The 72,089-nt window shown below is 47.2% G+C and overlaps 1 protein-coding gene and 3 long non-coding RNA genes across 4 annotated transcripts in view; 1 reads left to right on the forward strand and 3 right to left on the reverse strand.

Moving 5' to 3' along the window:
- Positions 1 to 17,629: 17,629 nt before the first annotated feature.
- On the forward strand, positions 17,630 to 19,171 carry LOC135827335 (uncharacterized). Its single transcript, XR_010555395.1, has 2 exons — positions 17,630 to 17,872; positions 18,435 to 19,171. It is a non-coding gene; the product is annotated as an uncharacterized LOC135827335 (long non-coding RNA).
- Positions 19,172 to 26,836: 7,665 nt separating this feature from the next.
- LOC135827351 (uncharacterized) lies at positions 26,837 to 28,187 on the reverse strand. Its single transcript, XR_010555404.1, has 3 exons — positions 27,799 to 28,187; positions 27,240 to 27,534; positions 26,837 to 27,093 (listed from the first exon to the last, which is right to left on the reverse strand). It is a non-coding gene; the product is annotated as an uncharacterized LOC135827351 (long non-coding RNA).
- A 1,623-nt stretch (positions 28,188 to 29,810) lies between these two features.
- On the reverse strand, positions 29,811 to 32,340 carry LOC135826962 (uncharacterized). Its single transcript, XR_010555344.1, has 3 exons — positions 32,224 to 32,340; positions 31,896 to 31,927; positions 29,811 to 30,095 (listed from the first exon to the last, which is right to left on the reverse strand). It is a non-coding gene; the product is annotated as an uncharacterized LOC135826962 (long non-coding RNA).
- Positions 32,341 to 58,476: 26,136 nt separating this feature from the next.
- Positions 58,477 to 72,089, reverse strand: part of LOC135827215 (uncharacterized) — a 26,782-nt gene continuing 13,169 nt past the window's right edge. The window contains exons 5-8 of the mRNA XM_065339743.1: positions 66,295 to 66,543; positions 61,423 to 61,731; positions 60,923 to 61,042; positions 58,477 to 58,912 (exon numbers count right to left, since the gene is read on the reverse strand). Coding sequence (XP_065195815.1) covers positions 58,836 to 58,912; positions 60,923 to 61,042; positions 61,423 to 61,731; positions 66,295 to 66,543 — 755 coding nt within the window. The 3' untranslated portion in view covers positions 58,477 to 58,835. The remainder of the gene's footprint in view (positions 58,913 to 60,922; positions 61,043 to 61,422; positions 61,732 to 66,294; positions 66,544 to 72,089) is intronic.

The following is a 72,089-nucleotide window of genomic DNA, read 5'->3' on the forward strand; positions in this document are numbered from 1 at the left end:
AATACCTAAGAGGGGAAGGCAAGCGCAACGAAAACGAGCACATCGCGATCGCGGCTCCGCGCGCGGATCCGAGGACTCCGCACTGTATCCGCCAGATAATTCACCCTTTCTGCGCTTCAGTTTTCCAGGCAGGTTGTCGCTTGAAAGTCGACCTCAAGGCCGGTTATTTTTTCACTCAACTTCTCGACGATCTCTTCTGTGATCTTGATTCGTCGGCCGCCACATCGTGAACGACTGCGAGAGAGATCAGCAAACTGGACGGAGCGATGCTGGAAGTTTCTGCAAGAGTCTCTGGATGACGCGTTTGCTGAAATTCGTTTGCTGAAATTTTGCCAAGGAAACAGCAATTGCAGCGATTTCAATCCGCCAGGAGACACTCGAGAACGATCGCCCAGGAAGTTCTGGTACTCCGTGACAATCCCCCATCGCAGCGAGGTGTTGATTTCAGCACCAGGCCTTCTTTGTGTTGCGCGAGAAGCAACACGAGTCCTCTGACGACAAAATTTGGACGCAAAATGCTCGAGTCGGCTACGATCCTGAGCCGCTGCCGCTGCCTGCATTGGAGTTGGGCACTCTTGCAGAACCAAAGCATAATCATTGCCTCTGTAATAATAGGGACCTTTCGCACCCGCGTACGAATACGAAACGAATGCTGATTCGTCACCTGGGTTCGAGGATTCGTCAGAGTCCCTGCGGAGAACTCGTTTTCACGAATGGAAGCCTCTTCATTCGTGGCACGCTCCAAATCCGTCAGGCACACATTTATTTGGATAGGTACACATGTTTTGCAAGGTACACATTTTTCCCTTGATTCCATGATCCATGCACGTGTGCATGTAAAAACCCGTACGCCAAACTAACGAAACGATTACGAGGCGAATCAAACTTTCGTTTCGCATTCGTTTCGTAGCAAATGCGAAAGGTCCCTACAAACAATAATCTACGTGGAGAAATTTTAATGGAGATAATAATTTTAATATAGCTATGAATAGGATGAAGGCTGCAGACATCACGCAACTACGTTACTTGTTTGACATGTACTACTGTGTATTTTATAACAAAAATATTATTGAGGCGGATGAATGTGTTGATCGTAAAAAGGTCAGCTGTGTATCTACACTTGTTATCTCGTCCTGACTGTCTTGATGTGTATGATGACTCTCATTTTTCTGCACTGTGTCGTACGCGTTATGTCCAACAGTTGAAAGTCCTTGAGGCAGTTTGTATACGTATTCATATGCCTGTTTTGTGTAAGCAGAAAGAGCACATTGTGGCACTGAAGTTGTATTCATAGGTTGACACTTCGTTCAGTGCCTTCTCGCCTTTGGTTACGTAATCTTGTTACCTTTTTGCGTTTCCTCTAGTGGTTTTAATGCACAGTTTCTTTGGTTGTATCATTTAGTTATTTTTTCCCACTGATGATAGGAACGAGAAAATCGATTCTGGATTTTCAATAATATTTTTGATAAAATTTTGAAGGACGCTTCACGCAGCTTCATTATACTTGAATTGTTTGCAGGCAACCTGCCTACACTCAAGAGAGCACTGCATTTCACACAAATCCATTGGTATCGTTACAACGTTTCGGTCTTTATGACCATCATCAGGAATGAAGTGGACATGGAAAGAACAGCAGTATAAAGGAAGGAGGCAAGCAAGCAAAGCGCGGTACATAGTGACAGCGCGCGTAGAGAAGTGCAAAGCACGTCATGGCGGGTGTGCATTACTACATATACATGACAACACAAGCACAAACGGCGAGGAAAGTAGATACTGCGCTACAGCAGTGATAACAGCCCAGTTCCAGTCTCACACCACCAGTGAGGTGTCTAGAGCCCCGCGCCACTCGCAGTAAGGTGGTGTTATAGCAGATCCCAGCCACTGTTGTTGTTAATTTCCGGGGATCGCTCCCTGATATTGATGGCCTCCCGGATCCTCCTCCTGGGGCGGTCACGCTCAGAACCGAGAACACGGATACCTGAGAAAGCCGTTGCTCCCAATGGCAATGGGTCAGATGCATGCTTGGCCGCGAAATGCTCACCCAGCGCGGTGCCGCTCACTGTGTTGCGTGCGTCGTCGTTGTGTTCTTTTGTCCTGGTAGCGAGGCTGCGGTACGTCTCTCCGACATATTTATCACCACATTTGCACTCGAGGTGGTATACAACATTTCGCTCCTTGCATGCCCTGAACCGGACATGCAGGCGACACAAGCAGCTTTGGGCCGCCCCCGTTTACGGGGCCTGGACGGGTCTACATACCTGCGGCATGGTGGTTTGCGGAGGGCAGACGTGCAAATCATAGAACTTACTGCGAGTGGCGCGGGGCTCTAGACACCTCACTGGTGGTGTGAGACTGGAACTGGGCTGTTATCACTGCTGTAGCGCAGTATCTACTTTCCTCGCCGTTTGTGCTTGTGTTGTCATGTATATGTAGTAATGCACACCCGCCATGACGTGCTTTGCACTTCTCTACGCGCGCTGTCACTATGTACCGCGCTTTGCTTGCTTGCCTCCTTCCTTTATACTGCTGTTCTTTCCATGTCCACTTCATTCCTGATGATGGTCATAAAGACCGAAACGTTGTAACGATACCAATGGATTTGTGTGAAATGCAGTGCTCTCTTGAGTGTAGGCAGGTTGCCTGCAAACAATTCAAGTATTTTTGATAAAGTACGCAGAAATACATGTCAAACAAGTAACGTAGTTGCGTGATATCTGCGGCCTTCATCCTATTCATAGCTATATTAATAATAATAATGTAAGGAAAACAAATTGGAGGCGTATCCAATTTCACCTTTTCTTTCGAAATATTAATGTACACGTACATATTCTGTTTGGTGTCTGTGCCTGTGCTGTGTTTATTTGGCAATGATTATGCTCCTAAAACGTAACCTGGAAGCTTCCCTGGTAGTACATTCAGATGTGTTAGCATGAAAGTACAAATTTTAAAAGAGGCTACAAATAGTCAACATGTCGATGAGCCGTACTTCGCTTCAAAAAATGGAATTGCAGATGGATTTTTGTTCGTCCGACTGTTGAAGGCTAGAGAACTTCTCATTGCTCAAGCTTTCCAAAAGCCCAAGGTTGTGAACTCTACCCAAGGGAAACTAAAGTTATCGTCCAAAAAAATATTGTGCAAATGCAGAATAGAAAAACTACTCACCTCGAGCGGCTGAGACAAAAAGCGACGTCCATTATTTTCCCATGCAGGCGAGTTGAAGAGACATATGCACACACAGACACCAACACAGCCACGCACCCACAAACAGGAACAGAATTTAGCAACGGATTGGAGGTATGCATCGAAGATGGCCGTCACCTTTTTGCCAGGCAAGTTGCTCCATACTTGGCGGGTACAACCCATTCTACTTGAAGTAGTACATTTATTCCGAGGATGATCTAAGAAAGCTCTTGACCCATTATGCAGAGCTAGTATCACAGTGTGTATGAATGTATTGGACTTGCCCAGCAAAACGTCATGGTGGAAAATTGATGCATACTGGTACGTTCCTTAAATCCATGTGCACATGTACAGGCAGGGGGAGGGGGGGGGGGGGTGCATTTCCACACAAATCAAAGAAAACCGATAAACTAGCAATTTTCCCTGTTTGACAGTGCGTTTCTAAAAACTGCTTGGCTAGCATCTATACCAAATCAAATCTGTGATCAGTTTGTGCATACAATTTCCAAAATTGATTTTTTTGGTTATCCCATCGCTTAGAAATCTATTAGAAAAGTTGGGGGAACTGCTTGAGCACGATCCGGAAAACATTTCTCAAAAATCTCTAAACCAAATTTGACCTACAAGTCATTCAAAGTCTAGAGGGTCTGGACTTTATTATAATCATGTACATGACGATTGTGATTGTGAGAGCGCATGGAGGAGAGGAGAGGAAGAGTTCTTTACATGACGATTGTGAGAGCGCATGGAGGAGAGGAGAGGAAGAGTTCTTAAGTGACGATTGTACATGTGCAAACTTGTACCTCGAAGTACATTGCTGCTAGTTTCAGGTAGGCCAGAAAATGTATGTCCGTATATGGGATGCCCTGCCAAATGTAAGGATGGGGTTCCTTATTTAGTACAGACTGTTAGCAGCAAAATGCCTACATTTTTCGTACTTTACTACATGTACTGGCAAACGCCGACAAATGCAAGTGGAAACTTACTTGGTGTCAGGCAGAGAAGAACGGCGAGAAGAATCGTCGCGGCCGCTAAAGCTGAACAAGTCATCTTGGGAGCGGCTTGTTCCAGTCAAACTCACACACAGAAAACAAGGCAGGGATCTCTCAACTCTGCAGATAAGATATAGTGGAGAATACAGACCAGTACTCAGTCAACAAGTGCCAATGGCCACGCGCTGAGTGAAGATAAAAAGAAAAACATTTCGCATGCCAACCACTCGTCATGCACACACCGCAAGCCACAAACAAAAGCACTGCGAGAGCTGCAGCAATACCAATGCCCTGCCGCAGACGCTAACTGGATCGCTTCCAAAACGGACAAGCCAGACATTGGCAGCTGGCCAGGTATGTGGGTGAAGCGCTTCCGACAAAGACATACACACGCTCAGCTCAACAATGCGCCAACACACTCGCCTGCGTGTTATTCCAGGGCGGCGGCCAGCAGACTTGGCTCTTCATGTGGTGCACCTATTGCAGACAGCAGTGTCACCCTTTGTGTCTGCCTTGAGTGCTGCTGGGCACCCACAAAATCCAGCTCCTGCCTGGTCACCAGTTCAGCGGTCATGGCTCAAGTTTACCTTCTCACAACGCACCCATTCACAGAAGCAGCCACTATCCTCTGTTACGGTCAACTCCTGGCTGACCAGTTCCCGACACCGGAACTACTTTAAACACCCTACATGCTCTCACACTGAATATTGTGGCTTGTTCTTCATCCTTGAACTGGGATAAACTGCACCAGATCAGGGTGCTAGCTCCTTGGACTATGAGCAACTTTGTGTAGGTCATGGCCTGCTCACTTTTGTCCTCTGTTCTGTCAGTCTTCTTGTCTTTCTTGCATCTCTTCTCGTTGTCGCCGTGCTATGCTTTTTCTGAGTTACATCTGGCTGCGGCCAACTACCCTTCATTTTGTGTATCGTTGCTATTGCTGTCTATGTCTTTGTGTGTGCCAGTATATGTGGAGGGAGAAGTTGTATTTCTTGCCGGCCGAGCGCAGCGAGATAGGCGAGAAATGATTTCACCCGCAACAATATTAATAGGTTGAAAATATGGCATCTGGTGTGTTCTTTATCGTCGTTTCTTTTCCTGACTACTTCAGTCAGTTTTGAGTCTCACCAGTATCCCTGCCCTCCCACCCTTCATTTCTGTGCATATTATTGTTGTTCTTTTATAGATTTTTGTCATGATGTGCTTGTTACGCCTACATGATGCCAAATCGCTATTGGAGATATACGCCCGGCTTTTTTCCTCACTACTGCGTCCATCGGCGCGAGGGTTTTTTCCCTGGCTGGCTCGGTCCAGGAATAATTAATCTGACTGTCTCAAGTGGTTCTGCATCATGGCCTATTTCTGCTATCTGCTGGCACACCTATTCCATCTGAGACACTCTGTTCTCAGTCCTCGCTCCCATAACTCACTCGTTATCCGGTTCACATCTGGCTGCGGCCAACTACCCCGGTGAGACGCTAAACTGACTAAAGAAGTCAGGAAAAGAAACCAAGATAAAGAAGACACCAGATGCCATGTTTGCAACCGAAAATGTTGAAATACAACCACCTCGGCCTGAAGGATACCGCCCTGCAATGGATGGTTCGTGTCGCCAACGTCTTCAATTGAGTGGCAAGCCATACCAGCAGGGGTGCCCCAAGGATCCGTTCTAGGCCCCCTGCGGTTCTTGGTCTATACGATTGACCTGCCCTCTGCCTGCACCAACTCGAACACAAAGTGCAGCCAATTTGAAGATGACACGTCGCAAATCGCAACACACCAGAGCCGTTTGACATCGGAGTTGTCCCTATAGTCAGCCGTTTCAGCTGCCGCAGCCTGGCTGCGGAGATGGCACCTTCTCGCCAATGCCACAAAGACCGTCACCTTGTCGTTCACACCAAACCACCAACTCACTCTTAACGACACACCCCTAAAGCAAGTAAACTGACACCGGGACCTTGGAATCATACTGCTGTTGAGTACGGAAAGGACCCATACTCTTCAAACACAACGGACAATGGGCACCTGTAGGTGGGAGACAGAGAAACGGAAAACGAAGACGAACGAAACGACTACATTCTGGAAGAGAGAGAGAGAGAGAGAGAGAGAGAGAGAGAGAGAGTGAATGCAAGATTAAGGGCCTGGGTAGCTATAGCAAATATGGGCGCGCAAGTATCTACCCAGGCCAACTGAACGAAAGGTAAGTACGAGTTTATATGGGGTTAATGCAGGCCAGCTTGGGGAAGGTAGATACGGGAGGTAGATACGGGAGGAGGTACCCAAAATTACGAAACTACCTCCAATGGAACCCACATGTCACGCACATAATAATAAAACCAAGAAATCTCCTCCGCCAACTTCGTAAAACACGAGGCCAACTTAACACCTCCCAGTCTGCTCGTAATCCACACCACCTACATTTGCCCAGGTATAGAGTGCGACAGTCTCGTGTTTTCCAACACCACACGCACACAGAAGGACCAATAAGAATGCGTTCAGCGACGAGCAGTCCATATCTGCTTGCGGATCCCCCCTGACCTGTGTGAAATAAATAGCAATCATGCTTTCAAACCAATGGCGTCTAGCCTCATTCTATCATCCAATTGCTCCTGTAGTAGCTCAAACTGCACCCCATCGTAACCCCATTCTTCTGCAATGTGTTGGCTTCCTTCCTTGCTGACTGATTTTATAATAATTATCATGATTGTGGACTAATTTGAACCGTAATTAACTTCCTTATTGGCCATGGGCCATCATGGAAATAAAGAATAGTAATAATAATAATAATAATAATAATGGACTCGGATGGAGAGCCGAGGATTAATTTATACCAAAGAAGAAGGACCAAGGAACTACAAGTTCAAATTGTTCAAGTAACGTGTCGTGTTTGGTGCGGCCAAGCTTAGCCGTTAATGTTCTAGGTGAAATGTACTGCTGTTATGTGTTATCACTTTGTCCTTCCTTCTTTCTTTCTCTTGTTTGTTCATTTTCCATTTGCAAGTTTATTGTTAGCACACGCATTCGTTATTGCTATTGCTTCGATTGCTAAAATTCACACTTGTAAATTTCACTGCTGTTGTTCTTAGTGTTAACTATCTAACTTACTTCCTCCGCATCATCGAAATTGTCGCAGTTTGACTAGTGATTTGTCACTTGTTACTGACTACTCCATAAGCTAAGCCATTGAAAAACTTATTACACAGTATGATAGTCTGAAGACTAGAGTAACGTTCCAGGACAGTTGGACTGAGAGTTTTCATGCAGAGATGAAGTCCTCCTCGTCGCTGATGTTAATGGACGCAAAAATATCGTTCCGAAATATTGCAAGGAAGGTTCAAAGTTGGTCGCGCCTCATCTCAAACGCTTTGACTTTCTCCACAGGACAAGAGCTGCTATGCTTGTCGTCTGCTAGCTCTGGATGATTTCTACTTCACCACCAACGAAGCCTAGTAAGAATACACGATCGTTGCGAGGTCGGTCGATTACCGTCGGCGGAATCACCTCGATCTTGAAATGAACTTTTTTTAGCCGTGACATGCCCATTTATTTTAGCCGTTTGGTCACAGCTCATGCAGCTCAGGTAAGTGTTCTATCGCGTCCAGCGCGCCCTCTTTTTCAGCATCACTGGTATACCATGGTACGGCACCTGCGTGTGCATCATTAGCACTACGTGTAGAGTCTACACGGCTCTTGCAGGTACAATCATGTACTGAGTGTCTCAGCCAGAGCAACAAATTTTATCGCTGTTGCAGGCATTTAGCTTGCTGACCCCTCGATGTTTCTCCAAGCGCTGCCACTTGTTCCGCGAAGTCATTCTCACCCCAGCCAGGTAAAACAGTGATGAGGCTTGAGTGAATGGCCATAAGCAAGAGAAATGTGCAGGCTGCAACGCCTGACTGATCTCCGCAAGTCAAAATTACCATCGCAGCGACATCAGCGAAGAAATTGCGTCTAGTTCAAAAATTCCAGCTTCCAATAACAGCATACTGGCCAACCCTCCCGTTTTTCCCGGGAAAATCCCGGAAAATCAACACTCTTCCCGGGGTCCCGGGGATTTCAAGCAAACTCCCGGAAAAGCCAAAGTTTTGTCTGATACAGGATTTTCTAGAAAACTCCATGGTTTCTGCCCGAATGTCCCGGTTTTTTTGAAATTTTTGCAAAGGTATGTACGGTGCTCATTCGCACTTCGAACCAGGGAGTAGTACAATACCGGGTATTGTACTACTCCCTGCAAGATCTGCACTGACAAAGTGACAGGCGGGCGCCGACTGACCAAACTGCACTACGTCTACGAGCTCTCGTACAGCCTATGGCCTAGGGTCGATCTGTGCTGTACGCACAGCTGTAGAGTCCAACGTTTTTTTGGCGGGAAAAGCTCTTTTTCACTTGTTTTTGTGCCATCCAGGGATTTTGAGAGAAATCCAGGGATTCTGCATGTCTTGTCAAGGGATTGAGATTGTGGTGGTTGGTCAGTATGTAACAGAAAATAGAATTTTACCGTCAGCTTATACTGATGACTATCGCCTATATCCCATTCCCTGCCTCTGGTACGAGTGCTGGTGAGTAAATACCCCGTTTTATATCAAAAGTCAAACTGCGACAATTTCGGTGACGCGGAGGAAGTAGATTTTAAAACAATAGGAGGACAGAAAAATGTTTTTACTCCGAGTTTCACGCACTATTAAAAAGCGATCATCAGAAAACAGTCTGGATCAGTATTGGTTTATCTACTCACAAAACAAATACTGTAAATCAACTAATTTTCGCTGGCGATTTAATTTCGCTGATTTCGCCGGTCGATGTCAATCGGCCAAAATTAATCGCCGGCCAAAATTTGTCACCAGAACCAAATCATATGCCGCCGGACTGTCTGTAAAACACTTCGTACAGAAGACAGTGGTGTACAAACTATGCAGACCTTTCTACTAGGCTCTAGTACATGTGCACACGAAACATCGATCACTTTTTCGGACTCTTTCACGCCCACGGCGAAAGTTTAGTGGCGGCGAAAATTGTTTTTTGGAGACCGGCGAAAGTTTTTCACCGGGGAAAATTTGTAGATTTACAGTAGTAAATAACTGCAGCGTGGCACAAATCTAAAAGTTGTGAATGGCGGCAGTGCAAAGCGTGATTGACTGCATCACGAGGCAAATCCAAAAAGTAAAAGTGTGAATGACAGCAGTGGTGAAAGGTGACAACCACTGGAGCCCGTTTTCTCTTACTTAATTAGGTGATGGCTGTGGATGGTTTGAAGTTCCAAAGGCCTGATGATCGTAGTAATACGTGAAACTCAGAGTTGTAACAAAGCTTCCAAACTCTCTCTTGTGTTCCGAAGATAGTACTTATTCTCGTGGCGACACTTTGACACAAGCTCACTCCTTTTGTCGAGAGAGAGAGAGAGAGGTGCTTGGGTGCTTGCGCGATTGCCAATCTTTCCGCCAGGCACAGGTTGCACCTTTTGCTTTTGTTGCTATAGGCCGCTGCTCTGCGGTATACCGCCCATTGAATGCTGCATGCCTTCCCTTCATCCTTGTTGGTCCAGACGTACTGCGATAGGCGGGTGTCCTTCTCGTGTTGTCTGTGGCGGAATGAGGATTGGTGGTTATAGAAGCGTTGTTTGAATGTTGTTGCTACTAATCCAGTATACTCCTTCTTCTCCATACCTGCGGTGACTCTTGCCTTATACACGATGCTCTCCGTTAGACACGCTCCATCCAGTGGACGTCTTTCGCCCGACAGTTACAAGTCCTGGTGTCGTTGTCACCTCCGTTAGCTTGTTTCTTGGGTCGTAGAATCGTGTTATTGTGTTGTTTGATGATAGTGGCCATATTCTGCATGCAACTGTAGCTAACCTTAACCGAGTTCCGGTTGAAGATTTTGTTGAGGCTTGAGCCTTTGGGGAAGTGTGTGGCCACTAACTGGAGGAAGCGATTTCCGCCGCCGGTGGCGACGTTCTTGCTAAATGGTGGATTGAACCATGTGATGTGCCGGGAGCGATTACTTTAACGTAGATTTTCTATAATAGTTCAATTTTGTTTCAGTGTCATTTAGTACAACGACGATTCCTGATGAGTGTTGTACGAAAACTTGTTTGTAACCATATTTTTCTCTACACTATTTCTTCATATTTTCATCGTTTTATTGCACATCGTCTCCAACGTTTTACATTGCATGAATAAAGTACACAAATGTCGGTTCAGCTCGTCTTAATGATTGCGGTTATTGTCTCCTCGCCGTTTGTTTTAAACAATCGGATTTTATGGCGTTTTGTAGTGATACATAACATAACTTTACAGTTCCCTATAATACGCATCCTGTCCGACGGCAAAAGAGGCTGCAGATTTAGTTTTTTCTGCACGTTATCGGCAATGACTGCTGGTCTTCAGCAACTTGGGTCTCCTGTAATACGCATCATCCTGTCTATGCTTTCGTAATGCTAACATAATGCTCGGGATAGCACTCGCTACTGATCTTCAGAAACTTGGCCTGACTTTCACTCACAATAAGACTGGTTTCATGGTCATCGTTCCCAAGCGGTCGCTGGTTTCTCCTACAATAATAGTAATAATGCAAGTAAGTCACCAGGAGTTTGCTGATGACATTGTCCTCGGACAGATACCTTGTGTGCAATGCTCTCTCAAGTACTGTCTCGAAACTTGCTGATTGGCTGTGCAGTATTGGACTTGTGAACTCCGCCAAAATGCAAGCGTTGTTCATCCAGCCCCATGGCCGTTTCAATGCCATGCCTGGTATTTATTGCAATGATATCCGTCTGTCAGTCACCACAACAGCGAAGTATCTTGGAGTCCTTGTGGACGACCAACTCTTTTGGCAACCGCATGTCGAACAATTTGTACGCAAAGTGTCTGTTGCTGTGGGACAGCTCTGGCGTCATGGACGAGCACTGTCAATCACTGCACGTCGCCTATGGTATAATAGCAATAATTCAGTCTAGGATCACTTATGCATCTAATTCCTTTTTTCCGTGCCTCACAAAGCAGTTAGTCACCCGCCTACTGAAAGTCAGCATGTCTGGCGTTCGCGCCATATTCCAATTGCATGGCGCCGTGGCCACTGGGCCACTGCGCACGCGCCTCTCACTTTATTCTGTTGAGCACCTTTTCATCTACAAAGTCTTGCAGTTTGTCTTTCGTGGTCTGTCCTCATCAGCCAGATCATTGTTTCTGCCTTACTTCAAGTTGATCTCTGCCGACCCCGTCGTGCACGTTGATTGTCCCTTCACAAGGGGTCAAGCCACTCAGCTTCTCCATATTCCCTTTCTCCCTGGACAATCTGGACGGCACACTATGCATTTCCTTAGTACCTCCCTCTGGAATGCCCTATCTGACCACATCAGAATTATCCCCAATCTTGCGTTATTCAAATCCTTTATATCAAAAAAATATTCTCTCGACCAAAGAGTGGTATATTTGATAAAAATTAATAACGATAGAAATATTTACGATACTTCTCCTGACGTTTCGTTGTTCTGAACAACATCGTCAGTGGATAAAGAACTCGTCATACTTTTTTGATATTACAATGAGAGTGAATAATCAACGGCTTGTCCACCAACTCTTCAAATCCTCTATCTCTGATCTTGATCTGCCATCTCTTCATGCATGATTTACTCCATTCGGCGAATGCAAGACTTGATCATTCGGCAAGTCTTCCTCTTCTTCCTTCTCTCTCTCGTCCATCTCTATCTATCTATCTCTCTTTCTCTCACACACACACACTCTCTCTTTCTCCCACACACACACACACTCTCTCTCTCTCTCCCTATACTTTTATCATAAAACACAAGTAGCATCTTCACTATCCATAGCCCTTCAATATGGAATCCACAAACTGCCCTCTCCATATTTTTTAGTACGGAATATATAGCTGACAAAGTACCATTTTTTTTCTTTTCTTTTACTTCACATTATCATATTCATCAATTAATAGAAGCCGTGGTTGGCTCTGGCCATCCCGGCAAGAAGGCAGATATGCCTGTTCAATTGGTGAATAAAAATAAAAATAACATACATACCATAATAATAATAATAACTTTATTAGGATGACCCAAAGGCAATTTCATCATCGGCGTACTGTTGTACGACATGCTATACGATCTCCTTATACCGTACAATACCGTATTGATGTCTGGCGCTGTCGCCTTCATCTCTGGTGCGGGTGTAATCTAGTGACTTCGTACATGCGTTATAATAGACCAATCCCTTTGTCTGGGTTCGTGAAAAGGGCCATGCGTGCAAGTCAGCTCGTGTTTTTCTGGGACGGAGAGACTTTTGCTCCCCGAGCTTGTGTATGTAAATAGTGTTTTACGTCGACCATGACGGCTCGATTTGAAGCTTTATAAATGCAACGATGATATCACCTTGCAGTGGGTGATCTAAGAATGAGAACAGCTAGAGCTATGCAGTTGTATCCTTTGAGCATGCTAATCTATATCAGCTCCTACATGTCGTCAATACTTTTTTGAATTGAAGCCCGGTTTGCGATTTTCGACACCGACTCCCTCCCCCCCCCCCCCCCCCCCCAACGTATGCTCTTCGTTTCAGGGGCTTCTGCGAACTTTTGCGATGGTCCCTTAATGCATTTACAATTTTTCACATTTTCTTGCCCATTCTGTCCGTGCGCAGGATCCAAACCTAAAATAAGTCCACAAGCAGCCATGGATGGTGGGATAGGGCCCCTCAACGTGGCCCTGGAATCTGTCACAAGAGCACGAGTGGGTGTTTTTTCACAGACTCCCAACGACCCAAGTCAATTTTTGATTTTGTTTAGGTTTAGGGCGTGTTACGAAGTCGTACCTTTGATGCAACATCCAGCGCTGGGACATCCAGAGCAAGCCATTTCCACAGCGCTGCAAACCGAATCCAGGACACCCTAAAAAAGACTACCACTCACGTTCCACTACTGCCTAGTACTGAATCCTACCCGACTTCTTGACACGACTCAAACTTGCCAAAGTCACTATATCAACGTCAACTACAATAATGAAGCCACATATCTGCAACATCACGAGGGTGCTGGCAAAAGCTAGCGGTTATGCATAACGCCTCTACTGCCACCATTCTCAGATAGACTGCAAGGTTCACACTAAACACGTTATGCATAACCGCTAGCTGTGCTGCATTCTCGCGCTTCTTTTCATAATACTCTAGCTATATAACTGGTTGTTTTAGTGATTCTTACTAGGTGACGATGTTCCACTGATGATAGTCACAAGAAAACGTTCTGGAATTGTTTCATTTTAGTATGTAGTAATTGTTTATACATGGTTATGAGTGCACAGTTGAAATTTTTCATTGCAATAATAATAAATTGACTGGTTTTGAGGGAATGAGACAAACGGGAAAAGTCTGAAGAAAACATTGCCTGTCACCTCCAGGACTCGAACCAGGGACCCTCGCTTGTAGCCAGCGATGCTCCAACCACTGAGCTATGGTGTAGTCATCATCCCAGCAGAGACCGTTCAACATCTTCTTCAGACTTCGTAACTCACACTTCCTGTGAATCCACACAGGTGGGTGGGACGCAGCCCTCACTGTACCCACACACTTCACGTACAAACTAGCACGCGGGAGCCCCAAGTCATAAAATATTAACTGGTTTTGAGGGAATGAGACAAACAGGCAACAGTCTGAAGAAAAAATTGATAATAATAATAATTGTTTCCATATGTCCTTTTCCTTTCTACTTTTAATAATAATAATAATTGTGGAAGAGAAAAAGACATATCGATACGAGTTAAGATCTCTTCCACATTTATTTATTGCTCAACATCCGAGTTTCAAATAATAATAATAATGTAGAAAGGAAAAGACATTATGGATACGTACGAGTTAAGAGTAACTCGTATCCATAAAGTCTTTTTCCTTTCTACATTTATTTATGGTTCAAAATCCGAGTTTCAAATAATAATATTAATAATTCAAAAAGAGAACCATAAGTTATCCGTTTTGTCCAACACTTATAGGCCATTCACACGACGTGTAAACATTTGCACATGTGTGACCAAGATAACACTGGCAAACCGTGATCCAGTTCACACGGTGCTGGGCAAACTTTGCAACCGTCAATGTATCCATAGTACCCTCCTGAAAATGCCGGGAAATGTTCAGTTTTGAATTTTCCCTTGTTCAAGCACTGCATTTGCAGTACGCACTTTCAACAACCGACACTTTTCCTGGCTTGCAAAGATAATCGCGAGCAAAAGGGCCTCGGCCAAGATATAAAATCAGTTGCACGCGTGTGTCCAAGTTTATCGTATCCGAGTAAATATCCTTGGAAACAGTACGATAAAAGTAAGTTTGCCCGTCGTGTGAATGGCCTATAACGGTTATAAGCAGAATACTGTTGAGTTAAAACGTGCAACAGTTAGCACAAAACTGACTGATGAGATCAGGACATTCAACGACCTGATGCTTAGCTGCTATAACCGCTATAACTGTTAGTGTTGGACAAAACAGATAACTTGTAAACTTTTGGTCCTCTTTTTAATAATAATAGTTATAATAACAATGTTAACTGGTTTGAGGGAAAGAGACAAACGGGAAAAGTCTGAAGAAAAAATTGACTGTCACCACCAGGACTCGAACCAGGGACCCTCGCTTGTAGCCAGCGATGCTCTAACCACTGAGCTATGGTGTAGTCGTCAATCCAGCAACATTTTCTTCAGACTTCGTAACTCACACTTCCTGTGAATCCACACAGGCGGGTGGGACGCATCCCCTCACTGTAACCCACACACTTCACCTACAATCTAGCACACGGGGAGCCCCAAGTCATAACATGTTAACTGGTTTGAGGGAAAGATACATACGGGAAAAGTCTGAAGAAAAAAATGACGCAAGCCAGTGATTGATCGAGGAAGGATAGATTTCCCATCACTGTGGATAAGAGTCATACTGTAGCTCAGTTGGTTAGAGCATTGCTCGCGAATAGCAAGGTCCCTGGTTCGAGTCCCGGTGGTGTGACTGATGATTTTTTCATTCTTTTATATCTGGCTTGCAAGTGTTGAGTCTCAGAGAGAAAAGAGCAGTACGTGGCATGTGGCTTCTAATTTCACAATGATAATAGCTACAAGCGAGGGTCCCTGGTTCGAGTCCTGGTGGTGACAGTCAATTTTTTCTCCAGACTTTTCCCGTTTGTCTCTTTCCCTCAAACTAGTGAAGATTTTATGACTTGGGGCTCCCGCGTGCTAGAGTGCACGTGAAGTATGTGGGTACAGTGAGGACTGCGTCCCACCCGCCTGTGTGGATTCACAGGAAGTGTGAGTTACGAAGTCTGAAGAAATTTAATGTTGAACAGTCTATGCTGGGATGACGACTACACCATAGCTCAGTGGTTAGAGCATCGCTAGCTACAAGCGAGGGTCCCTGGTTCGAGTCCTGGTGGTGACAGCCAATTTTTTCTTCAGATTTTTTCCGTTTGTCTCTTTCCCTCAAACTAGTGAAAATAATAATAATTATTATTATTAAGCAGGGAAGCAAGAACCGACTAACCTGAAGTGAAGCTCCGTGGTCCTGAAGAGGTAATTGCAGAAACGGGGCTTCCGACACAAGACAGATTATGTGTGCTTCTGGCTACTGCACAGCTGCATTGACTAATTTAAGGCGTGCCGATTCACAATACAACGTTCTGCGACGCGATTTGCAACAGTTGCCATGTAATCATGTAAAGGCCTTGTGAGACTGCGGCAAATCTCGATTTCCTGACGCAGCTGCAGCTGTCGTATCCATGCTATCAAGAGTACCAAGAGTACATAAACCCTTGAGAGGACATAACCCTGGGGTTATGTACTCTTGATGCTATTGACACGTGCCTTTTAGGCCTCTACGGGACAAGTATGCCCAAGAGTACATAACCGGGCCCCCAGGGGGCCTTATTTAGGTGTCTAATAATTGTAATTATTTATCTATCTCCCGTAAACGGGTTCATAATCGTCTTTATTTTATGTCTTTACACAAGGCCTGGGGCCTTCCTTATTTGGTATACGCTGTTATTTCCCCACATGGCTCCCGCTCTTTATGCAACAGTTCGTACACATATTTACTACGGTTGATACCAAGAGTCCATAACCCCCCGGGGGTTATGGACTCTTATTGATACGCATGCGGGACCAGCAATCTCGTGGCCATGGACTTCCATGGCCGCAACTAGATACTAGAGAGGTTAAGTTTCACGTAAAAGTCTTACGTCCGTGAACTTTTACGTCAAAAAGTGAAAAAACTCACGTAAAATTTGACGTGTTTTACGTGAGTTGACTGTCCCGCACGTTAGTTCATGACGTGAGTTTTTGGAAGTTTCGCTTGGTTATTCCGACCGAATTTGTGTGAGTTTCCGGAATTTTATCGAGTTTTATCTAGTTTGTTGGAAGATTTGATATTTGTGCGAACTAAACCCGAATCCTGCCAGGCAAAATTTCACGTCACGTCGCACGTGTAACTTAACCTCTAAAAATTACACGTAACGTGAGATTTGCACCGCGTTTTGAAAAAGGGCAAAAAACGTGTAACTTAACCTCTCTACTAAGGACGTTTAGCAACGCGAAAGTTCGAAAGAAAATTCGAGTCTGGGAATGAGTACAGGAAAAAAGCTCGAAACTTCGACAACTTGGACGCGAAGTTGCAGTGATTTGCGAAAGTAACTTTCTCTTTTCTCGGTACGCATTTGACTACAGGGAGTAGTAATTTTACAGCCCCCTGCTTGAGACTGACCTGCATATACGGTACGGTACTATAAGATTCAAATAACTTCGAGAAAAAGTCATTTCGCATTGCTAAACCTCACAAGTTTTCTTTTTCGAAATTGATTTTCGCGAAATATCACTACCACCAAAAGTTCGAATTTTCGCATTGCTAAACGTCCTTAATATTGCTATCACCTTCCTTTCTCGCTTTCTCTCTCTTGCTTTCCGCCTCGCGGAAGCTTCGGCTTCCGTCTCTCTTGCCTTGTGCTCTCAATATCGGCTCTTGAACTAAGTATCAGTTAGCTCCTTTCAAGATGTAAGTCAACCTGAGCTGAACGCTGGTGTGAGTGTACGTGTCTGTATATGCCTGAGTGTGTGTGTGAGAGTATGTCTAGGTATATGTGCGTGCGTGAGTAATTCTGTTGGTGGACTCTCTCCAAGTGGCCACCACTGCACGGCCTTGTAATGGGAAGGTTTAGTAAGTAAGTTAGTTCATGTCGTCGAACCGCAGCCTTGGGGTGCAACCCCGGGGCCGACCGGATACGACACAGCCAGGAAACCTTCCAGGATTTAGAAAAACGATCCTGTCAGCTTTTCTACTATTGTGGACACAATGTAAGACCTAACAACACCGCTATTCTACACTAAAGCGGGATTCACAGAAGCTTTTTTCAGTCCGTGCGCCAAGGCCCTTGAGAGACCGATTTTCATTTTCTCGCGGGAATCGTAGCCTCCAAGGCGCCGCACCTGCATTCTTGTTTTCTGTTGATTTCGCCTATCTCCGAATGGTGAATATTTCAATGAAATTTGCTGCTTAGAGCCCTTCTAGTCTCGTCAGGAGACCTTTCCTACACTGGAGAGATGGCTCGGAGTGATGTAGACACCTATGGCCGTACCCTGGAGAATTATTTTGGAGCTTGCAGTTCGTGAGCAGCCACCAAGGACGAATGTCTCACTTTTGTAATTGCTGAAACGAGGAATATGGTCACCAATTTCACACCAGGTAAGGCATTTACCCATCGCGGACACTAAAGCCGCTTTGTGGGGTGATAGACCAAAGCTTTATCTTTCGAATGCACGAGAAATTAGAGTGATACCTATGTGCCCCACAATTGCACCCGAAATAAACCACGCACAGGCAATATTGTGATTTTATGAGAAGAGACAATTGAGCATGCTCTAAATCGTCATGACCTGTTGTGTTACTTTTCAAACACCACTCCGAGTGAGCATCTACCAATCCTTTATCAATTTTACAGGGACATTTGAGCTTAGGGGATAGAGGTGGGATATTTCACCAGCTGAAGTACTAGATTTTTTTCTGAATTTGTTGACTACTAGGTTGCATAGTGTAAATATGTCAGTATTATGTGCATTATTGTGGTGAAATTCTGAGCATCTAATCATAGGCACAACAGCACTGGTGCATGCCCTCTCCTAGATCCTGCTCTCTGACTTTTTTCTTGCATTACACGACTCAAATTCGTCGAATGAAATGAAGGAGTAAAGTTGTTGCTGCCAATTAACTGCATCAGTTCTGTTTTCCTCTGCTGTTCTTCTTTCAGTATGGTGGTGACTTCTGATCCATGAGGCGATGGCATGAAGTCAATAGTTTGCAGTATGTGCAATATGCGGCAGTCTCTCTGTTAATGGACCTGTGACAGCTGAAGCCCAGATGTTGCAGTTTGATGTCTATGGCCAGCAGCAATCTAATATTGTTGCACCTTTCCTTCCACACACAGCAATGCGGAATATGTCATGGACAGACATCGCTAAACTGCCTCTTTTGAAGAAGCATCGCAATTCTTGTCTGCCAATAAACAACAGACTAGCCAGCTATAATTACAATTTGGAGGTCGGAGACGCGATCTCGTGAATGTATTGCGCCAACTGCAATGAAGAAGGCCTTAGTGATCTGGATTTCTTACCATTCTCGTGTGGATAACTATGGCGTTCTGATCCAAGTCATGCAGACTATAAAATGCCTTAGACGTGAGATAGTGAAGGTACTGCCGACAGCAAGCCAACAGTGGATATGAACCACGCCGCCAACATCATTCTGCACACCTGGAGAATCCAATACATATAGCTGCCAACTCTGATGGTATAGACCCGATAACTTGTTTTGTTTCTCTAAGATTGGTATACAATTATACATGTACTAGTGCAGTCTCTATCCATATGCGTAATGCACTGTATTTGTTTCTGGTGACGGAGGTAGTTTATCATAGCACTGTTTTATGTCCTGGTTTTGTTGAAGATGAGCATTATCTAGTTAACTTGCTAGGTACCGTATCAGTCAGCTCTTTCAGCATTTGGCTTTGTGTCAGGGGTGGTTGGCGGTGTCGCGGGTCATTCCACAGTCCGCAAAGTTGACGTTCTTGGCAACGGAGCGACCCAGTAGGCAATTGATCACCGATAAATATACTGTCATTGGTATCACGGTGCACCACAATGGCATATGGTGTGAATATCATTATGTTATTCTGCAGCGAGTCCTTGTCGTGTAGCTTGCGAAAGTTATTGCATACGGTCATTACGTGCATAATGCATAGTACTGTCTGTACACCTGAGTCAAGTTTCAAGTCCAGTCCATTTTTTGGAAATATGGGCTGGACACTAACGAGGGCCTGGTGACGTGTTCATAGGACTGAGTTATGCCAAATGGTGCCATTGGCTGGGAGTGAAAGCCTTGCCCCACGCCTGCACCCTAAAAAATGTTTCGAAAATACTCAAATTCGACGACGGCTGAGAATCTAGGAAGATGCCGGACCACAGCGAAACAAGTCATCTGGCTGAAAAACGGAATACACCATTGCGTTGCCACGGCTAAGCGCAATTTTTAGGCTCACCACACAGGTAGCGAAATGCCAAAACAAACGAGCCATAGACACAAAACCATTTTCCAAAATTGTCCACCATTGAGAATGCGACTCAAAAAGTACCCGCAAACTGCCCAGTGCGGAAAATGAAAAGTCAACTTTTAGACGACTTTTTTGAATCTGGCGCACGGACTGTTTAGTCTACTACTCCATGGCTCCTACCATCCTGTGGCCGGCCGCGTGCATGTGCACGGCAGACATTGGTGCAGTCCTTTTTGGATGTGCATGTACGCGAAACTTCCTTCTGTGGAACTGCTTCTTGCAAGAGCTGTTTCGGAAACCCAATTTGCAACAGTTGCAATTAGAAAATGCCATGTAAGGGCCTTATAAGGGCGTAGTGAGACTGCGGCAAATTACAAAATGGCTCAGACCTAGGCACCGGCGGATTATGCCGGCATAATTATTGGCATAATTTGGCATCCTTTCGGAGATAGGAGCATAACTACATGATTGTACCACAATTCTAGTATGTAAGCTACACAATTGTGTACAATGCACCTGATCAGTGCTGGTGGTCTGCATGGTAAAGGGTTCGGGGTAGCCCTTTTCCAAAGATGCTCGCCACTTTTTTTCGCAACTTTCCGTTGTTTTGGAAGAAATCGCAACTTTCTTCATTTTCACAAAAAAACTACTTCGCAACATTTCCGCAAAGGTGTGCAAAGAAGTGCGCTGGAGGAGACCATCGACTGTGCAAGCTATGGTTATTGCTCTAATAATTAAACAAATGAGGTATACTAGTAGTTGATGTTCGGTCATGGTGGAAGGAGAGGTGGAGCTACGTTGATTGATTTTATTTAAGGATTGTCCAAAGGCCGCAGAGGCCTATCGAGGGGCTCTCCTGTGTACTGTTTAAGGAAAGGGAGGAAGAGAGAGAGAGGAAAGGAGATGAGTGCAGTGTATGGCTTGTTAATCAATACTGAGAGATGAGCTGATTATTCCCAGGGTGAGGGTGACATCGGTTGGACGAGTATGATGATTACGAAGCCAGTTGAACATGATAGTTTTCAAAGGTAACTCAAAATAATTTGGCAATGAAAAACAAAAGAGATCAACTAATGATTAGAAGAAGTCATGTTTTCTCCTTTCCATGTTGATCTCTAGCATGCATGGTATGGGGATATTCATGTATTTTGTTGTACTAATGGCCACTTGCAAGTACGAAAAGGCACAATTTTCCGAAGCTTGAGGCTCCATAAGTGCAACAAAGTGAATATGTATCCCCACGTGCCAAAGCATAATATGAGGATTTTGCGAGCATAATGCGAGAATCCATGAAAGCATTATTCCATGATTTCGCGAGCATAATCCGCCGGAGCCTACTCAGACCACGCAGTGGTTGCCAGCTATTCTGGATTATATGAAGAATGTGATGTCGAACATATCAATGTCCCAACCCTGACCACTCCTGTGTTATAATGCACAGAATATGCTTGTTCCGAGGCTCGCTATTCAAAAGGCCGAAGAACATAGAGGGAACAATGGCTTTTATCAACGAAACCTGGTGTTCCACGCATACGTTAACACCAAGGATTCAAATAAAATCACAAAATTCATGAATTTTCACTACAAAAAAGCTATCAAGAGTTAGGAAACTAGGCCAAACACATTGATATGTTCGACATCACATTCTTCATATAATCCAGAATAGCTGGCAACCACTGCGTGGTCTGAGTAGGCTCCGGCGGATTATTCACAGTTGGTCATACTGTCTTGGGCATATGAGGGAGGAGCAGGAGAGTGAGTAGGTGACTCACAATGCGCTTCGACATGCTAGCACATGCACCGGTTTCGGACAGTGGCAGAAGAGAACACAGTTCATGCCCACATGTGATGCTTGTGTGTGCGTGTGTGTGTATCTATGGGACTGCGTTCTCCTATTCTCTCTCCGGTGCCTTCAAGCCAGGCCCACGCAACCCTTGTGGCAGTGGCTCGACAGCACAGGGCAGGTGTGTGCGCGCACGTGCATGTGTATATGTGTGTGTGTGTGTGTGCGCGCGCGTGTGCATGCGCATGTGTGGGTGTGCGCGCGTGCATGCAGATGTGTGTGTGGGGGTGTGCGCACGCTGATGCTCAGCTCTCCAGAATTATGTCTGTGTGCGTAGCCAGTGTATGGTGGCAACATAGCCTTCCTTCATGTATATGTGTATGCGCATACTATTTGGGATGCTTTACTGTTTTTGGTGGGATCCAGTTACATAGTTTTCTGTTCAATTATTGATGTTTATACAGCTGCTGTATTTGTAGTGCAACTTTATGTCTTTCTGCTGGTCAAATTGTCGTCTTGATGGTGTTCTAATGCTGATATACATAGAAAATATTACCCTCAGAAAGTGTGCTCGTTGTGAAGTTGTCCTTCTTTGGGCTCAAACCATTGCTCGTGTATAGGTAGATACATATCAGTGGGTTCGATTGGTGGCGAGAGGTCAGCCTAAATTGTTTGGGGCGGAATTCGGCACGAAATCCACGCTGAGTACTTTTTGACGACGAGTTGCGTCGGTCTTGAAAACTCTGGCGAGAAAGCGAGGAAAATGATGTCGCTTGGAGCTTTCCGCGAAACTTAGGACAGCTAATGCCCCCACCTTCCCCAACATTGCCTCGGAACAAGACGATACCACCAAGGAAGCTCTTGTGAGCAAGGGATAAAATAGTCATTTTTTGGCGATATTGAGCTGAGTTTCAAATTTCCCGGGCCTGGTCGCCCTGGTGTCGGATTTGGAAAATAAAAGTGCAACTAATTACTTTCTTTTTTTGCAGCTGCTGCATGCATGCATGGTGCTTCGCCTGCTTCAAAAACTTCAAAAGGTCAGCACCCCAAATCAAGACTTTTTTATTTTCCGTGGCGGGAAATCGAGCTTTTCCAGGTATCTACAGCCTGTAGAAATTCAACGCTGAGAATTTCCAACTATTGTCCGGCTTTGGTCCTCTGCAACCGACCTATCCTTTGAAGGAGAATGCTGAAACCAGTTGGTTGCTCTTCAGTAGTTCTTTCTCTATCGTATACATATTTTTGTATGTCGACACATGCCGTGTGCGACGACGTAGACACTTCTCAACACTTGAGTGACTTGAATTTGGCCATGATGACCGAATGTCATTGGACCGTGGAGTCGAGTAGAGGGCTCAGGCTCGATCGGCACAACGGGTACGTATAGCACAAGGGTAGGGCTAATGATATAATTATCAAGTTGTTTGCTGTGCACAACCTTGGGGCGGAATTCGGCACGAAATTCTCTGCTCGCCAACTGTTGAGTATACCATGCAATACGTAGGTTTAAACTCATGTTACAGTGCTATCACGGTTGCAACCCTTTTTCAAATGGTGACATAGCCAACAACCACATAATCCATATCAAATCTTGCCCCTTGTTTTCTTTCTAAGTGTGAAAAATAGAAATAATACCAGTCCTAATCATTGGAAAATGCAAATCACGGTCTATTATCGACATATTGTACTGTCGCAGACATGGAAATCCAGTCGATTGACCGGGGCCGGCGCCCTCAGCTCGTACAGAACGTTGCATGCAGTGCACATGTTGATCCAATGCGACTAGCAGCAGCGCATGATAAACCGTGCTACGGCTGCATGGCCAGCGCCCTGGGGCTGCTATACGTGCGACCGGATTTCCATGTCCACGACAGTATGTAGTACCATGCAGCCTGGTAGTGCATTTGGAGCAGGAAAGTGAAAGGTAGCACTGCGGTGGCGAACACATGAGCTGATGACAACCATCGTCGTCTTGTTGGTTTGTGTTGTCACCAGTTCATTGCAGGTTGAACGAGAAATGAACGTCTACTCTTTCTTTCCAAAACTGGCTGGGCACACGCCAATGAGACGGAAGCTAGTGCCAAACCAGTCCTTGGAAGTTTTGTTGTGCTGCTGGACTTTCAATCGTCATGTAAAGTATATTCCGGTTTCTGAGTCTTCGTGTGCGCCTGAAGAGCTACACTGTGTAGAGATGTTGGAAGTTTATCCTGCTCACGACACTGCACCAAGTACAAGCACTTCCTCGGCACTGCCTGAGCCCTGTTCTGTGTTTACTGTGAGCAGGGGAAACAACTAGAAATTTGGAGCTTGAGCTGGAACGCTGGTGTTCTCTCTCTCTCTCTCTCTCTCTCTCTCTCTCTCTCTCTCTCTCTCTCTCTCTCTCTCTCTCTCTCTCTCTCTCTCTCTCTCTCTCTCTCTCTCTCTCTCTCTCTCTCTCTCTCTCTCTCTCTCTCTCTCTCTCTCTCTCTCTCTCTCTCTCTCTCTCTCTCTCTCTCTCTCTCTCTCTCTCTCTCTCTCTCCGTCACGTTCTGCCACTGTCCGAAACCGGTGCATGTGCTAGCATGTCGAAGCGCATTGTGTCTGAGTCACGTACTCACTCTCCTGCTCCTCCCTCATATGCCCAAGACAGTATGACCAACTGTGAATACAGTTCATGCTCACATGTGAACTTGTGTGATTCTCTTGTAGTAAGCTGCCACGTGTGTACTTGCACGTGTTGTGTACATGTGTGTGTTTGTGTGTGCGTGTGTGTGTATCTATGGGACTGCGTTCTCCTATTCTCTCTCTCCGGTGCCTTCGAGGCCCACGCAACCCTTGTGGCAGTGGCTCGACAGCACAGGGCAGGAGTGTGCGCGCGTGCATGTGTATATGTGTGTGTGTGTGTGCGCGCGCGTGTGCATGCGCATGCGCATGTGTGGGTGTGCGCGCGTTCATGCAGATGCGCTGATGCTCAGCTCTCCAGAATTATGTCCGTGTGCGTAGCCAGTGTATGGTGGCAACATAGCCTTTCTTCATGTATATGTGTATGCGCATACTATTTGGGATGCTTTACTGTTTTTGGTGGGATCCAGTTACATAGTTTTCTGTTCAATTATTTATGTTTATACAGCTGCTGTATTTGTAGTGCAATTTTATGTCTTTCTGCTGGTCAAATTGTCGTCTTGATGGTGTTCTAATACTGATATACATAGAAAATATTACCCTCAGAAAGTGTGCTCGTTGTGAAGTTGTCCTTCTTTGGGCTCAAACCATTGCTCGTGTATAGGTAGATACATATCAGTGGGTTCGATTGGTGGCGAGAGGTCAGCCTAAATTGTTTGGGGCGGAATTCGGCACGAAATCCACGCTGAGTACTTTTTGACGACGAGTTGCGTCGGTCTTGAAAACTCTGGCGAGAAAGCGAGGAAATCGATTTCGCTTGGAGCTTTGCGCGAAACTTAGGGCAGCTAATGCCCGCACCTTCCCAAACATTGCCTCGGAACAAGACGATACCACCAGGGAAGCTCTTGTGAGCAAGGGATAAAATAGTCTCTTTTTGGCGTTATTGAGCTGAGTTTCAAATTTCCCGGGCCTGGGGTCGGATTTGGAAAATAAAAGTGCAACTTTTAGGGCTCTTTTTCGGTGCTGGCGCTTCGCCTGTAAAGGGGAAGTATACCCTAAAATCAAATTTTCACCAGTTGTAGTCTTCTGGGTGCTGAGTCGAATGGTCTTGGTCCGAGGAAGCTGCGACGCTCCCTTCCTACTAGAATCCCAATCGAACTCGCGCACTTCCACCGAAACTGGGTGACTGCGCCCTACTAGATGGGGATTTGTATGCAAAATGTCACTAAAAGCGCCATTTCGTTCTTATAAAAGCACGGATAACCGCGATTGGCCCATATGTTGTAGTCTTTTGGACGCTGAGTCGACTGGTTTTGGTCCGAAAAGGCTGCGATGCAGCGTTCCTCCTTTATTCCCAATCGAACATGGCTGAACAAGCGGTCACGTGCTCCTGGGTGCCCAAATTAGACATAGCCCGATTTTGCTAGCAATTCTGCTGGCAAAATATCGAAGAATTTTGACGAGAGAATTTGCTGGCAAAATGGAGCAAAATATCGGTATGTTCGCTGCAGGGAGTCGTAAAATACCGGGAGGCGACACGCCACACATTTCACGATCCGAGGATTGCCGCACTCGACCCGCGAAATTTGAAGCGTGATTGAAACGTCGTCGTCATCTTCTTTTTCTCAATTGTTTTTGCTATATGCTTCGAGGCTATTCTGGATCTCCAGAGCGAAAGCTGGTTGTTTCTGATACGTACCACGCATTACCTTAGGTTGAGCCGTGGCTTTTATTTATTTTTTGGAAGTTCACTGCTTTGGAGACGACGGAATGTCAAGGTAAGTTATTCACGAAATGTACTCAAATTTGAATTGAGTCAATGCGAATGACACCCTGTTTTCGGAATAGTTCTCCACTAAACACACCATGCCCATGGCCCCTTCATGTTGTCCAAGTTCCATTCTAGGTTTGTGTGAAGTTTCGAGATGAAGTTCGACGATGTACTCACCTTTCCATGGAAGGGAAAAAAAAGTAGCATATCAAACAGAATCCATGCAGTATTTGATGCCACTATCCTCATTCTTCTGCATTCAAAGTGTTTCACATCTATATGGCCCATGAACTGCAAACAATATTTGTCATTTCTCAACTGTTCATAGCTGTTCATAACTGTTCTGAACACATTGCCTTCAGGAAACGTAAGGCCGAGTCGCCTCACCGACTGAGCAAAGTTCTCTGCGACGAAAGTCACACTATCGGCGGGATGCACTCAAGGTGAATACCCGTCAATATCCTGTATACTGCTTGTACCGCTTATCACAGTAGCATACACACAAGCACACATACACACACACACACACACACACACACATGCATGCTCGTGCACACACAAGCGCAAAATTCACATATCACTGGTTCAGTTGTTTTTATCTGTGTCGTATTTTGTCTTATACAGAGCTTCCGAGCCACGCGAGTCACCTGACCAACTGAAGAAGGTTCTGTGCGACGAAAGTCACACTATCGGCGAATGCACTCAAGGTGAATACCCTGTGGACTGCTTATACCACTTATCACAGAAGCACACACACACACACACACACACACACACACACACACACACACACACACACACACACACACACACACACAAGCGCAAAATTCACATATCACTGGTTCAGTTGTTTTTATCTGTGACGTATGGTGTCTTATACAGAGCTTCCGAGCCACGCCGGGCCACCTGAATTCTCCAAACAAGGCTGAAGGCTTGTCACGGCATGGCATCCTTGCCAAATAAAGGTATAAGCTGCAGCAAGTTGTCGTTGCGACACCTTGCTCCTTCCAGCTCACGCCGCACGGCCACCAAGCACCAACCACCATGGTACTTTTCAGCAAGGTGAGACAAATTGTCAATCACCGGTTCGGGGATGGCTTCAGCAGCTTTGGATGGTGCTATTGACGCTTTCCTGATAGCAGCGGCAGCCGTGGCATGCAGGTAGCTTATCAGATTCGCTAGCACTGCAGATGTAACTTCCAAATCTGAAGAAGAGAAAAGAAAAAGACAACATATAAGGACTGGTGGTTGCAGAGACTGTACTAGTATTCAAAAGCCAGCGTTTGCATACCTAGTCTGCATACCTAGTCAGAAGCCAATTTTTTCCAACATGCATGCAAAACGCACTGACCTTCACAATTGATTTTCACTTCGGGAATAGCTGTTGCGATGACGGACAGCATTTGTTGCCATGCTTGCGAAATATCAGCACCCTTGCATGCCTTCACTCAGCTGGCACACTTCCTGGCGTAGCAGATTTGCAGTACCTGATGCCTTGTGTAACCGTGTCATAATAACATGCAGGAATGACTCCGTCGCCTCAGTAACACTCGCCTGTCTCATTGTCAGCAGTTTGCAAATTCCATGGATCACTGCACCTTCCATAGGCCTGTACACCATGATGGCACTACCACTCTTACATCGATCTGCACATAGACAAAGTATGGTTTGAGGATGGAGGTTTACATCATCTACGGTGATGATACATACTAGGTACACAAGTAAATTTTCAGGACTTCAATAAATATCCTGTCACAGTGAACAGACAATGCATCGTGGGCAGACTAGGATGAAAAGGATGGTGTCGACCACCTAATTTATCGGGTCAGTTCGGGCACTTAGGTATGCTACAGATTATACATTCGTGTCCACAAGGAAGAAACAAAAACATGCAAACGAAAGAATCTCACCTGTAGCCCACAGCTGAACATCCCCACAACTCAGGTCACCAAGTGAATACGTGGCGTCATCTACATCTTCCACGGTGGACTCATCACTTTGGCAGTCATCTCTGTCAAGCTCCATCATCCTTTACTTCGAAGGCCAAGGCACAAAGTATTATTACTTAGAAAAACAAAACGAACTGCTGACACTGGATTCGTTGTGTGCAGGATAATTTTATTGAGTTTTCAAATTTTTTGGACCAAACAGCGAACGCGTCCTTTTGCATGACCTGCGCCGCTTTGACCTCATGGGAAGTCCCTCGCCATGCAGCGCGTGAGGTCTCAGCACTCGTGCCCGAGCTGAGGCAATCATCCGACGCGGTTGTGCATCTCGTGTCGCCTCCCGGTATTTTACGACTCCCTGGTTCCAAAGAAGGAAGTTCCTCGCGCATGCACATCTGAACACGGATCCGCGGACTAGACTGCATGCATGCACTGAACACAATGTCTGCCGTGCACGTGCACAGCACACGGCTACCACGCGCTGGTATATCTAATACCGAGCACCTTACGTAGAGACTTACGTAGCCTAAGTGAAATACCGAGCACCTTACGTAGAAACTTACGTAGCATAGCGATGTCGTTTTTTCTGCCATGTGAACACAATAATAGAAAAGCTGACAGGATCGCTTTTCTAAATTCAAATAGGGCTTTCAAATACAAGATTATAGCAATAAAAACTGCTTTATGGCAGTTTTCTAAAAAAAGTTATTGTGTTCTAGTCCATGGACCCCGTCTAAAAAGTAAGAAATTAACGAAATGTGATAGCTGAAAATTAAAATTTCACACAAAACCTCATAATAATCACAACACTTGAAATGCTGCTTTCAACACTAAACTTGTACTCCACCAACAATTGGCAACATGCATGCATAGGAAAGAGGATCACGAGGAGAAAAGGTCTTCTACATGTAGCTTTTCATTCTGTGTGTGATTATTGTGAGGTTTTGTGTGAAATTTTAATTTTCAGCTATCACATTTCGTTAATTTCTTACTTTTTAGACGGGGTCCATGGACTAGAACACAATAACTTTTTTTAGAAAACTGCCATAAAGCAGTTTTTATTGCTATAATTTCTTCTGTTTTTTCTGTCACCAATCAATGAAATGCCCTATCAATATGTAAATGATGGCCTTCACATCATATCAATACCGTATAATACGCATTGATGTGCAAGCCTTTTCTTGCAGAAAATGGGACTAGCATGTTCTTCTGCGGGGATACATGTGAGTAGTGGTGGACCGTGGTGATACCTTTTTTTAGTGTTGAAACGAGCGTATCTATAACAAACGAGCGATCAGTTCCACTAACGAGCAAGCTATCGAGCGAGCTAACGAGTTTCATTGATGTGGCAAATAATAATAAAAAAATTATTATGATTATTTTTTTGAATATTTTTTTTTTCTAAGTTCGATTTTTTTCAGCTGGTTCAAATTATCACCGCCGCGCCGGCATTTGGGGTTGCTGCTGCTTCACTTCGGACTGCTGTTTGGTGTCGAGATGTCTTTTCAGCGCCGTCGTCGATTAGCCTTTGTAAGAATAGACCGTTTTGCAAAGATTGCAAGTTGCCCTGGTCTTCGCTGCATCGCGGGAGAAAACTTCCAAACGACTGAGCGTAACTTTCACTCGAATGGAGAGGTGACCGAAGCATATCCTGCGACAGGTCAGCAGATGCGGAACAAGACATCAGTAGAGTCCACCAAAGCTGCAACGACAACTGAAACAACTCAAGTGTCGTGCAGGCATACAGTCACCTGTAACTGCGAGTGATTTTCACTTTGCGCGGGATCGGGACTGGACTCTCGATCGATGAGTCGTAAAATATTTTACGACTCCCCGGTCGACATGTACTGCCATGTGTACGGAGTACGGTGTACGGTGTTCGTTAGTGCAAACGAGCTGGCCGCACAAACGAGCCGAGTTTCTGGCGAGCGAGCTAACGAGTATCCGGTGAGATCGTTTCAACACTACCTTTTTTATACGGAGGTCATTCTGTGCATGTTGCTGGAGCAGAATTTCATGACTCTGTCATAAAATTGTCTTGCCTTTCAGATTTCCCCACCCTCGATCAGATTTATTTGAGAAATGTAACCAGGTGCGTGTCGCAGATGTTTTTGTTGATTCTGTGTTTATAATGGTTTATAATCATGGGTTATCGTGATAAGGTCATCCTGCACCATATTGCACTGAAATCGTAACCCTGTTGATGTCGATACAACTTTTGGAAGTAGTTCAATGACTTCGAACTGTTAGTCCACGATTTTCTAAAACAACACAGCAAAGGAGGAACAATAAACATGTATTAAAATGTAAACAAATACATTGCTGAGTCCGACACCTCGTTCCAACAACTACACTGATCCTGAGGATAAAAGGGGCAAGGCTATGGTTGGAGGTACTGAGAGATAAACAAGGCACTTCATAATAATAGAATCGTACACATTTTTTGGTGAGTATGAATGATATCCAGTCAAACCTCTTTAGGACGAACACCAAGGGACCGATGGTATTTATTCTGTGAGTTTGTCTTAACCTATTTTATAACCAGTGAATACAATTATTTCTCCAATAGACATACGAATAGATTTCTTCTACAGCGAAAGATTCTAAGCCACACCAACTCATTGACTCGTCTCGTATGAAACAAATGAGTCACTAGAGAGGTTCTGCAAAACGAAAATGCGTACAAACAGTCGTTCCACGTCCTGAAGTGCGAAACTTCGCACGAACTCAACTTTGGACGCGAAACTTGCAGGGAACGCGAAATGAACAGTCGTACACACTTTCGTGAGATCGGGTCATGGCGTACGTGCACTTGGGCCGCGCAAAGTACGAAAACGTGCAGAACGCAAAGTTTGTGCAAAAATTCGTACACACTTTCGCAATGACTGTCGCGAAACTTCGTTCGAATTTTCGTTTTGCAGAACCTCTCTACTGAACGTTTCTTTAGCAACATGACGGCAACTGAAACAGCAACAGAGAAAGTACGATACATGTACAGCACATTCTTGCAGGTACTACAAACAGATTGCAGATCGTAATTCTTGCCTTGGCGGCACGAAACTTCATTTGGGGCAGTGCAATCTCGGCGGAACTCACAAATAATAAATCAAACAGCCCAGACTCGAGTAAACAAATCTAATCATACAAGTTTACTGAACCTCTCCACAATGGAGATCGTCCATGTTCTTCGAGCGCAGACCGCACGCTATCTTGGCATTATCATTGACGAGCACCTGACTTTTGGGCCACAAATTGACGGTTTGATTGGGTCTGTCAACAGGAAACTCGGCGCCTACCGCATGTCAAGACATCTCTTGCCATTCCACGCACGGCGTAGCTTTTACCTTAGTGTTATTCAGTCGTCATTGGAGTATGCAAGTAGCGCATACGTCCACACCCTCAGTTCTTACTATTTCGATAAGTATGTCCGGCTATTTAACAGGTGTCTAAGAATAGTTTTTGGTTTCGATAACTTTACCAGTGCCTCTCATATTCTTAGCCTATACAATCTCTCTCACATTTCTGTCCGAGTCAATTTGAAGCTTTTTATTCTTGTATTTCGCTCTGTCCATAGCGGCACATGTAGCTCCCTCCTAAAAGAAATTTTCCATACCCGCTCCTCCAGTGCACATACTACTTCCGTCACTAGGTCCCAAATCTCTTTTTCTCTGGCCTTGCCTTCTGCCCACACTAAAGCTGGTTTTTCTCGTCTTGGCTACATAGGTTCTGATCGGTGGAATATGCTGCCTTCCACTGTTCGCTCTTGTACAGATTATCGCCCATTTGTTCGTTCATGCTTAACCTTTCTAGGGGCTCCCGTAAGAAGACCATAGGTCTGTGGGAAACACCCTAGTAAAATAAATAAAATAATAATAATAATAATAAAGATTTTCCCTGATATGCGAATTTATTTTTGCAAACTCGGTCAATGGGTCCTTGAACCTTTCCCTCCAGATTGGGAACTGCCAACTATAGTATGCCACTGACCAGTGCCTTACTTGTAACGTACCAATGTACAATGAATATGAGTATTTCGACAACACATCTAACATAAGCCTTACCGTCAAGAAGGTGAACTCGCGTTCTTCGCACACTGTAGACAAGGGCAAAGAGATAAAAATGGATCTAAATCCGAATAAAATCAGCACACGTTTCCGTAAATGAAAGGGTGAGCATAAGCAAATGAATCGAAGGAAACCGGTCAACTCAGAGATCACCTGTCATCGAGTATTCCGTAAAAGGGGGCCTCGGCAGCGGAAAAGCTAAATTTAGAAAAGAGATCCTGCCAGCTTTTCCATTATTTATTGCATTCCGCCCAAAATGAGCACACTTTTCGTAAATGAAAGAGTCAACACAAGCAAATGAATCAAAGGTAACTGGTCAACTCACCTGTCGATATTGAGTAATATTCCGCGAAAGGAGGTCTCAGCAGCGCCGAAACGAAATAAGCCAGGCCAGGATCTAGGAGACGAAATATCCGAAACAGCTCATACAAGAAGCAGTTCCAAAGGAGGAAGTTCCTCGCGCATGCACATCCGAACACGGACTGCACTGCATGCATGCAACACAATGTCTGCCGTGCACGTGCACAGCACGCGGCTATCAACCGTTGCGCGTTGGTAGATCTATACCGAGCACCTTACGTAGAGACTTACGTAGCCTAAGTGAAATACCGAGCACCTTACGTAGAAACTTACGTAGCATAGCGGTGTCGTTTTTCTTGCCATGTGAACACAATAATAGAAAAGCTGACAGGATCGCTTTTCTAAATCATAGAGAGGTTCCGCACTACATAAAGTTGAGCAACTTTACGTTAGTGGGCGGGAAAAACCCGTGAATTATCGCGAGTTTGCACTCCACTTTCGGAAAGTTGTCTTCGGAGAGTACGTAGATAGGGCTCTGATAACGTAGCTGGATTGGGTACAAATTTATGACTCTCTCCCCAGGTCGATCTGGTTGTACACTGCCGCGTTCGGAGTTGCCAAGGGCAGCTACGTGATTTGAAAACTCCGTATGGCGGAACCCAGATCCGCATGCAGTTTACGTAAGACTTTCCGTAGATCGACTACGTTTTTTACTAACGTAATTACGTTACGCGGAACCTCTCTATTATCTTTATTAGGATGACCCAGAGGCTTGTCGCCTATCAAGGGGTTCTCCGCTTTGAAGGATGTACATGTGCATGTACATGTATGAGCTAAAGTGAAAGTAGTGACAAGTTGTGCAGCGTGAATGCGTTGGGGAGCACACAGGGGGGTTATGTACATGGCGTAGGCATACCGGAGAGCGAAGCACTATGTTTGCAAGTGAGTTTGCGAAGCTCATTCTTGAAAACAATAATGGATGGTTCTGCAGTTAGTCTTGGTGGGAGGCAGTTCCAGTTTAGAGGGAGGTTTGGAAGAGAAACAACGATTTTGATGTGGTCTTTGCTTAAGGGAGAATAATTTTGTTAGGGCGTCTCGCACTCTGCGTGATATTGAAATGGAATGAAGCTAGGTAACGTCGATACTTGAAAATAAATTTGTGCATGGTAACTAAGCTTAAAAACTGCCTGCGGTAAAGAAGGGATTCAATGTTAGCTTTTTTTATTAAGATCCTGCTTGTGTAATGGTAGCCGAGTGGTAGGCGCGGTGAAATCAACAAGAATTACTTTTATTCTACTTCTTTCAGGTACACACCTGAGATTTAATTATTAGTGAAAGAAGAAACGGCAAAATAACTGACTTTCTCTCCGGTGCACACCTGGAGGTTGAATAGCTCGTTATTATCAAAATCTCATCTTCATCAAAACAGAAATGCGCAGCCGCTTTTATGCAGCAGACGCCGTACGCTTACATACGGAGATACATTAATATACATCAGGCAAAGCTCCGTATTAGTTCCGTACTGCTTCCGTATTGCAATATTGGTCGGGCAGGGATACTACACCCTCCCTTCCTACAGATAATCACGCCCTCGTGATTTTCAAAAAAATAGTGAAGAGTTACGAACACAGCGTCAACCGGAAGATGGCAAAATATATCGGAAATGATAACGTTTAGAGTAGACAGAAGAAATGAACTGATAACAAATCATAAAGTAGAAGCACACCAGGTTCACACGATCTCACGGGGTCAAAAGGGGAAAGAACTGTTCTCCAAATAGGACCTGAAAATCCACAGCACTCTTGCTGCACAACGCTGGCACAACCCGCCAGGAACATCGCAGTTCGAAAACCGAACTGAATACACTATAACTATAAGGGGCGTTGTCACACACATTGTCCCACGTTAGCTGGGTAAACCGTGGCTCACCATGATCAGACGCCTACCAAACTAAACTGGATTCACACACTTGCATAAAGGAAGACTGAAAAGAACAGGGAGACTGAAGGAAGAGAGGAAAGAAAATGCCATGCCTAGAATCAGCGTTAGTAACCACGGCGGCGGCTGGAGCTACGGCGGAGGGCGAGCCAGGTTTTATCTTCATCTTGGTTGAGCCGGTCACTCAGAGCGGCTAGCTCGGCGTCAGACAAATGACCTCCCTCCTCGTCTTGAATCATGGTCTTCACATTGTCGATAGCATCGCTTTGCGCGACTTAAAGAGTGATGGTCTAGCCAGGAAGAGTGTTGACGACAATCTGCATCCCACCACGGAGGCGAAGGACCAAATGAAGAGTGGGCTCACGCTTCCGACTGCGTGCCCGCGAAAATCAAACGCTGCTGGTCTTGGAGAATACCCTCCTTGTCTTGGGCAGCAGACTGCCTGTTGTCGTCCTCATCAGCGTCGCCATCACCACCGGTAGTATACATGTAGGTAGCGGGTCGCTTGGAATCGCCATCGGAGTCTCCAGTGGATGCCATGCGGAGGGAAGGGTGATCCACGCTAGCACCCTGTCTGTGCTGCAAGCTAATAAGCATGGCCAGGCCCAGGAAATCAAGAAACATGATTCTCATCTTGATTCGTCGCACGGAGCTGCAGCGGGTTGAGCCATGGGGGTCTGGGGTCGAATCACTTAGTTTTATTTTACAAAAACACACCGCTGCCACCAATGTAATGGGTAGCCGAGTGGTAGGCGCGGTGAAATCAACAAGAATTACTTTTATTCTACTTCTTTCAGGTACACACCTGAGATTTAATTATTAGTGAAAGAAGAAACGGCAAAATAACTGACTTTCTCTCCGGTGCACACCAGGAGGTTGAATAGCTCGTTATTATCAAAATCTCATCTTCATCAAAACAGAAATGCGCAGCCGCTTTTATGCAGCAGACGCCGTACGCTTAGGCCTCGGTCACACTACGGCAAAAATGCTGCGTCAGCGTCAGAATCATGAGCTTTTCCATGGCAACTGACGCAACGCGGGAAGTTTGAGCGTCAGACGCTGCTGCGTCTGACGTGGGGAAATCGGCTGCGTTGCCGCTGATGGGAGTGACGCTTGGCGGAAAAACAGTGTCTTTCAAGTAAAATTAGTTTCAAGACACTTTGCTTGAGTTGAGCAGTTATTCGACATTCGTCTGTTCAAGGTTTGTTTTGTTCCCTCTTTTTGTTCGAGATGAGTCCGTGGACCTACGAGGCCGAGGCTGCTCTGCTCCGAACCTGGCGGAAAAGCGAGGCGTTTTCTGAGAAGAAAATGATGTCGGCGAGAAAGGACCAGTTGTTTGAGTGGGTCATCGGCCAACTGGAGCCTGTTGACTTGTGAGTGTTGTGTTGTCGTCAAGAGCCCCAAAAAGGACAACCAGTATGACGAAGTCAGGAGAAACACAGCTGCGATGCGGACTTTTCTTGCCTGATCAATGACACTACAACTGAAAATGGCTTCAAATTCGGAAAGAAACAACAACGATCGTGCACGCGTGGACCTAGTACCTTTCGTCTTCTTGTAATCAAAAATCAATGAAAAATACGAAAACTTTGTCCGACAATGTTTTTGTATAATAAGCAAAAGGCCGGTTTCCGTGGGAATCCGTGTCGTCATTGAGTTTTCCTGGTGGTTTTGTGACGTAGACAAATGCGTCAAGCCGCGGCAGTCATGAGCTGCAAAAAAAAACAAAACACTGTGTGACCCCACGTCTCCGTGAAGTGCTGCGGCTTGACGCTGCGTCCAGCTTCAAACTGCCGTAGTGTGACCGAGGCCTTAAAAGCGGGATTCACAGAAGCTTTTTTGCGATGCGACACGCGATGCGACAGACGCGAAACCGGGAAAACCCCAAATCGCAGCCATGTTGCACCCCACGCAACTGCCGCAACTGGGCCATCGCAGGCCATCGCAGAAGTTGAGCTTGGCTCAACTTTTGCGATGCGATGCGATGCGACAAGCGATTTGGTGTACGATTAAAGGCCGATTCACAATACAACTTTCTGCGACGCGACATGCGACTTGCGACGCATGCGACGAGCTGCGACAGCGACACACGGTTCACAATATTCTTCATGTTTGCGACATCCTCATGCACAAGTAGTACTATGCACGTGCACTGCACGTACACTGCATGTGCACCCAGGGTCGAAACTGTACTCCATTTGTGTATGTCGCGTGTCGCATGTCGCAAAAGCTGAACTTTCTTCAACTTCTGCGACAGGTGCATTGCGACAGCTTGCGACAGCTTGCTACAGCTCGCGACAGGCAGTTTCTTGTCGCAACTGTCGCAAATCGTGTGTCGCGTCGCAGAAAGTTGTATTGTGAATCGGCCTTAAAGCGGGATTCACAGAAGCTTTTTTGCGATGCGACACGCGATGCGACGCGATCTGCGACGGACGCGTGCGATGCGAACTCGCGAAATACCATTCACAGAAGAAGTCAGTGATGCGACAACATCTTGCTGATTTGGCTACGTCACCATGATATTCGCGCGGTTTGATACAACTTGTACAAATTTATAGGCAACTCTTGCACCTTTGTACAACTTTGCTGTAGAAAAGGTCAAAATCGTACGCCAAATCGCTTGTCGCATCGCATCGCATCGCAAAAGTTGAGCCAAGCTCAACTTCTGCGATGGCCTGCGATGGCGCAGTTGCGTCAGTTGCGTAGGGTCCGCAATGGTTGCGATTTGGGGATTTCCCGGTTTCGCGGCTGTCGCATCGCGTGTCGCATCGCAAAAAAGCTTCTGTGAATCCCGCTTTAAGGCCGATTCACAATACAACTTTCTGCGACGCGACATGCGACTTGCGACGCATGCGACGAGCTGCGACAGCGACACACGGTTCACAATATTCTTCATGTTTGCGACATCCTCATGCACAAGTAGTACTATGCACGTGCACTGCACGTACACTGCATGTGCACCCAGGGTCGAAACTGTACTCCATTTGTGTATGTCGCGTGTCGCATGTCGCAAAAGCTGAACTTTCTTCAACTTCTGCGACAGGTGCATTGCGACAGCTTGCGACAGCTTGCTACAGCTCGCGGCAGGCAGTTTCTTGTCGCAACTGTCGCAAATCGTGTGTCGCGTCGCAGAAAGTTGTATTGTGAATCGGCCTTAAAGCGGGATTCACAGAAGCTTTTTTGCGATGCGACACGCGATGCGACGCGATCTGCGACGGACGCGTGCGATGCGAACTCGCGAAATACCATTCACAGAAGAAGTCAGTGATGCGACAACATCTTGCTGATTTGGCTACGTCACCATGATATTCGCGCGGTTTGATACAACTTGTACAAATTTATAGGCAACTCTTGCACCTTTGTACAACTTTGCTGTAGAAAAGGTCAAAATCGTACGCCAAATCGCTTGTCGCATCGCATCGCATCGCAAAAGTTGAGCCAAGCTCAACTTCTGCGATGGCCTGCGATGGCGCAGTTGCGTCAGTTGCGTAGGGTCCGCAATGGTTGCGATTTGGGGATTTCCCGGTTTCGCGGCTGTCGCATCGCGTGTCGCATCGCAAAAAAGCTTCTGTGAATCCCGCTTTAAGGCCGATTCACAATACAACTTTCTGCGACGCGACATGCGACTTGCGACACATGCGACGAGCTGCGACAGCGACACACGGTTCACAATATTCTTCATGTTTGCGACATCCTCATGCACAAGTAGTACTATGCACGTGCACTGCACGTACACTGCACGTGCACCCAGGGTCGAAACTGTACTCCATTTGTGTATGTCGCGTGTCGCATGTGCATTGCGACAGCTTGCGACAGCTTGCGACAGCTCGCGACAGGCAATTTCTTGTCGCAACTTGTCGCTGTTGTCGCAACTTGTCGCAACTTGTCGCAACTGTCGCAAATCGCGTGTCGCGTCGCAGAAAGTTGTATTGTGAATCGGCCTTAACGCAGATACACTAAATTTAGAAAAGCGATGCTGTCAGCTTTTCTATTATTAGAGAGGTTCCGCATAACGTAATTACGTTAGTAAAAAACGTAGTCGATCTACGGAAAGTCTTACGTAAACTGCATGCGGATCTGGGTTCCGCCATACGGAGTTTTCAAATCACGTAGCTGCCCTTGGCAACTCCGAACGCGGCAGTGTACGACCAGATCGACCTGGGGAGAGAGTCATAAATTTGTACCCAATCCATTAACGGACCAGCTACGTTATCAGAGCCCTATCTACGTACTCTCCGTAGACAACTTTCCGTATTAAAGTGGAGTGCAAACTCGCGAATTCACGGGTTTTCCCGCCCACTAACGTAAAGTTGCTCAACTTTACGTAGTGCGGAACCTCTCTATTGTGTTCACATGGCAGAAAAAACGACATCGCTATGCTACGTAAGTTTCTACGTAAGGTGCTCGGTATTTCACTTAGGCTACGTAAGTCTCTACGTAAGGTGCTCGGTATTAGATCTACCAACGGGTGGTAGCCGTGTGCTGTGCACGTGCACGGCAGACATTGTGCATGCAGTCCGCGGATCCGTGTTCGGATGTGCATGCGCGAGGAACTTCCTTCTTTGGATCTGCTTCTTGCATGAGCTGTTTCGGATATTTCGTCTCATGACCTGGCTTATTTCGTTTCGGCGCTGCTGAAACCTCCTTTCGCGGAATATTACTCAATGGCAGGTGAGTTGACCAGTTGCCTTTGATTTATTTGCTTGTGTTGACAAGTGTGCTGATTTTGGGGCGGAATGCAATAAATAATGGAAAAGTTGACAGGATCTCTTTTCTAAATTTTGCTTTTCTGCTGCCGAGCTGCGAGGCCTCCTTTTACGGAATACTCGATGACAGGTGATCTCTAAGTTGACCGGTTTCCTTCAATTCATTTGCTTATGTTCACCCTTTCATTTTCGGAAACGTGTGCTGATTTTATTCGGATTTAGATCCATTTTTATCTCTTTGCCCTTGTCTACAGTGTGCGAAGAACGCGAGTTCACCTTCTTGACGGTAAGGCTTTAATATGTTAGATGTGTTGTCGAAATACAACTGTACTCATATTCATTGTACATTGGTACGTTACAAGTAAGGCACTGGTCAGTGGCATACTATCGTTGGCAGTTCCCAATCTGGAGGGAAAGGTTCATGTACCAATTGACCGAGTTTGGAAAATAAATTCGCATATCAGGGGAAATCTCTATTGTGGAGAGGTTCAGTAACTTGTTTGTTTCATACGAAAAAATCCAATGGGTGCAGTCTCGTGAAAATCTCGTACTTGTATGATTGGATTTGTTTACTCGAGTCTGGGCTGTTTGATTTGTGAGTACCGCCGAGATTGCACTGCCCCAAATAAAGTTTCGTGCCGCCAAAGCAAGAATTACGATCTGCAATCTGTTTGTAGTACCTGTTGTGTAAGAATGTGGAGTACATGTATCGTACTTTCTCTGTTGCTGTTTCAGTTGCCGTCATGTTGCTAAAGAAAGTTTCAGTAGAGAGGTTCTACAAAACTAAAATTCGAACGAAGTTTCGCGACAGTCCTTGCGAAAGTGTGTGCGAATTTTTGCACGAACTTTGCGTTCTGCACATTTTCGTAGTTTGCGTGGGCCAAGTGCACGTACGCCATAACCCGATCTCACGAAATTTCCTACGACAGTTCATTTCGCGTTCCCTGCAAGTTTCGCGTCCAAAGGTGCGAAGTTTCGCACTTCATGATGTAGAGGGAAAGTTAATACGCATTTTCGTTTTGCAGAATCTCTCTAGTGACTCAATTGTTTCATACGAGACGAGTCAATGAGTCGGTGTGGCTTAGAATCTTTCGCTGTAGAAGAAATCTATTCGTATGTCTATTGGAGAAATAATTGTATTCACTGGTTATAAAATAGGTTTTAAGACAAACTCACAGAATAAAATTAATACCATCGGTCCCTTGGTGTTCGTCCTAAAGAGGTTAGACTGGATATCATTCATACTCACCAAAAGATGTGTAAGATTATAATTATTATTGTGGAGTGCCTTGTATATCTCTCAGTACCTCCAACCCTAGCCTTGCCCCTTTTATCCTCGGGATCAGTGTAGTTGTTGGAACGAGGTTTTGGACTCAGCAATGTATTTGTTTACATTTTAATACATGTTTATTGTTCCTTCTTTGCTGTGTTGTTTTAGAAAATCGTGGACTAACAGTTTGAAGTCATTGAACTACTTCAGGATTACCATTTCAGTGCAATATGATGCTGGATGACCTTATCACGATAAGCCATGATTATAAACCATTATAAACACAGAATCAACAAAAACATCTGCGACACGCACCTGGCTACATTTCTCAAATAAATCTGATCGAGGGTGGGGAAATCTGAAATATCTTAAAGGCAAGACAATTTTATGACAGAGTCATGAAATTCTGCAACAGCAAGTTGCAACATGCACAGAATGACCTCCGTATAAAAAAAGTATCACCACCACCAGACCACGACTCACATGTTTCCCCGCCGAAGAACATGCATTATGCTAGTGCCATTTTCTGCAAGAAAAGGCTTGCACATCATGCGTATAATACGGTATTGATGTGAAGGCCATCATTTACATATTGCTATAGGGCATTCCATTGATTGGTGACAGAAAAACAAAAGAAATTATAGCAATAAAAACTGCTTTATGGCAGTTTTCTAAAAAAAGTTATTGTGTTCTAGTCTATGGACCCCATCTAAAAAGTAAGAAATTAACGAAATGTGATAGCCGAAAATTAAAATTTCACACAAAACCTCACAATAATCACACACAGAATGAAAAGCTACATGTACCGTAGAAGACCTTTTCTCCTCGTGATCCTCTTTCCTATGCATGCATGTTGCCAATTGTTGGTGCAGTACAAGTTTAGTGTTGAAAGCAGCATTTCAAGTGTTGTGATTATTGTGAGGTTTTGTGTGAAATTTTAATTTTCGGCTATCACATTTCGTTAATTTCTTACTTTTTAGACGGGGTCCATGGACTAGAACACAATAACTTTTTTAAGAAAACTGCCATAAAGCAGTTTTTATTGCTATAATATACATCAGGCAAAGCTCCGTATTAGTTCCGTGCTGCTTCCGTATTGGTCGGGCAGGGATACTACACTTGGGTGTATTAAAGTCGATTCGGATTTTGCGTTTCCTAAGGTAGGATCTTGCAAACCTGGCCTGGACTCTATCCAGCTCAGTTAAGTCGCTTGAACGAAAACGGAAGGACCACACTACGACGCTATACTCAATCACAGGTCTAACATAGCACGTGTGGAGGAGCATCATGGCCTGGGGTGTAAGACGATGTGCCATGTGACAAAGTAGGCTTAGTCTTTGCTTGAATTTGCGGCTGATGTCAAGATAGTGTTGACGGAAGTTTAGGTCTGCACTGAAGCGAACTCCCAGATGTTTGAGGATGTCAATACTGGGAAGAGGTAGACCCTCCATAGTGTAGGTGGCAGATGGTGGTGCTGGGGACGATGCTGCCGCTGGCTTATAACGGAAGCTTAAAACCGAAGTTTTTGAGGGCGAAACTCTCCGCCTCTTTCCCTGGCGAAAGAGGCGGAGATAACGTGAAGCAACTTGGAAGAATTAGTATGTATGCGAAGTGTATCGGGGGATGCATGCAGGGCGATAGTGCGGGTTCGAATCCCAGGTTATGTTTCAAACAAAAAGTAGAAACTTATAAGAATTTATAACATCCCTATGCTTTTTTTGTCTAGGTCATCAAAGCAAAAAAAGCATAGCGTAGGCCGGCCGGCCGGCGCGCGCGCGCGCGGCTGTTTTCAGCACGACATCTATAAAGATGGCGACGACCTGTAGCAACCGCCTTGGATACGGGACGCGCGTATACCGCGTGGGCACGCGATTGAGTTTTCATGCACGAGTGATTGTGGAAATTCAAATTATTTGGTTGCTGCGCTGAAGGGCATGAGGAGAAATGAGGAGAAAGTTTGTTTCTTTCGTCTTCATCTGAGACGGCACGCTTAGAACACCCATTCCATCACGCGTTCAATGATGGACCCCTTTCCCACTCCGAAGAGCAGCAACGAAATAATAAGTGAAACAGTTATTTATCGGCCTATTTCTCCTTGCAATGATTCGAATTAATATTAGACCTGACGATCTTTTCTCCTCTTAGCAGAAGGCATTTCGTTCTGTAACTTTGGGATAGTCCTCAAGTAGTGCTGGCGAGTGATGGAGAGCAGTCGTTGAAGTGGACATGCAGCGCTGCATTTCTTGTCCAAAGTGTTGAACGCTGCATTTAGAGCCTCGCCACCTTGCTCACACAGAAGACTCAGTCCACAGCCAAAGTGGGTCATCTGTGGAACGACATGCTGCTCCAGCAGGTGTAACTTGGGAGTGATGTTCCCCAGATGGCGCTTCACAATCTGCTCTCTCACCAAGGTCATAAAGCTCTGGATGTAGCATTGAAGCTGGTGGAGCTGGTCTTCATTTACAGCTGAGGCAAGGTTGTAGACTGCACGACACTTCGCAAAGGTGGTGAAGAGTGCTGTGTATCGTGCAGCCAAGGAAGCAGCCATGTCTGTGACGGGGTGGTCGGCACCAAGTTCGTACTTCTCCAGAGCCTTGGAAGGAGCCTGGACAAGCTTGTGGACCAAGGCAAAGTTGCCATCTTTGTCGGGACTCAACATACGGTGAACGTGGTTGCCGACAAAGGTTCCGCCATGGTACTGTTGCCGTTTGATGTTGACAGTCTGTAGTGTGTCGTCGTAGGATGAAAGGCATGGCCCATCTGTCAAAGTCTTGACACTGTCGATGTGACCTTTGAGCACATCAAGCTCTGCTTTGATTTGTTTCTGCTGTTCAGATAGCTGTCTGTGCTGTAGCTGTAGCTGGCCTATCACTACTTGTATTCTCTGCACCTCAGTACCTGCTGCTTGTTGAAGGTGCATGGCATTGAACGTGAGCAGTTGCATCATGTCATCCAACTTAGTATCAATGGTAGCTAGCTCTAGTTCCTTAGACTTCCTGTCACTGTTCATCTTAACTAGATCATTAAAGGTACGACCATTCAGATCACAGTTAATGTCAGGCATGTGGTTGGCTAGTGCGACGTCAAGGGATTGGGTTTCCTGTAACATGCATTCAAATAGGTATGGGAATATTCCAAGATCCAAATGCAATGAGGGGATGCATGCATCCTCAATTGGCACGGGCAGAATGCATGGCCTCACAGCATTAAAGTATTTCTTTGCATTTGAAGCAACACCCCCACTCTCAAGAAACTCCTTGTGATTCTGTGCAAGTGTGGCCAGAGTCCGGGGCAGTACAGGCTGAGTCCTAGCTGCAGGTGACTGCTGGAAGTCACGCTTTGCAGTGTGGCAGTGCAAGCAAGGGAACACACCACTGCTACCGGAAAGACCGTAGTTGTGCGTCTGGAACTCATAGTCTCCAAACAACACAACCTTCACCTTGTACGACATGAATGTCATGGTGCTCAGCTCACGAATCTGTGCCTGAAAGGGCTGAAGTGCAGTGGCCATGTTGGCTGGTGAATCTTTGCTGCAAACAAAAGAAAGGGAACGGTGTTCTCAAGTGCATTAGGGTGGACATGGTTGGCGATTTGGAAAGCCATCTTGAAGGATTTACCTCCATGGTCACCACCAATCTTGACAATGATGGTGTCCTTGGGGACTGCTCCATCATGCCAGGTCAACTGTCCAGCCTCATGCATGGCAGAAAGGTAGTGGGTGACAAGGCCGACAAGATCTAAAATGGCAACCATGGCACACAGGGTGATGTTCCCAGCCTTGTCTGTCATTGGGACCTTCTCTGCTAGAAACTCAAAAGGGAGCTCTGATCGGATGTCTGCCCTCATCAACCTCTCTGACTGCAAAAAGATACCAAACTCCCTCAACCATACCCTCAACTTCCTCAGTGCATACCACGTCAGATGCAGGTCTGCCTTCAGTGCTAGAGCAGACACTTCCCCGGTGCAAAGTAGACCTGCATCCGTCAAAAGGCTGTCCCTGTCTGATTTAGCCATGACTTTGAGGTCATGCTGAAGTTGCTCTTGGGCACTACCAGAACTGCTGGCAACAGTAGTTGCCAAAGATTTCAGCTCACTACCCCTGCGCTCCAAAGTTCGAGTGGTCACATCTGATGCCTCCTTCTCACCCTTCGTTACCCTCTTCCATGTCTGTGGCCTACCCCGAGAACCGGACCTCACTTCTAATGTCCCACCTTCAGACATGCAGCCTACCAAGTGTGAAAGCAGTGCCGTTGATGTTGCGCCACGTGTGTGCTGTGGTGTGGTTAAAAGCACGTCAGATACCGAAAAGGAACCCGTGACAACTGTAGGGTGGGGTTCAAGACTGTTACCAGGGTTATGTGAACATTCCCGGACATGATCAACCAAGGATGCCAAGGACAAGACCTGTCGACACCCTACAAGGGGGGATTCCCTGAAATCACAGTGCACCAGCATTGCCGCTAGAGCATGGCCTACAAAGGGGTGCGGTGATGTAAGCTGTGACGCCATCAGGGCTGACCGGCAGTATGGGCATTTGGTAGACCCCTGGAGCCACTGGTAGATGCATGGCAAGCAAAATACCTGCTTGCAACAAGGTGCCTCTATAGCTGGATCGGTAACTAATCTGCAGATAGGGCATGCAGCATAACTGACATCGTGTGTGAAACGGCTTCCATCCAGTGCAATACCAGCTTGGTAAGGAGGAGTGGCTTTCTTCTGTACTTCAGTTATGTCTACATCTACACCACTCTGGTCTTCGATGTCTACGTCTACGTCTGTACTTGTCTGTGTGCCTGCTTGTTTTTCATGACTTGATTGTGGATTGACGGTTTGATCCTGGGTAGCCTGTGGACATTCACTAGCATCATCACACTTATCAATCAACTCTTGGGGTGGTGTCCTTGGTGGCTGCTCTGCCAGGACGACTCAGGGTGTCACAGACAGAACAACCAGTACGTTTGTGAGCCACCCACTCTATGCTACTACTACCACAACCACCACCACGAGTCACAAACGAGCTAGACGCCTTACTGTACCTATCTAAGTAGCACTTTCTTACATGTTCTGCAGAAAAACTCAGGGTGTATGCCAGGCTGGTCATTCAATACATTGATTTTGAAGCATGCTTGAATCTCACCGGCACGTTCGGCAACGGAATAACGGGTGGATCGGTCCTGTTTCGTAAATTTTCCACCACTAATCCTGCACACCTGCTCCAGCTTCTTGATGTGGCCCTCCATAGAGAAGGAAGTTCGAGGGCCGTGGCCCGCGCGAAAACCACTGCGGCCCAAGCTGCGAATGTGTGGGAAATGTCGACCAAGGACAAACGAGTGAATAGAAAATGAAGACCAGCTCCAGACAATTAAACGAAAGAAGATAAGCGCTCCACAAGCAGGGCGAGATCCACCAAAGGAGTAATGGACGACTCGTACCGGATCGTAGAAGAAGGACACAGAGAAAGAAAGCCAGCTTCAAAATTTCTCTGTCGATTTTGTTTCTTCTTGCACGAGGAGAAAGCTGCTTTTCGGTGGAAGCATTTTGCTTGCTTTTCGCGACCCAGAGAGCCAGCCACGAGCAGCAAATAAGCAGCGCAGATGAACCAAACCAGTATTTTTGAGTGTTTCAAAATTTGAATACAAGCCACGCCGTTGCGGCCGCGTGGTGCCGCGTACGCGATCGCCAGGGAGACGCGCGATCGCGGCCATCTTTTGAAATGTCGCAGTATCCAAGGCGTAGGACAGCTATAGGGCCCTGAGCTTCCAAGCTCTCTCGTTTTGGACCTTGACTGTTGCCATGTTGAAATTTTTTTATTTTTTTTTATTTTTTATTTTTTTACCAGAATTCAATCATTAATTTTAGTTCAAGACAGTATGAACGAGATAATTCAGTTCCCTAAACGACATGATGCGATGGTACAAATTGGAACGATACAGAGAAGATTATTATTACATGATCATAATAACAAGAGTACATGAAAAAGGTTTTCATGTACTCTTGATAATAATAATTGCCATGTTGAAAATGGCGCTCACAAGCCACCCAAAAGGGTGAACGTCGTACTCATCGCGTGGGTCGTACAAAAGGTCATACAAAGAGTTCCCGAGGGTCGGTTAGGTTTTTTCAAGCTCCGGGGTTTCCCCACTTTTCAGAGTGTTTCAGTGAGTTCAGTGACTACGATGGTGCGCTGATGGCAACGAACAGCAACGCGAAGGGTCCAGGTCCGCACGGACGTCGGTGCTGCCCTTGCACTGGGAACGCGACCTGCCGTAAAAGCTGTTCTTGCTACAAAGAGAACCGCCATTGTATCAACTGCACACCTGGAAAAAAGGAGAAGTGCAAGAACACAGCCGATGCCGTACACCCGGAACATCAAACCGTCGGAAATGCCGTACCAGCAGCTGCAGAGTACGAGTGTGGCAGTTTGAACTGCCAGCGTGGGGTGGAACGTGGAGGTGACGCTCACGACCGCGCCACAGAGCTCCTGCAGCAATGCCTGGAAGCCTCGAGGCATGAGCCGTCCGCCACCAGCGCCGCAGAAACTCGGCCCAATGAAGCTCAAATATCAGCTTCGCAACAGTTGGCTTGGGACGTTTTGGAAGAGCAAGAGAATGCCCTCGCCGATCCACCGCGAACTCCGGAAAGTGTCGAGCCGACCACGGACGAGGTCGACCTACTAGCGAACCTGACCTCCACACAGCCCACTGGCACTGGCGAACACGCGGACGGCCCAGAGCAAGTCCCCAGCACCGCAGCTACCGTACTGCCAGATTTCCTACCAACGGAAAGGACACACTTCAGCCTCGGTGAGCTGACTTCAGAGCAGACACTGACCATGATAGCGGAAGTCTACGACATAGCCGTCCACTACCGGCCGAACGCTTTCCTAGTGCCGCATGGGAGAACGGGGCGGGAGTTTATCGCGCAGCTGAGCAGATATTTGGAATGCTTTGGGCAGCATGGCGCCTACGCGGAATGTGCCCTGAAGATAGCTATGGTCTATCAGCTCCTACTTCTGCAGAAGCCGTTTGGCAACCCCTCCTCTTCTACCGCAACTTGCTTGCAACGCAGGATGGATCTGTGGAAAGAGGGGAAGCTGAAGGAGCTTCTGCACGAGTGCCAAACTATCCATGACCAACTCAACAAGCACCAGCACCAACAGAGCCGTAGGCAGCCGGACCCAGCACAGCAGTTTGCATCCCAAGTAACTAAGGGCAAGCTTCATGCCGCATTGGACCAACTGAGCAGTGGAGATTCAGGAGGAATGCTGCACCTGGACGAAAGAATTGGTGAGAGGACAGTCCTCGATATCCTCAAGGACAAGCATCCGGAGGCTGTGCCGCCTCACGCCCAAGCGGTGATGCGTGCTGTCCCGCCTACCCCACCCCATCCCATCCAATTCGAGGCACTAACACGACAAGTGGTGCTACGGGCAGCGCTCAATACCCATGGTGCTGCAGGTCCCTCGGGAGTCGCCGCCGACAACTGGCGACGCATGTGTTCAGGTTTCGCTGACATCTCCGATCAGCTGTGCGACGCGATTGCAGCATGTGCACGACGGCTAGCAACGACCTATGTCCATCCATCAAGCCTGGAGGCCCACGTCGCCTGTCGCCTGATTCCCCTTGATAAGAAGCCAGGCGTGCGGCCCATCGGCATAGGTGAGGTCCTTCGCCGGATCATGGGGAAAGCCATCCTCTCCATCACGAATGACGAAATTCAACGTGCAGCCGGAAGTCTCCAACTATGTGCTGGCCAAGACGGAGGTGTGGAAGCAGCCATTCATGCCATGAATGACCTCCATCAGCTGGATGACACGGAAGCAATCCTACTGGCTGATGCATCTAATGCGTTCAATTGTCTGAACAGAGAAGTATGCATGCGGAACATCCAACACACCTGCCCGTCCTTAGCTCCGACAGTCATCAACACATATCTGTTCGTGAGCGGTGAGTGTATCAAGTCCAGCGAAGGTACCACCCAAGGCGACCCGGTCGCTATGGCGATGTACGCTCTCGGTGTTCTCCCCCTCATCGAAGAAGCAGCAACAGACGGTGCCACGCAGTCTTGGTTCGCGGATGATTCTGCCGCAGGAGGCAAGTTGCAAGCAGTACGAATCTGGTGGGATCGCCTCAACGAGAGTGGTCCATCATACGGCTATTTCCTCAACCCGACCAAGTCTGTCCTCCTTGTCAAGCCACAGTTTCTGGATGAGGCCACCAGCATATTTGCTGGAACTGGAATTGACATCCGCACAGATGGATGTCGGCATCTGGGAGCCGCGCTTGGCTCAGCAGAATTCTCCCGCTGCTTTATGGAGCGCAAGGTTCAATCCTGGGTAGAGGAGGTGATGTCGCTCAGCACTATTGCTTCGTCACAGCCCCAAGCTGCATATGCAGCGTTTGTTCACGGCCTGCGAAGCAAATGGTCCTTCCTGTCTCGAGTCATGGCTGACCTACATTTGTACATGCAGCCGTTGGAGGATTCCATCAGAAACAAGTTCATCCCCGCTCTTTTAGGTGGCAGAACCGTCAACGATGATGAGCGACAGCTTCTGGCTCTGCCTTGTCGACATGGTGGTCTGGGGCTCATCACACCTGCCTCCCTCGGGGCCCAGTACGCCCACTCCAAGACCATTGTTGGCCCCCTGGTGCGGCGCATTCAGCAGCAGACTGCCACGCTTGGTGATGCCCTGCAGGAAGTGCGGAAGAACAAGCAGCTGTTGAGGGCGAAGGCAAAGACATCACTCAAACCGAGGCCGTCGCTCTGCATTCTGACGCACCTCCAGAGGTTCAACGTACCATCGACCTTGCTTCGGAGCGGGGGGCATCCAGCTGGCTCACCTGCCGGCCCCTAAAGGCCCACGGTTTCACCCTCACGAAGGCTGAGTTCCGCGATGCTGTGCACCTCCGGTATGGCTGGCACCCAGTACGACTGCCAACATCATGTTCCTGTGGACAGCAGTTCACCGTCAGCCATGCCCTCTCCTGCCCGTTAGGCGGTTTCCCAACCCTCCGCCACAACGAGGTACGTGACGTGACAGCTCGCCTTGCGAAGCGTGTTGGCCACCAGGTGGCTATTGAGCCACATTTGCAGCCACTCACTGGAGAGTAGTTCCGGTACCGTACTGCTGTGGGCGACGACCAAGCCCGCCTTGACGTGGTGGCTAGTGGTATTTGGGGAGGGCGGTTCGAGCGCACCTACATTGATGTCCGGGTGTTTAACCCTTTTGCGTCCTCGAATCGCCTCAACTCACTTGCTGCTAGCTACACCCGTCACGAAAAAGCCAAGCGCCGTGCCTATGAGCAGAGAATCCGAGAAGTGGAACACTCCAGCTTTGTTCCCGCCGTGTTCTCCACTACGGGAGGCATGGGGAAATCTGCCACCTCTCTGTACAAGAGGATAGCGTCCCTCATCGCCGACAAGACCGGGGAGGCCTACAATGCCGTGATGGCTTCGATCCGGTGTCAAATCAGCTTTGCCTTGGTCCGATCCAGTGTGATGTGCCTGAGGGGTGCTAGGCGGCTCTATGCACCGGTCTTTGCCGCGGACTCAGCTGCTCTTGTTGTTGCCGAGGCGGCTATCCCCTGTTGAGGTTGATGGCCGTGCTTATTTATACCATGTTCTCATAATTTCTGCTTTTCGTGTCATTCTTGCTTCTTGTGTTTGTTTGTTCTCCTCTAGTTCTCCTCTAGTTCTCTTATGTTCGCCGAGAAGGCGGAGAGCCGGAACACAGTACCTCTTATTTTAATTTTTTTTAATTTTAGGCCACACTGAAGAAGGTCTGTGGTTCGACTCAAAAAAAAAAAAAAAAAAAAAAAAAACGTCAACAAGCTCTATCTGCATCCACGTGTGTGTGCCACAATGTGTACAAAAATGATTTCTACCCGCCATATACGCACAAAGGTTGGTTGGTTGGGTTGTGTTTATTTAAATTCGCAAACCGAACGGACTGAACATGTCCAATGACAAGGAAGCGAATGAAGTCCAAATAACCCAGGAATGGGGACAGAGATGAAAAGAAAATAATGGGAACAGAAGGTTCTCGGCAAAGGAAGAAGAGAAAGGAAGGAAAGAAAAAGAATAATGGAGAAGAAGAAGAAGAAGAAAAATCGTGGTCACGGCGAGAAGAAAGCTTTTAGCAAAAAGACAAAGGAAAGGATGAAGGAGAAAATGGGGAGACACATCGTGGTCACGGCCAAAGCCGGAGTAGCGGCAGGACACAGTAGACAAAACAACACCAGGAACAAGCACGCATGAAGCATGGGCCATGCCGGCCCAGAAGCGGGAGACCCCGAAAGGAAGAGAGAAAAGAAGAGAAGATAGAGAAATCGAAGCATTGCACATCTACATGTACGCCCACACATCCACACATCCACACACCCACACATCCACACACCCACACATCCACACATCCACACACCCACACCTACACCCACAAACGCACACACATACATCTACATGTACATACCCACACCTACGCACCGATACACACATACTTAGACACATACCCCCCCCCCCCCCACACACACACACGCGCGCGTGCACACACACACAACACACACACACACACACACACACACACACATGTACATTGACAGCCACACATACAATTGCTTTGCAATGTTCTCAGTTCATAGAAGAAACGGGACTGCGGCAGCACGGAATTGACGAGGAACAGAGATGGAGCGAATACTGCTTGGCAGGTTGTTCCAGCATAGCGCACCCTGGAAGGCGAATGTCCCCTTTCCAGAGTTGCTGCGGGCGGGTGGCAGGCAGAGACCCATGCTGGAGTCCAGGCGCGTGGACCGGCCACAAGCTGGCAGTAAGAGAACCTGAAGCTCAGGACTTGCTTGGCCGTAACGGCAGCGCCATGCAAGGAATGCCAGCTTCTGCTTGTACACTTCGGTAACCCGATACAGTGAGAGGCGCTCCAGTAGGTCATGTGCGGATGTCCACGGCGGGCGTCCGAACACTACACGGGCACCACGGTTTTGCAGAACCTGTAGTCGATGACAGTGCCTGGCTGCCAGAGATGTCGAAAATGCATTTGATCCATATAGAAGATCGGGCATTATGATGGACTGGAAATACGTTATCCGACCCTGTGTGCTGAGGCAACGCCGCATCCTCCACAGGACTCCGATCTTTCGTGATACACGGTTTGCACAGCGGGTTACGTGGTCATCCCAAGACATGTTGCTATCAAATGTTACGCCAAGGTACCTGGCAGACTCCACAAGAGGCAGCAGGGTCCCGTTACAGTTCACCGAGAGTGGAGTATGCTTCTCAGGTAGGTTCCCGGAAATGGAGATCACCTGGCTTTTGGAAGCATTCAGGATCAAGCCACGGTCGTTTAGCCAGTTAGCAATAGCTGAAGCTGACGCAGACAGAATTGCAGACACTTCAGACTTAGTCGGTTTGCTGCAAGTGAGACCAATGTCATCTGCAAACTGCAAAGACAAAGCATGCCCAGCAACATAGGGTATTTCCCGAGTGTATATGTTGAACAAAATGGGGCCGAGCACAGATCCCTGTGGCACTCCGCAGGTGCAGAGAGTGATAGTGCTGCGTGATGAAAGGTCACATTTGGATCCGTTGGATCCGGTCAACCCTCCTCCCCGAGGAGGGTTGACCGGATCCAAATCCGAAGGATCCGGATCCGGATTCGACCAATCGAAAAGGTGCGAATCCAGTGGATCCGGTGGATCGGGATCCCGATCCTACCAATCCAACATTCCCTAACGTCCGTGAACTTTTACGTCAAAAGTGAAAAAAACTCACGTAAAATTTGACGTGTTTTACTTGAGTTGACTGTCCTGCACGTAAGTTCATGACGTGGGTTTTGGAAGTTTCGCTTGGTTATCCCGACCGAATTTGAGTGAGTTTCCGGAGTTTTATCGAGTTTGTTGGAAGATTTGATATTAATTTTGTGCGAACTAAACCCGACTCCTTCCAGGCAAAATTTCACGTCACGTCGCACGTGTAACTGAACCTCTAAAAATTACACGTAACGTGAGATTTGCACCGCGTTTTGAAAAAGGGCAAAAAGCGTGTAACTTCACCTCTCTATTGTCACTGTGTCAGCAGTACAGTCATGTACATACCCCTGCCTCCATGCCCCCCCCTGCCCCCCCCCCTGCCCCCCCTGCTGCCCCCCCCCTGCCTCCCCCCATGCCCCCCCCCTGCCCCCCCTGCCTCCCTCCCATTGTGTTAGGAGTTATAAGAGTGTGGAGTGTGACTGGTGATTCAGTGGCGAACTATCTGTTCGTGCTGTCGTCTGCAAGCGTCGTGTGCGTGTGGTCTCGTCGGTCAACATTGAAAACACCTATTAGTGTCAAAGAACGTTATTGAAAATCCATGACAATGTGATCGGAAGGATGATTGAAGAAAAATCCAAAGTCAACCCAGGCAATTCTTAGCAGTCTCTACTATCAACGCAGATGATCATTTGCAATAGCGCAACTTGGAAAGCCGGCTAAAATTCCAGACCATCCCTACTTGTAAAGTAGGAAGGTGCGTCTACAAAGACCGTAGACGGCACTCATCCAGAAATGACAAAGCCCCGGATCGCCTACGCAAATATGAGGCCCGGCAACTGCGAAAACAGGTGACGAACCACCTGACCAAAACGAAAGAGATCTTGCATTCATGACCAATGAATACTGCAAGCCAGAATGATGCATGACAATCAAGCCGACCAAATTCTTTAAAGCCCGCAGACATTCGCGTCCACACAGGCCATTGGTACTGAAGACCAAAGGTGTGAATGCACCTCTCTCAACATTCACTACACGCTGCAAATATGCTCTCTTCTTTTGGCTTTCATTCTTAGACATCTGTGCAAGAAGTTCCCCCCTCCTCAACACGGATGCTGAAGGCCTAACACCAAAAAATGCATCCTACTCACGGTACTGTCGAGACCAGGAACCTCTTGCACAGATGTCCAACCTGGCTTCGTCTCTTCTATTGGCTGAGGCTCCGGAGAGCGACTCACCCTCCAGCGGCAGAAGGGGAGGTTCAATCCGGACATCCGGTAGAGCAGCGCCCATGGCATCAGCCAGAAGATCACGCAGCGCGTTGTGCCTCAGGGTGGGATAACCCCATGTAGGACACGTCGCTGCGTGATCCAAAGACAGTACTGCTCCACACACACACATGTGCTCGGCAAGTCGCGGAGGGGCCAGCCATACCGGATCGCCATCACCTATTAGTAGTATTACTACTATTTGACGGACCTATTGTCGATGGCAAAACAGAATTATGACTTCTCCTGGACCAGAAAACCTGCCATTGATCAGAAGAAGAATGTGATCTGCTGCTCGGAATATAGCGTTAGACGCCAACTCTGCAGTGAAGATCTGGATGGATACGTCCGGGGCAATCTATTCCACACTGGCACGATTCAGTATGGAAAAGAGCGGAGAAGGTAGTCAGAAGCTCGTGGCGAGACATTCAGCTCAAGCTGGTGGCCATAGTGTTGTTGTTGGGCTGCTCGTGTGCGGCGATGACGTGGGGGCTTAGCCTATGGGGGGAGGACACATGGCCGCAACTAATTGAGGTAGACCATGGCCACAGTCATACATCAGTTTATACAACAGGCAGAGAGCAGAGACCTTTCGTGGAATAGTGACATTTTCCAGCATTGGCCTGACGAATCCTTTGTAGACAGTCACCTGCCGCGTGGCTGAGGAGGGATGCTGCCTTCCGCAGGAGGCCCAGCCGCTGCTTAGCACGTGGTGCAACTTGCCGAAAGTGTAGTCTGAAGCTAAGTTTAAAATCAAACGTCACTCCGAGCCCCTTGACAGTTTCATCTGGTGGGAGAGGAGGTCCGCCGAATGACAGCTGTAAAGTCACTGTCCGTTGGTGGCCGCGGCACAGAGTGATGGTTTGCGATTTCGATGGCTCAAACGCAATCCTCCATCTTATCTCTTGCTCCAGGCACGAAGCTCATCTAGGCTGCGTTGTAGTGAGGCATTCGAGGCTTGGTCAAGGAGAAGGTTGTACAATCACATGTACTTACACTGATGTGCTTGTACAGTGCTAGCAACTGAAATCCGATCCCCTAGGGATGCGTTCACATTCTAGCGGTCTCTATTTCGTAGTTTTACTATCCCATGTTGGGTCTTTGCGATGTGAGCGCACCGCTCAGTGGTCGGATTTCAGTTGCCATCACTGTACCTGTCTGAGCTAAAGTAAACATGGTAAAAGTACATAGTGAAAAGTAGTGCAGCGTGACTGGGGTTATCATAATGTACATGGTAGTGTGGGCATACAAGAGAGCGAAGCACTATGTTTGCAAGTGAGTTTGCGAAGCTCTTTCTTAAAAACAACAATGGATGGTTCTGCAGTTAGTCCCGGTGGGAGACAGTTCCATAAGAGGGAGGTTTGGAAGAGAAACAACGATTCTGATGTGGTCATTGCTTTAGGGTGAATACTTTTTGTTTGGGCGTCTCCCACTCTGCATTTTAATATCGAAATTGAACGAAGCTACAATTTGTAGGCAACTTCGATACCTGAAAATAAATATGTGCATGGTAACTAAGCTTATAAACTGCGTGCGATAAAGAAGGGATTCAATGTTAGCTTATTCATTAAGTTCCTGCTCGGGTGGCCGGGTGTGTTAAAGTCGATTCAGATTTTGCGTTTCCTGAGGTAGGATCTTGCAAACCGGGCCTGGACTGTATCCAGCTCAGTCAAGTCGCTTGACCGAAGACGAAAGGAGCACACTACGACACAATACTCAATCACAGGTCGAACATAGCACTTGTAGAGGAGCATCATGGCCAGTGGTGTAAGACCATGTGCCATATCACAAAGTAGGCTAATTACTCAGGCTGGGATTTGTTGTACAGTATAGAGATGTTACTCTGTGCGGCGGGGGCTATCTGCAGGAACTAGAGCATGATATTGGGGCCAGGGCTATGCAAAGCTATGTAGCAAAGTAGGCCCTATGGAGAAATTACACAAAATGTCCGCAAAACAACGCAAAATCCGATGTTTTTTAGAGCGTCACACTGGAAGATGATGCCCAAATAACCCCTAATATAGTAATAAAATGGTCATTGCTTCCTCCATACATCGACCTGTATAGCGAGGTACTGAAGACACAGCGCCTGATTTCACAGCGCCAGCTTCTTCAGCGCCTGATTTCACAGCGCCAACACTTCAGCGCCTGATTTCACAGCGCCTGATTTCACAGCGCCAACTTCTTCAGCGCCTGATTTCATAGCGCCAGCACTTCAGCGCATGATTTCATAGCGCCAGCTTCTCCAGCGCCATGACTATCAGCATGGTAAAGTACAGCGCCAGCAACTCAGTGCGAAAAAGTAAGGCGCGGTAATTTACAGCGCGAAGGTGTTAAGCGCGATAAGGTACACTTTATCGCGCTGAACTGAACCACAGTGTACTTGATCGAGCTGTGCATAATGACGCTGTACCTTAAGTTGGCGCTGAAATATAATGGCGCAGATTTATGTGGCACTGACATATTCGGCGCTTATCGGCTGGCGCAGAAGTATAATATTATGGCGCTGAAATATGTGGCGCCGTAAAATCCGGCGCCTACGTTCATGGCGCTGAAACGGACACTCTCACCTGGTTTGTGTTGAACTTGAGGGCCCCGAAATGGCATGGAATCTGTGAAGTGATTCATGCACTGCTCTAGACATAATTTGACGAGTGTTGCGTGCAATGGGTGGGGGATCTTATCAAATGCGGCAGTGGCCGATTGCACACAGCCCATGTCAGCAAGAAAACGCTGTGCCATGTCTGCCTCGTAATCTCTGCCCCATGGTTGAATTTCACATTTCACACCTCCCGACTTCCAAATGCCCATTCCTCAAGTAATGATAGCGAACCAGTCATGTTAGACATACATGTAGCAACTTGTGCTATGATTACCCCAGGGTACCACTCCCTGGATTACCCCAGTGTACCACTCCCTGGATTACCCCAGGGTACCACTCCCTGGATTACCCCAGGGTACCACTCCCTGGATTACCCCAGGGTACCACTCCCTGGATTACCCCAGGGTACCACTCCCTGGATTACCCCAGGGTACCACTCCCTGGATTACCCCAGGGTACCACTCCCTGGATTACCCCAGGGCACCACTCCCTGGATTACCCCAGGGCACCACTCCCTGGATTACCCCAGGGTACCACTCCCTGGATTACCCCAGGGTACCACTCCCTGGATTACCCCAGGGTACCAATCCCTGGATTACCCCCAGAATACCACTCCCTGGATTACCCCAGGGTACCACTCCCTGGATTACCCCAGGGTACAAGTCCCTGGATTACCCCAGGGTACCAATCCCTGGATTACCCCAGGGTAACACTCCCTGGATTATCCCAGGGTGCCAATCCCTGGATTACACCATTCAACAGCTTGCAAGGCTGATTAGTTGACCACCACTAGTTTTAGCCTGGTGTATATCACCAAGAGTACATAACCCCCCAGAGTGTGCAACGCCTGATCCAGTTCTGCATAGGGTCTTGGTCGAGCGTAATCGGATCTTTGCGTCATAATACCGTACACATCTGAGGGGAACCCGGGGAGTCGCGGGTACTCTCGGATCAAAAACAACGGTACCCTCCCTCGAGACCGGCCTTGCGCTGGTGTGGAGTGTACGCATGACATCAGAAGATCCGATTCCGCTCGACCAAGACCCTATGCAGAACTGGATCGGCGTTGCACACTCTGGGGGGGTTATGTACTCTTGATATCACACAGCTGGTTGACACCCCCCCCCCCCACACACACACACCTGTCCTGTCCTGTTGACCCACTGTCGTAAAGGTCACGTGCTCCCATTGCGGGAGGAGGGATAGAAGCATACATGCCGGTACCACATCAAGTCCCTGGACTGCTGAAACTAGGCATATCTGAACAATGCCGGCAGGAAAATTGGCAGAATTCGGTACTTTTTCTGGTAAGTTTCATGCATGTTTAGTATGTGGATAAAGAAATGGACCAGAATTCGAGGAATTGCCCGCCATGAGGTTCGTATGGTTCTGCTAATTTCACTGCTTTTCGAGCAGAATCTGCCACCTTTTCGAGCATTATCCGCCAATTCATAGCTGAAATCTCCGGGAGCAGTGCTGACACAGTAGAGGAAAATTGGCACGTTCATCCGTTGTTGGGCGGTTCTGGCGAGGCCTACAAGGAGCGGGCTGGCTAGCGATTGAGTTCGACGGACATTGGTGGACAACGAGTCCACCTCTGCTACGACATCATTTCCCACAATCTGCACATTGGCATGCACCATGCTGCTGTTGCACTGGCTTGCAACGCTCTGCCGCGCACTTGTGGCGTTTAATTAAAGTTGCTTGGTCTAGAGCATACCTTTCCACAGACGGAACACACACACCATTGGACCATTGGACACCCATCGCCAGAGGCGATGATAGCGATACTACAGCAGAAGCCATAGCAGCAGAATCTTGTGCTGGGATTGCACCATTCAACAGCTTGCAAGGCTGAAGAATTGACCGCCACTATTCAGCCTGGTATACACCACACAGCTATGAAGTGGCTTTTTCTGGCCAGCGAATCCCCTCCCCCCCCCCCCACACACACACCTCAGACCTCAGACCTCAGACATGCCCATCGCTGAAGCGATGATAGCGAACAGCTATGTTAGACATAGCAACTTGTGCTGGGATTACACCATTCAACAGCTTTCAAGGCTGATGAATTGACCGCCACTATTTTTAGCCTGGTATCCACCACACAGCTGTTTGAAGTGACTTTTTCTGGCCAGTGAATCCCTATTTTTCATTTTTCCATTTTTCCTTTTTTTCTACACACACACACACACCACACCACATACTCCGGCATACACTGGCTGTTGGTAACCACCCAGGAGAATGAAAGAAAAGTCAGGAAGAGTCCAAGAAAGAGAAGAAAGACGTGTGCGACCATAATCGTCGGGAATTGAACCCGCAACCTCTCGATTGGAAATCGACTGCACATACCACTGCACCATATGGGACACACACATACACACACACACACACACACACACACACACACACACACACACACACACACACACACACACACACACACACACACCATTGACCATTTGATGCTCATCGCCGGAGGCGATGATAGCAATGCTACAGCAGAAGCCATAGCAACTTGTGCTGGGATTGCACCATTCAACAGCTTGAAGGCTGAAGAATTGACCGCCACTATTCAGCCTGATCTATACCATAGAGCTATGAAGTGGCTTTTTCCGGCCAGAGAATCCCCACTTTGTGATCCTTTTCAGTCCCCCCCCCCCCCCCCCGTATGCACATCACCGCACATACTCCGGCATGCACGGGGCAGTTAACCACCCAGGAGAATGCAAGAAAAGTCAGGAGGAGTCTGAGAAATTCAAGAAAGATATGTGTATGCATCATCAAACGAGCAACTTCTGGATTGGAAATCGCTGCAAGTACAAACTAGACCGTACGGCACTTGAATGTGCGTATGGTGAACTAACGAATGTGGGACAAACAAGGTGGCCAGATATCGTCTACCCGTGTAAGTCGGCCACAGAGCAAGTAGATGGCCTTACTCATGGCAAAGTACTCGTACACAGCGGAAGCCGCCAGGATACACAGAGCGAGCCTTGGCAGTGCACCGGCAGCTACTGACTTGGAGGCACTGTAGCCATGGTGATGCTATCGCAACTTGCCTGTGTTCTTGCAGGGCAGACACGGTGGCAAGCGTTTACAGATGGAGTGCGGCGACCATCAGGAGAACTAGAGCCAAGAGAGATGGCATGGCAGCTCCATAAGAGGCTCCGGCTGAACAAAAAGCAAAAGAAAAGAAAAGCACACCCTCAGTCACTCCATCATGTACTGAAACGTGAGAGACTTTCAAAAGAGACTAGGTTTCGCTACTTTCACGACCATGACACATTCCCGAAAATAAATCGCTACGAACCGCTCTGCACATTGATTGTAGACAGTACAAAATCGAACTGAATTTTTTTAAATCCAACTGAATAGATGAACATCAATCTGGAAAGTTTCTCATATTGTACCTGCGCAATTCTTGACTACTAGTACAGTTGAACATCGATTATCCGACCACCTCTGGGCAGACAACTGTCAGGCGGTGTTCAGATAAGGCAAATGTTTCGGATAAGAAAAAAACTGTCACTCACACACTTTCAGTGGTTATTACTAGCCGCACGACCTTTTTACTTTTTACTTTTAAAAATTTTCGTATTTTTTGAATGGCTCACTACATGCACAGTGCGTACTCTACGGCACGTGCGCCCAAAAAAACTGTTACGGATAATCGAATGGTCGGATAGTCGATGTGCGGATAATCGATATTCAACTGTACACATAATATGCATGCCGTGAAAGTTTATCGCTTTTACAGTATAGAAGAGGTAGCTGGGTTAGAGAGACAGTATCTGGGAGTGGTACAAAATGTTCACCGACCAAGTCTTCACCAGGGGCCAATGGATATTCCCAGTGCAGTAAAAATTCAAGAAGACAACTTTGCACACGCAAGACATGAGCAAGAACCATGGGTGCTGTGTAGGCTCCGGCGGATTATGCTCGCGAAATCATGGAATTATGCTTTCATGGATTCTCGCATTATGCTCGCAAAATCCTCATATTATGCTTTGCGAGAGACTAAAGGTACCCTCACTTAATTTTTTTGCCGACTACCCACCAAAAAACACATTTCGACACGCGTGTGTGCTGGACGTCTGCGCGTGCACGACAAGACGTGTGAGCTGGCTGACAAGTGAGAGCCAGGGAGTCGTCAAGTACCGGCATTTGACGACCCCCGGCCTGGTGAGAGCATGCATCATGTCCAGCTGGCGGGAAAGCCTTAAGGGAACCTAAAATTGTAGATCGATGGGTTGAATCTGAAATTGTGGATCTACACGAGGTTTGTTTTGATGTTCTGATACTTGTTGTAATGGCTAGTGATCTTGCAAACTGTTACTGTGACTTTTCCAAGTCCTACTGATACACCTTGTCAAATCAGATGCCCTGTAGTAAGTAGTCTTGGTGGAACCAGACTGGAATGCGTTGAATTCGTAGCTTCTGAAATTGAAATTTATTTTTTCTTGAGTGACACTGACAAGCGATGGCATTGGCGACAGGAGAACTTTGCTTCCTTCCAGGAGAGCTGCATCGCAGTCGGATCCTGTCCATGCACATGCGATCATGCCGTGTCAGTGGAGAGCTGATTTTCACCCGAGAAAATAGTTTTGAACATTCATGAAAAGGATATTGTTGCTGTAGCTAGCTGACAGACATAACCTGTGGCAGTGGTGTATGGAATCAGCGTGCAAGGTCTGTAGCAACTTGATCATGGCAGAGAACGAGCTGAAGCGAGAAATGAAGGGTGCCATGCAGCTTACACTTGTGCGTGTTCTACGTTACTCTACGGCGAGGAACTACACACGCGATTCAATTTCGCAGACTTCGCCGCTTAGTGCCAGCCGGCTAATGTAAATCGCAGGCCAATGTGTGTCATAACTTCAAATGATGCAAGCAGCAACCACTGATCGATTTCTCCTTTTAAATCCCACGGCCGGCCAAAGTTTGACGACGGCAAAAACGCTTCACTTCGAAATCGGCCAAAGCTTCTCAAAATTTGTTGATTTACAGTAAGTAACTTTAATTTTAGTGGATTTTTTTACAATGTAGACAATTGTAGACTCTACGTATGTGTAAAGTATACTTTTTTTATACCATCAGTGGGGTTCATGGACTCGACGGGCCAAGAATTTCTTTAGTCACAAGTGTAGACTGGTTGTAGCGTGCACAGTAAATTAGGCTTACAGGCAGCTTTGGTCGTAGGCTTGATGGTGATTGTACTGCTGTCCTTGCTCCTGGGTACTGCTGTGCTTGCAGGTACTGCTGTGCTTGCAGGTGCCATGGTGGTGGGAGCTACACTTACATCTACAAGAAAAGAAAATACATTACATGTATGCGCACACACGCGCACACGCACACCCCCACACACACACACACGCACATCCACACACACACACACACACACACACACACACACACACACACACACACACACAGACACACACATGCACGCACACCCACCCACCCACCCACCCACACACACACACGGAATGAATTTTGGAAACCTTGGAAAAGGCTTTGCCAAAATGGTCCCCCAGCTCATCATTTGCTGTCAGAAAATATGATCACACTAGAACAACATACACAATTGTGACAACAACAACAACATACACAATTATGACAACAACAACATACACAACTGTGACAACAACATACACAGCTGTGCGGACAGTGCCAAGCCTTACCGTAGGATTTGAAGACGATCACGGGGTACTTGTATTGGTTGACGGGCGTCATATCGGTAGTTTGGTCGAAGAAGAGCAACTCGTACGTATCCCACTCCAAATTAAGTGGGCTGGTGAAAGCTATCCATTCACATCCATTAACTGGTGCTGTAGCCTCGTAGCAAGTTGAGTTGTACGTACGATACTCAGCGTTTGTAGGCACGTTGGGAGCGAAGTCAAATATGCTTGTGTTATCGAGCGTTATGTTGTGTTTCTGAACGAGAACGCTTTCTTGATCGGTGAAGCCACTTAGAACGGCAGTAAAGTTAGCTGCAGAGAACATGTGCAATAGTGTTTGTGTTTGTGTGTGTGTGTGTGTGTGTGTGTGTGTGTGTGTGTGTGTGTGTGTGTGTGTGTGTGTGTGTGTTGTGAAGTTTGCGTGGAAACGTTAGTGAAAGACAGATAGACAGACAAACAGAGATGGACGAGATGGACAAAGACATACAGAGATGTAAAACTACAGCATTGTATTTACAACCATAAAGTATGTGTAACATACGACACCATACAGGCCAAACGCCCAGGGTTTCCCGGGACAGTCCAGTGAAGAGGGTGTTTGTCCCGGGGTCCAGGATGTCCTGTGAGAGTCCAGGGATTGAGATGGAACTTTTGAAAACGAAATTCTCCCTTTCATGACGCTTTTTTAATGTTTCCTCGAACTTGAAAATCCGTTGTAAGTGCACACAGCACACACATAGTAGACAATACAACCCATAAAGAACTGCAACGGATCGTCGGTATAACGGTAGTCAACAGAAAATTACTTGTGCAGTTCCAGCTCAATGCAATGACATCCCTTTTGATTGAGCAGCAATCATGAAAAATAGATCTGCTAATGATGGATGCGCTAGAAAAACTTGTGTCCACAAAAAAACACAGACAAAATCAAGGGAATTTAGCCTCGTTGTCCAGGGAACTCAAGCCTCCAAGTTGGCATGTATGCGACACTTGCGACAAGGAAATGCCTGTCGCGTACTGTCACTAGCAGTTGCAAAGCCACTGCCACTGAAGTTGACCAAAGTTAAACTCTTGCAGCAATCGGCACTCAGTTTACCTTGAAGCTCCACACAAGAACATGCTACAACAGTAAACCTACAAGATGGTGGTCATCACACCAGACAAAATTAGTAGTGTTTTGCATTTTGCCAAATGATTTTACTTTCCTCGGCCGTATAGGTAGGTAGGTACATTTTTATTTGAATTCGCAGAAGCAAACGGGCGGTGTCGCCCAATTGAATGGAAAAAATAAATTATTGTAGGAAATAGCCTAACATGATAGCAGGGTGTAGTACAAAGCAAAGAGCGCTCAGTCAATGAATAACGTTAACGTTAGAATACAACAACGGGGAGGCGGTAAACAGCACATGACTGGTACTGTGGAGTACCGCAAACGTTCAAAGATTCCTGTAGTGTTCAGTAGTGGGTGTTACTGCTAGCAAGACAGAACAGAAGGTAGGCTTCTTTGAACTGGTGGTACTGGGTAATACTACACACACGTCGGATTGGCAGGATTTTCCATATAATGGACCCGCGAGCGGTTGGACGGTCGTGACCAGCTTTGGAGATTTCGGCACTGGAAGGCCCAAGCTGCATGGCGCGCGCGTTGTGCAAGTACTGGGACGCTCCAGAAGGGCTTGCAGTGCATTGCTTGCCCGACCAATCGAGCAACGCCAGATCATAACAAGGGTCTTTTGCTTGTGGAGCTCTTTGATGCCATACAGCTGCAGACGAGTAAGCAGAGGTTGGGCGCTTGTACGAGGTGGCTGGCCGAATACGGCGTGTGCCGCACTGTTTTGCTGGACCTGAAGGCGGGACCGCTAGTCTTGTCGAAGGCGACCAGAGAACGCCACGGACCCGTAGAGGAAATCTGGCATCACAGCGGATTTCACGTACTGCTCTCTGGACCTTCTTGCAAGGCAACGGCGGGCTCTCCAGAGTGCTCTCATCTTCTGCGAGACCTTCTTTACAGCATTGGTAACGTGTTCGGCAAATCGAACGTGCTCGTCTATCGTGATGCCCAGATACTTCGCATGGGGAACTGCTGGTAGCGGGTTTCCACGGCATTTGACAGTTATGTCTTGGCCGGAAATTCGCAGGACATGGCTTTTGCTAGTGTTCAGGATTAGATTCCGTTCCTGGAGGTGGTAAGCAATCTCGGATGTAGACTTTGTGAAAACTCGCGATACTTCATGGCAATCAGGGTGGCTGAACGTGAGAGCAATATCGTCAGGAAACTGTACTGAGAGGGATGGGTTGGCAATGGTGCGCATATGCCTGGTTTAGATTTTGAAAAGCACGGGTCCGAAAACGGAACCCTGTGGAACACCACATGAGCATGTGCCACTGACACCAATGGCTTCAGCGATTTGCACTTGTTTGGTGCCATTGGAGTGCAGTGCCATGAAGGCCAACTTCGAAAAGATCGCGTAAAAGATTGTCATGCTTGAATTTGTCGAAAGCCTTTGACATGTCCAGCAAACACACACCACTGGCTAGTCGCGCGTCCTTTGCATTTTGAGAATGTTCTCCGTCAGGAGTACCAAAGCATCTTCAGTGCAGTGGTTTGTGCGGTATGCAAATTGGGTGGTCGGCAGCACGTTGTTTGCCGCGAGGAACCTTACAAGAGAGGCGATGTACTACCTTTTCAAGCAGCTTCGCAACAATTGGTAATAACGACACGGGTCTGTAGTTAGTGGCGACTGCAGGGCGTGTTTGAACGGCTTCCGTAGGCGACCGGAATGTAAGGAGGCATTAAAGAGGTCGCATAAGTGCGGGGCAACAATGTCACTGCAGGCTCGCAGCAAGGGATTTCGACACTGCCTGTACTGTAGCCTTGTCAGGATCGATTGTGGCGAGTAATCGCTGTACTGCGGGACAGGTCGTTGGCGTGTGAGCTGAGAGCGAGGTGCGGGTGCAGGGACCATGGGGTATCTGTAGGGTGTCTGGACGGCTTGGATCAGTGACATTAATATTGAAGGAGCTGCTCGCCGCAGAAAGGTAGCACACTGGGTCCTGCCTTGCCTTGGAGCGGCCGGTTACCGCGTTCAAGATTGACCACATTCTCCTTGGATCATGAGAGTTCTGCTCACATTGTCTGGTGAAAAAAGCGTTTCTTTGCCTGTGGATTGCGTTGGATGCCTGAGACCGGGCTGTCTTTTACTGGGTGTGTAGGATGTCATTTCCTCTATCTCCTAGCCAGCGCTTGTGTAATCTGTTTTTCTTTTGCGTGAGTTGGTACGTATCCTTGTCGATCCAAGGTAATGTCGCAGCAGCTTTCTGGCTTCTTGATGAGAGCATGATGGGTGCATGTATGTCTAGAACTGTTTTGAACCCTTGATTGATTGATTTTATTTGGATTTCGCGAGACCAAACGAGCAGGAGTGCTCAATAACAGGGTAGCGAATGGTTGAGTTGTGCTATGTGACAATGTAGTGTGTGCGTGGGGTGGTGGTGGTGGTGGTGGGGGGGGGGGGAGCTGCGGAGGCCCAATACAATGTAAGGGGATGGGAGGAGGGAAGGCCAGCAGAGAGTCAAATTCAGAAGAGGGAGGCCCTTCATAGAAAGCCGTCCACATGTCGTCAACATCCATGTGGGCAGATGTAGTATTAGCGTTGAGTGCTTCGGCGAGGTCACACCGGAACTGGTCGATATCAATGCTGTGTAAGTGGCGACGCTTTTGGCTGTGCCTACCTGGACTAGATGTTGCTATGGCGATATGAAGGTCCGCCATCACCGCGTGGTGGTCGCTAATTGTACATTCCAAAACAGTTCAACTCGAGACAAAGTTATGGTCTGCTAGTACGAGGTTGATCACTGAACCATGATTCCCACTCGGAGTCGGCCGTGTGGGGAACTTCACCAAATTCGAGATGCCAAACATATTGCTGAGGTCTTGCAGGTGTGTACGATGGTGACTGTGAGTTGTCATGTTGACGTTGAGATCGCCAATAATGGTCATGTGTGGCGCTTGCGCCTGGGCCCGCTGCAGTGACTCTTCAAGGTTGTTCCAGTAGTCAATCCCCACATCTGGAGGTCGGTAGATCCAGGCCACTGCATGCCGCCTTGGATCGATATCCAGACAGCCTCTAGGCCATTCAAAGACAGTTCAGGACAAGGTCGGATTGGCAAAGAAGATTTGTAATAATACACGTACCTCCTCCTCGTTTACCCACATGGTCTGTCCTTGTGAGCGACGGTTATATCCAGGAATGGCTAATTCTCCGTCACCAATAGTGCTGTCTAGCCAGGTTTTGGCCAATCCAAAAATATCAAAGTCCTGCGGCCGGAGGAGTGCCGTTACTTCATCTACTTTGTAGCGCAAGCTACAGACATTCAAAAAAACCTAGTTTAAGAGTTCGGGTGTCCTGGGTGCTCACCGGCAAACTGATGGTGGCAGCTCTTGGGGAAAATACTTGAGCATGTGGATTTAAAGAAAAAATATAGCAGTGAAAAGTAGTAAGTAGTAAGAAAAAGAACAATCATGAACGAGGGCTAGCATAGAATCGAGATTACAAGCAGGAGATATTCTTTACAGATCATTGGCTTCCTCGCCGACTCCTCACACGCTGGGCAAGGTGGTGCATCTCTTTTGCAGATGCCTCATTTGCCCATGCGGTTTGGGGGTCTAATGCCAGGACTCTTGCGCTGAATGTGTGCTTGCCTGATGCGCGGATGAATCCTTCGTCATCCGGTGATGAGGGACACCCCTTCCCACCACAGAGCGGAAATGCCAGCACTCCACGTGTGGCCTGTTTTGCAGACAGGGTTCTCGCGGTACTTTACGGTATAAGCATACTCTCACACACTGCCAAAATGACAAGAGAGGAAGCTTACCTTCCCGTGCCAGTGCGGGACTCATGGAGTAAAGAACAGCTGCATAGGAAGTCATGCCAACCATCATATTGGCAACAAAGTTTGTGCTGCTTGTGACTTGACTGGGGGTGAGGTGAGCATCGATGGTCTGATTATTCAGGAATGTGACTTTAGGGCGATCCGCCGTTCCCAGAATATTATGCAGGACTATCGTACCATTGGTTCCAGTTGGGACTCCGGCAGCAATGAGATGTGAGCCAACCGTTGCACCTGTGTATGGACACACAACATACATGCATACAGACACACACGAACACACACACACGCACGCACACACACACACACACACACGCACACACACACACGCACACACACACACACACGCACACACACACACACACACGCGCACACACACACGCACACACACACACACACATACACACATACTTGTTGCTCACTGCCGAAACTGGTCACGTGCGTCTCCCCGGGAGAGGGGAGAGAGATTCAAAAGGAATTTTGGAAAGATGACTCAATTGGCTATTGAACCGCCCAACGGGCTGACACCCCCTGAAATCCCCAAAACTCTGGGTGGATTTGGAAATGATTCCACTTATGGGCTCACCACACCTCAGTAAATGGGTGAGGACAAGGTGCAGAAACAGGGAAAGGGGGGGGGGGCACACACATGCACACACACACACACATGCACACATGTGTGGTTGTGAACGTGTGTGTGTGTGTGTGTGTGTGTGTATGGTGCAGTGGTATGTGAAGTCGATTTCCGATCAAGAGGTTGCGGGTTCAATTCCCGACGATTATGGTCGCACACATCTTTCTTCTCTTTCTCGGAATCTTCCTGACTTTTCTTTCATTCTCCTGGGTGGTTACCAACAGCCAGTGTATGCCGGAGTAGGTGGTGTGGTGTGTGTGTAGAAAAAATGAAAAAAATGAAAAATAGGGATTCACTGGCCGGAAAATTCACTTCAAACAGCTGTGTGGGGGATACAAGGCTAAACAGAGTGGCGGTCAATAGATGACTTGCACAAAGATTGTCTGGGTTCGAGACGGGGCAAGTGGACTTTCTGACTTCCCACCTTTTGAGTTCGTGACTTTCGAAGTTTCGCTTTTTGCCTGACGAACACTGAGCTAGTTTTTTTGGCTAGCGAGTAGAGTTGTTTTGATTCGGCTTGTATCGTCATGCCGAAGCGCTGCTGCGCTCCTGAATGCACTAGCAGACGAGAGATGGACCTGAGGGTCTCATTCCATACGTTCCGGGCTTTCTGAGCCGGCCGGCCGGGATGCAGAAAAATGAGGGAATATTATTTTAGTATCATTGGTGTAGGCTGCAACAAGCACGTCGTGGTCCTGAAGTGTGACTACTTTCCCGCAGTGGAAGCGAAGTCAAGCACAACGAAAGTTTGTGGACGTCTGAGAAAGAACTCGATTCCCTTTAATTCGGCTGCACTAGCTCCAGAGCGACCCTCTCCTGAGGACAGACTGCGGAGAGGCCAGGAACCTGCCGAGTCACGAGTGGAAGCCCAAACAACGAAAATGAAGGGTGGAAGGACTGAGTGTGAGAGCCATATGGCCTTTAGTAGTACTTCAACTAGTATCTGAGTTGAAGGAGAGAACAAGTGTGCTGGAGAAACGCTGCGAAGTCCTCAGGCCTGATGTGTACTAGCTACTGTTGAAGTCTCACTTGTTCCAATATGACCATTTCATCAGCCCTGACTCTGAGCAGCTGTATCTAGACTTGGACTTAGGCCAGAGACATAGCATTGTATACCATACTGAAGCCATATGTATCCAATGCCTGGATCTAGTGAGAAAGCAGTTTGGCGCAGGCTCGCAAACTATGATTGAATCAGGGAGTGGATGAAAGTCACATCATACCTCCAGTGTCTGCTGTAGGATTGTAGGACAGCCGGGTACACGTGTACCTGGCGCAACCATTTCAACTGGATCGGAGCCGGGTACACATGTATTCGACGCACGCCTCTGCATGATCTGTCACACATACAAGCTATGTAGTCAGTCCTTTCAAAGTTCGAACGTGTAAAGTTCCAATCGGGTCACAGCCTCACAGGTGACCTGGTACTATATTTTCAACAGGGTCCAAGCGCCGCTCAACCGGGTCGATTACCCGGCTCACCCGGCTCTGCAGCAGACACTGACCTCTCCATGATTAGCTGAGGGTAATGACGACGATGCAGCTCCGGCTGGGTCTCATGGGAAAGTAACTTGCATACCTGTTTAGTTGCAACGAGGCAACAGTACCCCATGTACTGAAGACATGATTGAACTACTTTTTTATCTCCTCCTGGGAGAATGTGGAACAAATAATGCCAGAGTGTGTCTGATAAACATCACAGTCTGCTGAGTATGTTCATTATTATTGACGTAACAGAACTGCGCTGTGAGGTACCTTCTGCGTTGGACCTACAGTTGAGCCACTACTCTTCTTACAAATTCCATACAACGGTGAAAGGATTTGTTGGAGCATCATCGAACAGTGCATTCGCCTTCGTCATACACTAGCTCCGTTGCCTACAGTAATTCACATTTTGACGGGGCGCGCTGGGACGATTCGGAAGGAGCGGCGGGAATCATTGGAGTGCTCATGATGCTGGTTAGCGGAGACGAATGTGAGTGTCAGGAACGGGAACGCAACCGCGCTACTGTACAGATCAGGAAGCGATGGAAGAGTTGAATCTGTTCAGCCTTACATGCCGTGTACAGGGACACAAGCGTAAAAATGGCTACACACATTTCGAATGTGAACTGGTGATGGCATTGTGTGGCGACAAACACAACTGCAACTGTTCAAATGTCAGCATTTCGAACATTATGCTTCCCATGATAACTCACCGAATGGCTCACATGACGGAGTTGGACATTACCAGGCTAGGATTATCATTTGCTGTATTTATGGATAGTCCTTGAGTTTTCAGATGAAGTGCTTTATCTTTTACCTGTCGTTCCTCTAGTATGGCACAATGTCCATGGCTGCTTTCTTGTCTTCCTAACAGACTGGTATAATCAGCATGATTCTGCTTTATTGAAGAAGAAATAAAACTTTCCTTTCGGAAAGGAAGCCCAGAAACGTCAACCCCCATGGACTGTGCTTTATGACTCTCGTCCATCGACGTTAACTGTCGCAATAACTGCTGCATGTATGTTGTGCTGTGCAAACCGTACAAGATTTTACAGCTCACCCACGCCTTCCCAACAGGCTCCTACTATCCCGTACCATTAGCGTTACATTGATTATGAACTAGGCTAGCACAGTTATCCTTCGTTCTTTTGATGGTGGCGGGTAGCATGGAACTTGACGTGTTCTTGGGATCCTCGTGCAACACTTGCTGTTCCCGGAAGCCATATTATTGGGTGCATCGAGTTTGCTTCTATGCTCACTGTTGTTTATAACTATTTCACCGAAGAATATTAAAGGCAAGAGTATTTTGGGTTGGTTTGGACGCCTGGCTTCTCTTCACATAATATACAGTAATGTACTTGCACTAACCTTACAAGTGCACATGACTGCGCATGAGCTGCTGAAGACATACTGACATAAGACACACGGTACATGTACTGATCATGTACACGTACATGTGTAGCGTACATGCCGTGCACCGTTCATTCATGCTGACAACAAAAGTAGATCTACACTACAGACGGTGTAGGGTGCCCGCAGTGTAGCCTGGGTGCACAGGGTGCACTTGCCCTGTCTCACTCGCGGCTCGGATCTTTGTGCAAGTCATCTATTCATCAGCCTTGCAAGCTGTTGAATGGTGTAATCCCAGCACAAGTTGCCATGTCTAACATAGCTGTTCGCTATCATCGCTTCCGCGGTGGGCATGTCTGAGGTCTGAGGGATGTGTGTATGTGTTTATGAATGTGTATGAGAGTGTTTATGAATGTGTGTGAGTGTGCGTGTGTGCGTGCGTGTGTGCGTGTGTGTGTATGTGTGTGTGCGCGCACGTGCTCGTGTGTGAAAATATGTGTGTGATAATGTGTTTAGAGTGTGTGTATATGTGCATGTGTGTGTGTGTGTGTGTGTGTGTGTGTGTGTGTGTGTGCGTGTGCGTGTGCGTGTGTGTGTGTAAATGTGTAAAAGCTGACCGGCTGCCCCTGGACGTGGCGGGTGAGGTGGTCGAGTGTGTAAATAGTTTTCGTTATCTTGGCTCTCTCCTCCACACGAATGGCCGATCCACCCCAGATATCAGCTCGCGCATTGCAGGTGCATCACATGCATTTGGAGCCCTGCGCCAGCCGGTTTTCAATGACAGCAACCTCTCACTTGCTACGAAGCGGCTTGTGTACGGGGCATGCGTGTTGTCTCTGCTTCTGTACTGTGCTGAGTGCTGGATGCCGTTGAAGCCCGACCTTGATCCACTGTACTCTTTCCATCTGCGCTGCAACCGTTCCGTGATGGGCATCAGCCAGCCGAATGTCTGGGACGAACGACTGACCAGGGTTAATGTTCTGGAGCATTGGAATCCGCGTCAACCCTGTGACATCCCCAGCCTGCTGACATCGCGCCGCATGGAGTGGCTTGGGCATGTTGTGCAAATGCATGAAGAGCGTGCCCCGCGTCAGCTACTGTTTGGCACCCTACATCCTGTCTGTCCAATGTGCGGCCCAAGTAAAAGGTGGCGTGATGCTGCGCGGAAGAATCTGGCAGCGTTGGGCATCGATGAATGGTACGACTTGGCCGAGGATAGACAGGAATGGCGGGCCGCTTACAATGTTCTGCCTCGCCCGAACCCGTTTGTGAGCCCCTGCGGACACCTTGTTCCGAGTGTGGTTGTCTCTTCTCCAGGAGTGGTTTATCTCATCATAAATGCCTCGGTGAGCGCGCAAACCTGTATCGGAACAGAGGTAGCCGACAATGTTCTTCCTGCAAGCGCTGGTTTCGCAGTGCCGGAGGTTTGGCGGTCCACAAATGCCTCAACTCCCGGACGCTCCCAGCGACATCGTCTCAGGCTCCGTGCGGGGCGGCGGTGTCTACCATTGCTTTCTCAGGTGACTCCACCGGCGCCGCGTGTGCTGCAAGGCCCACTGTGGGGCCTGTGGTTTGTGTTGCCGCTCTACTCGTGGATTCCAAATTCATTGCTGCCAAAGATGGCTCTCTCGTCGTGCCGACTGAACATGGTCCCTTATCTCTCGGCGGATTGCCGACTTTCTGCCGTCGCTCGTCGTTTCTATGTTGTCGGCCCCGCAAGTGAACACGTGACCGTGATGGAAGTGTTTACCAGGACTAGTCATTGGCAGGTGATGCTAACTTTATGGCTGGCATTATAGTCCCTTTTTTCCAGGTGGCATAATGCTGGCATTATAACACCATTTCGCATGCAAAATTGGCATTACAAGCATAATTGCCGGTCGAAAACGGTGTCATGCATGAAGCTGGCTAGGTCCAGTTCCGACCATCGTGCATCTGAACCCGTCCGGCTTCGTCCGGAGACTTGACATTGCAAACCAACCTACTCAGTGGATTGTCAGTGGAAGCTTCCTCACTGCTGTTTGAGTTCTTTTCTTCTACGCTTTGGCCTTGATCCAAGACGGCCTTCTTGACTCGACTTTTAAAACTTTCAAACTGGCATTATGGAGTAGTGTGAGCATTATAAATGGCATTATATCCTCATAATTATTATTAGCATTGCCTTTAGCATTATCGCAGCAAATAACTAGCATTACCCGCCCATGCTTAACCAGGACCAGAACCAGGTGTGTAAATGTACAAGTGTAGAAATAAGTGTCACGCACACATATGCACACACACACACACCATTGGACCATTGGACCATTGGACG

This window comes from Sycon ciliatum, chromosome 11 (genome assembly GCF_964019385.1).
Source record: "Sycon ciliatum chromosome 11, ocSycCili1.1, whole genome shotgun sequence".
Taxonomy (NCBI): Eukaryota; Metazoa; Porifera; class Calcarea; order Leucosolenida; family Sycettidae; genus Sycon; species Sycon ciliatum.